Source organism: Gasterosteus aculeatus, chromosome 16 (assembly GCF_964276395.1).
Source record: "Gasterosteus aculeatus chromosome 16, fGasAcu3.hap1.1, whole genome shotgun sequence".
Classification (NCBI taxonomy): domain Eukaryota; kingdom Metazoa; phylum Chordata; class Actinopteri; order Perciformes; family Gasterosteidae; genus Gasterosteus; species Gasterosteus aculeatus.
This window is the reverse complement of record NC_135704.1, coordinates 20346057-20417803: the sequence shown is the minus strand read 5'-3', so window position 1 is coordinate 20417803 and position 71747 is coordinate 20346057. Positions and strand designations below refer to the sequence as shown.

Genomic DNA, 71747 nt, shown 5'->3' with positions numbered 1-71747 from the left:
GGCCGGTGGCCACTCCCACTTCCGGCCTGCAGACACCGCAGGGAACTCAGCGACCATGCAGACACCAGTCCACCGCGCGGAAGGCACAGGATTGGAGTCTCCATGTGACCAAGAAGTGGCTCATCATTGGAGACTCCAATGTGTACAAACTGCCAGCCCACAACATCGAGGATCTGCAGGTGGATGCTTTTCCAGGGGGCACCTTCAGGAACGCAGATCTCCTGATGAACAAGACGACCTCGGAGGTCACGGTGCAGAAGGTCATTTTGGCCTTCGGCATTAATAACCGGGTCCAAAAAACGCAGGAGACGGCCATCAAACAGCTGCAGAGGGCCCTCAGAAGCGTTAGACTGACTTTTCCATCTGCTGACGTTTTTGTGCCACAGGTCAACTTCTCCGGAGATCTTCCCCCGAAGGAGAAACTGCGCCTCACACATCTGAACACTGCTATTGCGAGAATGTGTGAGTACATCCCAGCGCTGCCAGCAGGTCTCTTTCACACAGGTCCGGATCACATCCACTGGACCCGAGCCACAGCTGCCCGCATATTTGACAATTGGGTTCACTACTTAAACTAATTGTCCCCATAAACCTGCCTACTCAGGAGGGGGATAAGTTAGTCATCAACCTCACTAAGCACTTTAAACTCACTGAAGCACAGCGCACTCTCCTTGGCAGGGGGTTAAATTTCATTCCCACTAAGGGAACTAATAAACAGATTGTAGAGCAGAGCCGCTTTGATCTACAGCAGTATCACAGGAGGTTAAAGCTGGCGGCTTATTTTGAAAACTCGAGAGAGTGTGAACGACTCCCGTTCATTTATAAATCGTCCTGGGCTCCTGTACAGGCACAAATACCACACACCATAACTGCTCTAATACAATCAGACATTCGGTATTTTAACACACGCTTCAAAATTCATCACGTGCCGCCTAACCTCAGTAGGGAGGAAGTGCGGGCACTTGATGAACTAGTTAATAACAAACACATAGTTATTAAACCAGCAGATAAGGGCAGCTCTATAGTGATCTTGGACAGGGAGCAATATTTATGGGAAGGCTACAGACAGCTTAATGATCCCAAATACTACACCAAATTGACCCACCCCATTTATCCAAACACTGTCCCGATTGTAAATAAAATCATCCTAACTCTACATGAGAAGAAGTTTATTAATCTGAAACAAAAGCATTATTTAATGGGTGACGCTGTACCTAGAGCCAGATTATTCTATATGCTGCCCAAAATACACAAGGACCCTGCCAAGTGGAGTAAACCACATGAAATCCCTCCCGGCAGGCCCATCGTGTCTGACTGCAGCAGTGAGACTTATCACACTGCAGAGTACCTCGACCACTTTTTGAATCCTCTGTCGACCACACACCCGAGTTACATAAAGGACACGTACCACTTTGTAGAGATAATTAAAAGACTCCGCATTCCGGACAACTCAATTTTATTCACCATAGATATTGATAGTCTCTATACAAACATTGACATAAAAGAAGGCATGCAGGCCGTTAAGAATTCATTTCGGAAACACCCCGACAAAAAGCGACCAGAAAAAGAATTATTACAGTTACTGGAGATCAATCTGACCCAAAATGATTTTGAATTTAATGGGGAATTTTTCCTTCAAATCAAGGGTACAGCGATGGGGAAGAAGTTTGCTCCTGCATACGCTAACATTTTTATGGCTGAGTGGGAGGAATCAGTCCTGAAAATATGTCCTAAAAAGCCACTGCATTATTATAGATATTTGGACGACATCTGGGGTGTGTGGCCCCACTCGAGGGAGGATTTTGAAGTGTTTCTGTGCACCCTCAACAATCACAATCAGTCTATTAAAATTAAATCCACCGACAATTTGACTTCTGTTGACTTTCTGGACACCACAACGTTTAAAAGTAACACATTTAAGGAAACCCACACATTGGACATTAAGGTATTTTTTAAGGAGACAGACACACATGCTCTGCTCTTCAAGACCAGCTTCCACCCAAAGCACACATATGCTGGCTTAATCAAATCCCAACTGTTGAGGTTTCACAGAATATGCAGCAGAGAGGAGGATTTCCGTGTTGCAGTCGGGGTGCTCTTTCACGCTTTGTCCACCAGGGGGTACTCTAGGACCTTTCTTAGAAAATGCCAGAGGTCATTTCTAGAGAAGAAGCCTATTACTGTGGGCTCCAGTCTCCCCTTTGTCACCACATATTCACCTTCTACTATGGCATTGGTCAGAGGATGCAGAAGGAGATTCCTCTCCCACACCACAGGGTCTTCTGTCCTGCAGGACCACAGGATCATCCCGGCCTACAGGAGAAACAAGAATCTACTGGATTATCTGGTAAAGGCCAAATTAAAACCTCTGCACAGCTCTAAGGGGAGAGGTCAGAGTGATGTCTTTTTTAAACACAGAAAATGGCTGCAAAGCCACAGCACGGGAGATGTTTTTCTGAACTCAGCCAGGGGAAACACCAAGTCTAAGAACTGTGTTTACCTCATCACGTGTGTACAATGTGGATTACAATATGTGGGGGAGACGGGGAACACCATCGCGACCCGCTTCACACAACACAAACACAACATCATTAAAAAGAAAAAAACACTGACGCCACTTGTGGCACATTTTATTTCGCACGGTTGGAAATCTGTGTCTGTGTGTGTGATCCAGATGAACCCCGGATGGAGCGCTCCCCAGAGGAGGAGAGCGGAGAGGGGCTGGATCAATAAATTAAACACCAGGTATCCTAAGGGTTTAAATGAGGACTAAGAGCTGCGGGCTGTGAGGCAGTGCTGGACAGTGCACAGATGGTCCTGCTTGCAGGTCCATCAAAAACTATTTATTCCCTAACCCTAACCCTAACCCTAACCCTAACCCTAACCCTAACCCTAACCCTAACCCTAACCCTAACCCTAACCCTAACCCTAACCCTAACCCTAACCCTAACCCTAACCCTAACCCCCTAACCCTAACCCTAACCCCTAACCCTAACCCTAACCCTAACCCTAACCCTAACCCTAACCCTAACCCTAACCCTAACCCTAACCCTAACCCTAACCCTAACCCTAACCCTAACCCTAACCCTAACCCTAACCCTAACCCTAACCCTAACCCTAACCCTAACCCTAACCCTAACCCTAACCCTAACCCTAACCCTAACCCTAACCCTAACCCTAACCCTAACCCTAACCCTAACCCTAACCCTAACCCTAACCCTAACCCTAACCCTAACCCTAACCCTAACCCTAACCCTAACCCTAACCCTAACCCTAACCCTAACCCTAACCCTAACCCTAACCCTAACCCTAACCCTAACGCTAACCCTAGCCCACACTTAGCCCCCGCTAACCCTAGCCCACACTTAGCCCCCGCTAACCCTAGCCCACACTTAGCCCCCGCTAACCCTAGCCCACACTTAGCCCCCGCTAACCCTAGCCCACACTTAGCCCCCGCTAACCCTAGCCCACACTTAGCCCCCGCTAACCCTAGCCCACACTTAGCCCCCGCTAACCCTAGCCCACACTTAGCCCCCGCTAACCCTAGCCCACACTTAGCCCCCGCTAACCCTAGCCCACACTTAGCCCCCGCTAACCCTAGCCCACACTTAGCCCCCGCTAACCCTAGCCCACACTTAGCCCCCGCTAACCCTAGCCCACACTTAGCCCCCGCTAACCCTAGCCCACACTTAGCCCCCGCTAACCCTAGCCCACACTTAGCCCCCGCTAACCCTAGCCCACACTTAGCCCCCGCTAACCCTAGCCCACACTTAGCCCCCGCTAACCCTAGCCCACACTTAGCCCCCGCTAACCCTAGCCCACACTTAGCCCCCGCTAACCCTAGCCCACACTTAGCCCCCGCTAACCCTAGCCCACACTTAGCCCCCGCTAACCCTAGCCCACACTTAGCCCCCGCTAACCCTAGCCCACACTTAGCCCCCGCTAACCCTAGCCCACACTTAGCCCCCGCTAACCCTAGCCCACACTTAGCCCCCGCTAACCCTAGCCCACACTTAGCCCCCGCTAACCCTAGCCCACACTTAGCCCCCGCTAACCCTAGCCCACACTTAGCCCCCGCTAACCCTAGCCCACACTTAGCCCCCGCTAACCCTAGCCCACACTTAGCCCCCGCTAACCCTAGCCCACACTTAGCCCCCGCTAACCCTAGCCCACACTTAGCCCCCGCTAACCCTAGCCCCCGCTAACCCTAGCCCCCGCTAACCCTAGCCCACACTTAGCCCCCGCTAACCCTAGCCCACACTTAGCCCCCGCTAACCCTAGCCCACACTTAGCCCCCGCTAACCCTAGCCCACACTTAGCCCCCGCTAACCCTAGCCCACACTTAGCCCCCGCTAACCCTAGCCCCCGCTAACCCTAGCCCCCGCTAACCCTAGCCCCCGCTAACCCTAGCCCCCGCTAACCCTAGCCCCCGCTAACCCTAGCCCCCGCTAACCCTAGCCCCCGCTAACCCTAGCCCCCGCTAACCCTAGCCCCCGCTAACCCTAGCCCCCGCTAACCCTAGCCCCCGCTAACCCTAGCCCCCGCTAACCCTAGCCCCCGCTAACCCTAGCCCCCGCTAACCCTAGCCCCCGCTAACCCTAGCCCACACAACAGGTCTTACCTTCTGCCAAATCCTGTCAGCTGGTCGATGATTTGGAAAAGCCTGTAGAAGGTTGTATTCTATCGTCCTGCAAGAAATAACACTACATTACCCAACTCATCCATACAAGTCTTGAAACACTGACATGATCTCTTGCACCTGCAGGTTTACATTTAGCAATACACATTCCTAAAACAGAATAGTTCAGGACATTCAAGTTAACACATTATGCAATCGTACAGTTACAAACACTTTTCTAGACCTGTCACACAGCCTACATGATGACCATTACTGGGGAAAAAAAGTCTTACCTGTTACTCAAATCGCAAAGTTGGCAATTTCCACAGGAGGCTAAAGCTGCTTGCCCCTGAAGCAGGAGCCTGTTGTGTTCTCTGAATCGTCCTGTGTGGTAGCACAAAAGTACTTTAGCAAACGGGAAATATTTAAACACTGACAAGAATGCATCTTTTACACCGAGAAAAAAAGTAGAGACTGGATTAGTACATATTCACAGCAGTTGCAGTTAACCAATCAACAGTCAGGCATTCTAACAGAACGTTGTATTAGACTTCACAGCCTGCATGACAAAAGCAGTACTGATAAAGGGTCTTACCTCTAACTCATTCCGCTGGCAATTTTCACAGCAGGCTGAACTCACTTGGCCACTCCTAGGAGCCCGAGGCAGGACTCTGTTGTCTTCTCTGGACCGTCCTGCGTGGAATAACAGAACTACTTTACCCAACCGGAATGTTTTCCGAACACTGATGGCAGATTTTTGCACATACAGGGAAACTGCAAATATTAAATGAAGCAATTAAAGAGGGTGGCATAGTTCAGGACATACAACTACATATTAAAAGATTCAGTTAACACATTATGCAACAGTCAGGCTCTTGACGGTTGGCAAGAGAACGTTTTATTAGACCTGAAAAAAGTCCTACCGTTCACTCAAGACTGCTGGTAATTTCTACTGTCACAGGAGGCTGAAACTGCTTGACCACTTCTGGGGATCCTCGAGGCAGTGGCGATCTCTGGACAGTCTGGCGTGAAATAACACTTTAGCAACTCATTCAGGAAAAAAAAAAAAAAAAATTGACAAGTTGGCATCTCCTTGCACACACGATAACATTTAGAAATACAAACACATTCTTGAACTATTGGCAAACAGCAAATTAAGGGTCCAAATAGTTCTGCAAGACAGACCGCTACATATTGGAAGAACAGAAACTCTGGCATGGAATACAATTAGACATTTTAGCAGAGCCACGACAAGCATTACAAAAACAATGCCTGCATGAAGAGCTCAGGCCCCGCCCATCTGCTCCCCATAAGCCTCCTTTGATCTGGACTGTGCGGTCATTTAAAGTAGACAGTCCATAATCAGCAATTGCAGTGGTGTCCTACAAGATTCCAAAATACATTGACATTATATTAATCCACTTTCAATTATTTATACCCAGCTTCAACCACAAAACATTTTTGCAAGAGAAAAAAAAAGAAGTAACTCTAACATCTTTAGCAACCCCCCCATATGAGATATATTTTGCAAATAAACTCACTTTCAGTTAAAAGGACAATATATATAGTTCTTTAAATACTGTCAAGTTTCGTGTGTTTTTCCTGATTAACCACGGCTCTGCCCAAACTTGAAAGAGCTTTCTCTCCGGTGGACGCAAAGGACAACTCGAGAACTGTTGATTTTTTGATCCTCTTAAGGGTGGTTTGGTGAATCGGACAAAGAACAGAGCAGGTTGATAACCTTTCAAACAAAGCAAAACCCATGAATTAGTAGAGTACATTTCGATAATAACTTTCTTAAAGTAATAAATGCGACTGAATTCCCAAACCAAAATTATTCAGATAAACCTAGGAGAAGTCTTCATTACTTAATTTAAATGACACATTTCACAAAGTAAAGCAAAGCATGAACAACAATAAATCATACTGTCCTACCAGTTGCGTCTCTGGGAGATTAGAGCCCGTGGCCACAGTGTCCTTTTCCTCAGGGCCGAGTGAGAGGGCCATCGGAGCTCTCCACAAACATTTTATGCCATGCGCTTCCTGTTCGTACGCAGGCACTTCCTGTGGGTGGAATCTCCATTAGCCGCATCGTCGCCCCCTGCAGTCTGGGTGCGCTTCGACTGTCTGGGGTGGATATGGGCCTGGAGTTCTCTGTGCGGCTTGTGACCGGAGATTGACGCAACAAATACTTATTTTAAAAGCAATTACTGCCACTACATGCATGTGCATACATAAAAAAGCTTGCATTTTGAGATACGAGTCTGTGGTAGTGTAGATCACTCAAGTCAGTCATACCTTTTGTTTGTACTCTGGCACCACCAGGTTTCTTTTCAAACACATATTGAACAAACTGAAATGAGTAAATGACAAGACAATATTCAACAAAAATGAAATCCGCTACAATTCATAAGACTATTACTAATTATAGTTGTCATGGGGGCAATCCACAAAAAGGTCAAACATTTTACACATCCACTTACCAGTTTGGCAGCTTAATAGTCCTCAAATTCAGTGGTAGAATTGAGATTAAAAGAAATTGGCCAACTTCGTCCATGTATCGCAGTCAGATTCTCCTTTAACCTGGTTTGTCCTCATCTTGCTGTGACGATAATCTAGTGACTTTGGAAGAGTCAGTTTTCCCATGCTGCGCTCCCAAAATCACCTTGATTCTGCAGGTGTCGAACCAGCCATAGCAGTCTGAGAAGAGACCACAAGCAATTAGTAAAGTTCAACTATGTGGAAATAGCCTCTAGGAGTACCACTGGCCAATTTCTATTTGGTCGGTCTACTTCACCAAAATGGAAGAATGAGGGAGAAATAGTTGAACTGTTGCATTTGAATGCATTAGTTTTAGCTAAGGCATAGTGTGCATATTAAATCATGAGAAGAGTTGTTTAATTGTAGCAAAGACATTTGTAACCCCCGGTAGCACAGGGTGATTTATTTCCTCATACAATTCATTATTAAACAAGCACGGATCAACAGGTGACCCAACAGGTGTCTCTAGGAATTAAACAATAACCAAATGGGCTTCAAAACAAATTGTGTTACTGGTGACTAGGCTGCAGCGGGGGACAGGGCCCTCACCGGCTTAGAGGCCACACACAAACCCATCAAAATTCACCATTACTGAAAAAAAAAAATACCAAAACTACTGAGAATATGGAGAGCAGGTGAGGGGCCCAGTCACCAGACTCACCACCATCTGGGCAGCCATGCGGTTGAGCCTCAACACCTAAAAAGAACAAAATTTAACAAAAAGTAATTTTCCGGATTCTAAGGTAACCAAACAAATACTACTAAAATAAAGAAAGACAAAACAGTATAAAGCAAAACTGCAGTGGCTTCCCATAACAGCCTGGACTGGAGGGAGAATAGAAACACTTACCCACTTACTGGATTCTCAAGCCAAACTCCAACAAAGAAAGGGACAATCACACTGATGCAGCTTCATCATGTGCAGCTTTTATACCCTGTCTAATGGGTAAACCAGGAAGTAGGCGGTACCAAGGCCTTCCTGAACCTACAGTAGCTTAGGAGGGACATTTCCTCACTGGCTACACATTTCCAAAAAGATTATTCATTACTTAAATCATTCATCTATAATCTTACAGGCTGAGCTTCTTGACAACAAAGATGAACTTGTCTTGCAGTATTACCATTTAGATCATTTCGGCAAACTCTCGCAGTGCAACCCAATAAGCCATGGATCAAAATCATCCCACACTTGTAGTTTACTCCATTATATATCCCACTTTTGGCCAAGCTCGCCAGTGGCCATAGTTGAAGACTTTTGTTTTACAGTATTTGAGATCTCTTTGTTAAGAACATACATTTAAACAGTGGAAACATTTGTCACTTCCAATGGAGGTCGGGTAAAGCTACATGGGTGTAAATGATGTGCACTTGCACTTGCACTTGCAATCTGAAACTGATGTCTCTCAGAAAGGGAAAGGTGCACATTTGCAGAATGCAGAATTTGCAGCAAATACTTTAAAATTGAAATATATTGACATTAATTACTATTCTTTTGGTGGAGTGTATATTACACTGGTTCCGCTACATTTGAGTGGGTCCCATAGTAAACCTCTTTCCTTCAGGCACAAGAATGTGGCTCTGTATCACCAATTGGTTTTCTAACACGGTTTGTCTCACAGATTGCGACACAGACAGAACCAATTGAATAGTTAAACTCCTGCTCCAAAAGGTTATTTTGCACAAAACTGTATTTACTAAATCTGGGTCTTTGTTTCTGTTCAGGAGTCCTTGGGGGTGGCAGCAACGTGGCTACCGGACAGTGGTGGGGCTGGTGACTGGGCCTCTCACTTGCTCCTTGCATTTTTCAGTTGTGCGTTTGACAGTATTTTCTCTTGTTTTACGCATTGTTCTTAGTTTCATGCTTATGGTTTTGATTCATATTGTTTGGTGTGTGCGGAGCAGTGGCGCCAGTTACGGTCCTGTCCCAGAGCCCGTTTTCCCCCTCCCGTTCTTGGCCCACTACAGCCAAGCTGTTTTAATTGGAATTGTTTTAATAAATTAGTTTCGTATCACTGATATTTTATGACCAATATTAAAATAAATGTATTACTCTCGGGGAATACTTTGCCTTGGTTTGTCTGCTTTGGTCAACCACACCCCTGTGGTAGCGGTGGTCGCAATAACAATATTTCTTCAATAATTAAATGTTGACCTGGCTGTGTAAAAGCCTTAAATCCTGCGAGGAAACTGAAATGAAACCCTTAATATCTACAGACGCACAATAAATGACAGAAGATATTTATTACATCAATCTGTCTTAATCACCTGTCCACTGAAGCTTTTTGATTATTCAGATAACATATGATAATAGTAATAATAGGTGATTATGATGCTGGAATGCAAAGTGTCAAGACTACCTGTTACTAAAAGAAGCTGCATTAGACATTTCTGCGTGATCTTTTTATTACAACTGGTTTCAAATCTGCTTCTTTCTCACACATTTAGTCATGACTGCTCTGTTCTTCACAAGCTAGTTTTATAATTCATTGACTAAACGTTACCCATTTTAGGTGTACTGATACACAATTACAATTATTAGAAAGATTAAATGTGGATAACTGCTCTCCTCCTCAAAATGCAGGTAATCTTTATCTTCATATATATATATATAAAATTATATATAAATATTGATGATCCAATAAATATTACTATAAAGTTCAACAGCAGCCCAATCTAAAGCCTCAAATATGAAATGCAATCTGCACCTTTCTTAAATCAGACGCATTGCAGGACTCCTATATTAGACTTTAGTTTTATTCTTGTAAACTGACTGGACATATTTAATAGAAAAATTGGTAATAAAAAAAATTAATAAAAAAAAACGTCCAGCAGATGGAGCCACATACATTTTCACTTTGGCACAATCCCTCTACATTCCATTTCATTTAGCTGATGCTTTTATCCAAACTGCATTCAGAGGGAACAGACCCAGAACAACAAGAATTACGAGATTAGGATTTTAGAATGGATGCTAATGTTAAATTGTCACTCTATTTAATTCTAGTTTTTTATAATTTAAGACTAACAAATTGTAGCACTTAAATTGTACTTGTAACGTCACTCATCTATAGCAAATTGTAAATTGGCTTATTTGAGGAAATTGCACTTTCTTGTTTCTTGCTCTCCTGAGTTTGTACCCTATGGTTGAATGCACTTATTGTACGTCGCTTTGGATAAAAGCGTCAGCTAAATGACATGTAATGTAATGTAATGTACCTCCAATTTGACAACGACCATGTTAATAGACATCCGCCATTTTACAACAAGTTTAGCATTCAAATTGTTTTAACATACGTATTCTATGCACATTCTATGGTCTCAGGTTCCAACTGCACCATATTTTCATTAAATAAATATATAATTTTTTCCAGCGTAGGAGAGCAGTGTAGGAAATACAGGCATGTGATATATGTTGTATTTCTTTGTCTGTTGGCTCTTGTTAGTGTGGCAAAGTGGCTCCGCTCACTTCCATCTCCATGTTTTTGGGGTGTTCTAAATCAGCTGGCTTTCCATCTGGGCTCCACCCTCCCACTGTGTGTCACCAAGCTGTGATTAATTATCCTGTCAGGTTGATCACTGGGTGGCGCTGCTGAGACTATATGAATGAAAAGCCCATGCACTTCAGGTGTGTCTCCCTACCTCTTCTCGGGGGTAAACTTTGGCGTCGGCAGTGTGACTGGTCTGGCGTGGCTGTTGCAGGTAAAGTGAAGCTTTCTGAACCAGTGAAGCTTTCCAGCCAATTGTATCGGAAAAAGGTTCATTCATTCAATGCATCGCAAACTCTATGATGACCTCTGCTGTTGAAAACTTGTAGTGCAAATGTATCGAATAGCCTATCCGGAATATTTTGGTCCAATCTCTGATTATGAAAAGTTGAACCAATAAATCATCTAATAAATACATGGATTCCTATATGAATAAAACTATTGTTTTTCAGGATTGAATTGTGTCCTTGTTTGTGTATTTCAATTCTCTGTACATTGGAAAGAAGTGGAACAAACACTTATCTATGTCTTTCTGCACCTTTATGGATATATTTGTGATCATACTAGCAGAAGAATTAATAGAAGATATATATATATATAATATATATATATATGACTTATATGTAAGCAATATCATTTAAAATACCAGCAAGTGCTTCCTACTGCATGTGCAGTTCATGGCAGTTACAGGGACTTGTTTGAATGTGGAATGTGGAATGTGATTTGCAGAGGAAAGTGGGGCAGTGATTGTGCTTTTGGACAGGTTTCTTATGACAGGATATTGAGGTGCTTGTGGACACATGGGATGGGGCATGAAATTCTAATTGATTTTTATTGAGAAACACACTTTTCTCCACAGTATTGGGGTTGAGTCGGTTTCTTAGATACTGTTTTTCCCAGCTTTAGAAAAAACCCGCTCACATGTTTGATTCAGCCAAATATCTGGTGGTCTCCACAATAAAAATAAACATCCATACTTTGACTGTATCAAACCGACAAGCCCGAACCCTGTTTCGAGCCGATTTGAATCAAATCGAAGCGGTCACGTGACTGTGCGCAGGAACGAAGCTTCGGACATCACTGATCACATGATCAGCAGCGAACGAACCGAGCACCGATACATTTGCTTCGCCTTGCACTGGTTCATAATTCGACACAAGCTTCGAGTGTCGGAGGTAACAACACTAGGGCCCAGCGAGGCTCAACTTGTTATGTTGTGGCGGTTTTAGACTTTTAGGTAAGTTTCGGGCAATGTTGTTTTATATTAAGGCATTGGTAGCTGATGTGCTCTGTGTTTGCTATAGTCAGCTACTTGTCTGGCTGGAGGTTGCGGCCGAGGGAGCGTGGCTGCCCCATTGTGTGCGTGGCATTCCATGTGCTGCACGGAGCGTCTTTTGTGTCTCCCCATTCTGCGTCCTCGACGGCGCCTGCCTGTCTGCCGACTGAGGTTGGAGGCGGAAGCGTGGCCTTCAAGCCGGTGCAGATCCCCTTAGGCGTAGCATCCAATTCCTACGGTAGGCTGTCTCATCTGTGCTGCTTAGATGTACATGGGTCTCGTCCAGCTGTTTCATAGATGCCTCTGTTTTGCATTTGATTTGCAGCTAAAGCGGCGTCGTTGGGGTGCACCACCCTGGCGCAGGAGCATTGAAGCTTCTACGTCCCGCCAGTGGCTCACCTGCTGAAGTGGGCTTCTAAACAGTGCGGGACCCCCCCACTGCTGTTCTGTCTGGGCTGTTTTCTGTATAGTGATTTAATCATTCATTTCTTTTTGTGTGTGTGTGTGTGTGTGTGTGTGGGCCTCCTGGCCGGTATTACGTTACTAATGGTTGCTATTTTGATGAACAGGAGCTGTTGGTGCCACTGGTAGGAGTGACTAGCTGATCCCGGTGGTGGTGGTTCTCTTCATTTTTTCCGTTGTAGTGCACCTCGGTGTCGATAGTTGGTGTGTGGTTTGTTTATGTGTGGTGGAACATTAGGCCCCTTCCCCCTCAGCGAGTCAACTCTGCCAGTAAGCCCTCAGTCCCAGCCCCCTTTTTGTACATTGCATTCCATGGTAACCTGAATGACTAAGAACCGGAAAAAGATTTTATTGAACTTTGTGATCGTGACTGTATTTTAAGAAAATAAATTGATATTAAAATAAACTTGTATAATTTTGTTTATAGAATCACGTCCATTGCCTGTGTTGTCCGAACCTGTGTCCTGTCATTGACCATAGACTGGTGGTCCTTGTTAAATCCTGGGGTGAAATTCCCTTGGTGGCGTTGTTGGCTTTTAATAGTAAATACAGATCTCCCTTTTAGCATTGCCACATTAGCAACAAAAGAAAATCCTGCTTGGACAACCTGCACTCTTTCTGTATGAAAAGAACGAATCAGTGGCCCAGTGATTGTGAGAAAAAAGACAAATGATGCCCCAAGAGTCCTGCAGCGCGTTTACAGCGTTTGAGTGTGAACGTAGCATTAGACTGTAAACTGTAACTGTCGAACCGTCCTTTTTACTCCTGGCTGCTGCTGAAGATGGACGTTTCAGAGAACAACAATCCAACACTAGCGGTGAGTTATTGGCATTGGTTATATAACGAAAACCGTGGGTTTGTGTTTTAATCAAAGGAAAAATTTGCAGATATTCAATTACGTGTGCGCAGTTGAGTGGTGCCTGGCTGAACTCCACTGCACACTGGGAGGTCAGTGCCTGCATCATGGCTAATAGGCAGGGAGCTCCGATATGGAGGGAAGCGCTGTACACAGTGATGAAACAGAACTCGCTGGGCATGTGAATGACATTAACATTAGATCTTGTAAAATAGTTTCCTAGCATTATCTGGCTCATATTAAGGTAGCTTAATGAGTTGTTCTGTTGCGTTCACACCAAAAGTGAAGCGAATTTTCGTCACGCTTTACCCGCCCGACTGGTTCTAGTTATTTTGCTTCATTTGTATCCTGTTTTATTCACGCCGGAAAGGTGGCGTGGCTTATCTGTTACTTGTATAATTTCCGCTATCCACCATGGAAATAAATAAGCACTATTTCTGCTCGTTTTTTTGTGTGAATTACAGCGTAACTGACTAAACTACGACTGCAGAAGGATCGGGCATTTAGGAGCGGGGACAAAGACTTGACAGAGTCAAAATCCAAGTTCAGCAAGGCGGTGGGAGATGCTAAACGACTGTATTCTGAAAGAAGTTCTCGGCAAGTGACTCTGCTTCGGTTTGGAGAGGCTTTAAATACCTCACAAACTACAAGTCAAAAACCCCTCACTCCATGAATGACCTTCGCCTGGCAGACAAGCTGAACGGGTTCTACTGCAGATTTGATGGTCAATGTCCTGATTCCATCCCCCACAGCTGTTGTGGTGGATCTAAATAGGTTGTGTCTCTTGTTTGGACACAACTAACTTACAGGCGTTCAGTCTCAGTTGTGTGTGTGTGTCTCTCCGGTGAGCGGCAGTTTCATGAAGTTTATTAACCATTTGGCAGCAGGACGGCTCTGGCGAAAAAGCGATTTATTTGCTTCGTTCCTTTTGCTTTTTCACGTCCTTCGCGCCCTCCCAGCCGTCCGTTAAAAAGTTGCTTCCCCCACGACCAGTCGCGTCTGCATCGACTTTGCATGGAATCTACTCACGTGAATAATTCTCTTCGCTTTTGGTATGAATGCAGCATTAGTGTTGAGGAAATGAGTCTGTTAGCTAATGTTGGTTAGCTAGCTAACATTAGCTTCTTCATTAACTGGATGCTTAGATTATGTTCTTGCCATCATAATTATGTGATGGAAAGTTGGTTCACCATGAACCATTACATGTTTCTAAAAAGTAACAATTTGTTGACAAGTAGCAGGTCAATAGATTTTCTCACTAGTGTCGAAAGAAATCTTTTGTAACATGTCATGAGATTTGTTATGAGCTATTATCAACATTTAACACTTCTCTAACAGGTCAATGGATTTGTTGTGAACAGGTTGATATCACCTTAGAGTTCGTAACCATAATTTTAGATTTCTGTCAACATACTGCAAATACACACTAACTGGACTACAGTTTATTAATACATGAAGCACAGGCAAACACTGGTTCAACAAACAGCGGGTCTAAAAGACTGTGCTTCTCAGATTAAATGCTCATGATTCAGATAATTTCAGCTACAACACTTATAGGAAAACACAGTACCAGATCAACACTGTTTAGACTTGAACGTTTACAACATTCTGAGCCGATGAACATCAACAAACAAAAAGGTAAATCACTAAATTAATCTGTAAAAACAACTGTGATGAATACAAAACACAAGCTATAACATTCAGTCCAGGACAATAAAAACGGTTAGGAATAATGAATCCAAATCTACATAATCACACAGCTTAATCAAAGGATGGGCCAATATTTCAATAATTAAGGAACTTCTACAGTAATAATTATTTGGGAAGTCATAACTTATTTTTTCTGTTCTTCTATTCTTTCAAAGATCATAATTTTCTTAATCAGCATCATGAGACATGCATGAGCTACGGTTTGTCTGCTCTGCCAACTCATTCATTCCTCGGGCTCTGCCTTTTCTAGGCTTTGTTCTTGTGGACACAGTCCTGTACATTCATCCATTCATATATTTCACTGCTTATAACTGATGCATCCAATTACATTGGTTTATTTAGGGTTGTTAAAAATAAATTGCTGCTTCTTTGTTTGTCTCCCTGCTTTTCCTGCCCTGATTTGGGCTGTGACAATACAGTTGAGGGTAAATTGTGCTTTTGTAAGGAAAGATTCTAACTGAATAAGGTTACAACCTGAATTTGTTTGTCTTTAATCTTTATATTTTCTTTGGTACATGAACATATATTTGGTTTTATTTTATCAGTCCCAACTGTTCATGTATTTATTTTCCTGATGGGATACAATATCCAGATGATGAATGGTGCCCATTCTATATATTATTTCAAGATTAAAGCACAGGAGTTCCACATGAAATATAATAACCGTGGAGGAAATATAAGTTGCTGAGCTGAGCAGGGATAGATTTTATCATGAAAAGGAACTGTACAAAGATAATTCATCACATCAATCTTTTCTCAGATTTAGGTGAAATACAATCACCTTTAAGACAATATTGTTGTTTCAATCTTGCTATCTCAAAATTGGGAGATATAAATCTCAGATATTATTACGTTTTACAATAACGCATTTTGCTGGATTAAAAAGGGTGAAATGTTCTAATTATTTCCCCAAACTTGTGATTTATTAATACATTTTCCATAAAACATGGATCAAAATCTGTTACCTGAATAAACCCTGAACATTTCTAGATTAAAGTAATTATCATCCAAATCCTGTTAATTGCAGATAACCTATATTCACCTTTAATTTTACTTATCAAATTAATCATTTAATGAATTAAAATGGTAATTAAAAAGTTTATTAAATTTAACGTTTCATATTTTAGTTGTCACTATGGAATTCTGTCTGCTACCAGGAACAATCTCCTGGAGAAAAAGCAGTTTGCCAGGTTAGCGTCTTAGCTGCTGGCCACAAGACCACTGCGACCTTAACGACACTAAATTGAAGAAGCTTTAACTGGATTCAACTTGAAGTTCCGTTTTCAGAGCTGCTCTCCTCCAGGAAAGTTCTTTTAATAACATCCACGTTGTACAATATCAATATATCAACACTTAACTTATCAAATGTAATTTTTAACTCCATCAACTTGTTAGTCAACGAATCACCCTTAATTAACTAGGTCAGAAAAAACTGACTTGGAGAAGATTGAGACAAGGAAATAAGCACTTAATATCTGTTAAGGTGGAATGGCTGTTAAGGTAAGAGGGCTGTCAAGGTGGAATGACCGTTACAGTGAAACGGCTGCCACGGTGGAAGAGCTTTTAAGGTGAAACGGCAGTTACAGTGGAACAGCTGTACAGGTTGAACGGCTGTTCAGGTGGAAAATCGTAGAAACAAGGAGTCTGGTTCCAGTAAAGGCAGAGTGGTGAGAGCAGGAGAGTTCAAAAAGTCCACAGAAAAGGAAACTCATCGGCTCTTGTCTGCCACCTTCGGAGACAGGAATTTATACACTTTTATTAATACAGCATGATGTAAACAAAGCTCTGTTCCTTCAACAGAACATGCTGAACATATAAACTAACGTCAAGAAGCATAACTGCCATATCTTAAACAGATTTTTAAAAAACAGGTAGCATTTAAATTGAAGTAATAATAACAGAGACCCTCTCTAATCTAGTTCCACTACCCGGGTAACTATCGATCATGTAAATAATCCTGTAATTAAAAAGCTCTTTTATTTTAATTTCAATAGTACGTGTGGCCATATGCCTGGATGTTTAACCATTTTTTTGCACTTCACAGACTGATGTAGCGTACAAATAGTTTGATTGATTTTAGTGCCACGCCATGTGTAGATGACAGGTTTGCTTCTTTTTGGTGATTAACGTGGTTGCTGTGGTTGTGACTCACCTGTAGCTTACTTGATTTGGCTCTGATGGGGTTGTTGTTGGGGTGGTTGGTGTGGGGAATGGTGACGTGGATTAGACCTCACCCCCCCTCCTCGAATGGTCGGTCTGATGGATGGAGAGGCGGATGGGTGCTGATGATGCTGATGTCCAGCTCTGATTGGCTTGGCTAAAGGAAGACAGGTGAAAGGTGACTTTCAGACAGGTACCAGATTCAGTCCCTGACCTATTAATAAGTTGATGGATTCTCCTCAGAAAATCTGAACTCATCTGGGAAACAACACCATTAAAAACCTGAAAAACGTTCAGAGGATGAATCCTTGACATTTAAAAACCATTAATCTAGCACTCCCAACAAGTTTGTTCTGAAGATAACTCATTCGTAGGTTCAGTTAGTTGTGGGCTTCAACAAACATTTACTCACCGATCTGTGCAGAGTGCACTCTCCTGGAGACATTCTTGGTCCGAACAGCCTCTTTGATCCGGTCCACTTCCTGTTGATAGCGTTTACGGTCCCTCACAATCGACTCCTTGGCTTCTCTCAGGGCAGCTTCCATAACTTTTACTCGTTCCGCTGATGCCCGCAGACGCTTCTCTAGCTTAGGTAACTCGCAGCGAAGGTCTGCATTGTCCCGTACAAGCTGAAGGATGGGATAGGTTTAAATTTACTAACTCATTTGGGCGTATGCGGCATCTCTATCAAACACCAGGCTGGAATTACAGTTTATATTGTTTCGTCGGATTTCTAAAAATAATTTTTTCAGTATAGGGAAACTTCCTCACTTATTAGAAAAAATGTTTTTGTCTTGAATTTTGAGGAATCGTAGATTTAAGGATCCACTGTTTAAAAATGGATTGGTTGTGTGTGTGATAGAAAATCTGGACCCATTGTCATTGTCAACTCTATTGGGTCAAGATATATAGTTAGCAATAGCGACCAAGGTGAAGAGGTCTGAAAGCTACCTATGGTGTAATAGCTTACCTGTTTGTGGACCTTGCTGAGCTGCTCCAGGTTATTTTCTAAGAAAATAATCCTTTGTCTCTGAGCCATACTACCGCCAGCCTCGTCGCAATCATTCTCTGAACTCTGAACAGGAAACAGAAAAAAATCAAAGCTCAAATCTCATGTTCATGTTCGCCACTTGACACACACCCATCAAACATCCCGGTCTTGAAGTTTAACTTCCTAAATTTGAGAATATGATCATCCATCTGATCTATGTCCGCCCCAGCAGTAATGTGGCACGCCCATCTTCTTCCCTCACTCCTGCTATGCCGCTCTCTTCTATCATGGCATCCATGGCTAAAAAACACAAGAGGTAAAGCTCTAGTGGCTAACTGAACAATAATGCAACGTGTCTTTGACAACGAGTTTATAGTTCAGGCTCGTTCAGGTTTATAGTTTTATTCATGTCCCAGTAATGCACATTACTGTGCTTCTTCCTTAAAAGCTCTGTGATTTCTCTCCTCACAGATAATGTTCATATGTTTTACAGGTTTTGTTATTGGCAGATTTAACACTTAGTATTACAGACAGACAGTTTTTTTTACGTTCTTGACTCGAGTGCTGAGGTCTTGGATGAAGACTTTACGGAGGGTGGTCAGCGTCTGCAGCTCTTTGGCCTATTGGATGAAAAACATTAACTCAGCTTATCACAGATGTTCCACTTCTCCAGTCAAGATTTACTAAATATATTTTGAAGTAAATGATAATCCACCTACCACAGTCTCCTCTAGACCCTTCAGGTCCTCTTTGGCTTGTTCTCTTTTCTCATTCAGGAACCTTAAACATAGTTCAACAACTGGTATGTGGTAGAAAACTAACTGATGTTCATCCAAAAGCAGCAGAGATGCTTGTTGAGTCTAAATAAGCACAAGTGGACAAACTTACAGTAGTTTTTGAAGTTTCTGGCCTTTGTTCTGATCCTCGGCTTTAAGTTTGTCAAAATCAGACCGAAGCTTCTGGTTCTCCAGCTGCAATGCCTGATTCACACTAAATTAATACATAAAGCACATTTATTCATACTTTAGTACTGCCACCACATTTACACAGCCTCAAAAGTTAAAAGTAAATTTAAAATCATTAATTAATCAATGTAAAAGAACAACAAAAATGAGGATGAAAAGTTTTTGTCAATTAAAAACAAAAATAAAATAAGTAAAGAGAAGGAAAAGTTTTGACATAATAATGAAGTGCAAAAATCAATGCTGCTATACACATGTGTTTAAAAAAGAGAGAAAATTAAAATACAATTGTTTTACTTTAATTAAAATCACATCAGCTGCTGATCATGGGTTAAAACGGTTATGATAATCAGTCACTGCCACTTATTATAATCAATAACTTACTCTTTGAGTTGGTCAACATTTTTATGCTTCTGCTCGATCTCGTCACGTAGGCCACTCAACTGTTTGTGATGAACTTCTCTGTGGTTCTCCATCTGTTCCTCCAGAGTTCTCTACAGAAAGAAGCAAAGTTAAGTTACAGATTGCTTCAAAAGATACTGTCAGTAGAAAAGCAAATTTTGAAATCTCTGAAGGCTACCAAGCTCTAACAGCGATAGAAGGCCAGAAAACTCACACTGACATAAATACATGTTTTTGCATTTCATTAATAAAATGTTATTTTCATGAGGAGCAAAGTGGTGTAGTGGTAAACACTGTTTCATCTCAGCCAGAGGGTTTTCTCCAGTTTCTTCGGCTTCCTCCCACCGTCCATAAACATGCAGCTTGGGTTAAATGAGGACTCTAAACTTAAGGCCTGGGTGTGAGTGTACATGGTTGCTTGTCTCCCTGTGTCATTTCTGTGAACGCTTGGCAAACTTCTCCTTATGTCATCTATATGCCGTGTATAGAATAGAGCTCTTCAGTTATAAATGAATGTTCAATCAATCAATATTCATCAGTAGATCATTATGTTGAGTTCAACGTCTGAATAGGCCCCTTGTAGAAAATGAGTCTTTTAAATAAAATGTTGCCTGTAACATAACATTTGTATCATTGTAAAGTCATATTTTTGTTTTGATCAGGAAAACATTGATGATGATTGATACCTTCATCTCAACAGCATCTTTCAGTCTGCTCATATGTTCTTTCTCTTTGTCCATCACCGTCACTTCGTGCATTTGACCTGACACACAGACGGGTAATGTGAACAGACATGCAATAAGTGAGCAGTGTTTCCTCTAATGATGGAAATGTTGTCTAACCTTGAGCGTTGAGTTTGGCGACCTCCTCCACCAGACCGTCCTGACTCTCTTCCAGCTTCCTCTTCTTCTGCTCCATCCTGTGCAGGTCGTCTGTCAGAGACGCAATCTTCGCCCGGAGCTGTACCAAGCACAAATAACATGTATTCGGAGTAATGGTAATCTCAATATATTGTAATATATTATAATGCATTAATTTATCCATTAAAAGGCTAAACTCCTGAATGTTTATGTCCCCAGTGTTTTGATTCAAACTAGTGTGGAATTTGAATGTATTCTATTACCTGTGCAACAAGGAGTTGACAGCTGTTGAGCTCCTTTTCATTAGCCTCCATCTTGCAGATGTTCTCCGTCAGGTTGATTTCCAGCTGTCTACTGCGGTTCACCAGAGATTTTACCTCGGACTTCATTTTACTAATGTAGAGACGAGCTGTGGTAAACTCTTCCTCCAACACACCACTCGTCTCCGTCATCTGAAGAGACAGAGCGATACTGACGTGAAACTGTCAGTCCGCACTTCATCCAGAGCTATATATGTCTTTGGAAACTTCACTGGATTTGTTTGGTTGGGAAGCTGACCAGCGGTTTACTTCATAGACATTTGCAAAACAAACAATTAGTTGAGAAAATAAGCATCAGTTTAGTTAATGCTTAAACATATGAAATCGGGTAAAGAACCTCCACTTTAGCATGTTTAGTAAGATTATTATTTAAGTAAGATTACTATACTTGCACGCAGTGGATGATTTATTACATTACATTACAATACATTTAATTTAGCTGACGCTGTTATCCAAAGCGACTTACGTTACATTTTTGACCCATGGCTTTTTACATTTTTGCCCAGAGAGCGATTAGGGGTTAAGTGTCTTGCTCAGGGACACTTTGATTTGGGACATGGGGCAGCCGGGACTCGAACCAGCAACCTTGCGGTTGCGCACCCTCTCTGCCTCTGCGCCACGACGACCCACATATATTTATATTATCCTTTAATTTCACATATTACAAAGAAAACATTGAATGTAAAATGAGTATGATTTCTGAACGGGTGGAAGAAGAGTTGTAGTCTTACGGCTTTGAGGTCAGTAGTTCCGAGAACGCTGCCAATATCACTGAGGTCTCTCAGCAGCAGACTGAGAATATCTGCTGACCTCTTCTTATGATGAGAACTGACCTCATTCAGGGTGGCCAGGTCCCTCTGAACTGCCTCCAGACTAACCTGAAACACAGGATTGTTAGGGTTAGCTCACTGGTAGAGGTGGTACCTTCTAAACAAAGTAAGCAACACCTCTCTCTGACCCCCTCCCCCTCCCACGCCTGACGTCTTTCCTTTCAACTAAAGACATTTAAGACAATTGAAAAGTAATAAAAGACCCTCCCACCCTAACCTATCTAACGAACCTATCAATCAACTGTCCAAACATCCTACCAATCTCACACACTACAGTCCTACTATCCTACCCTTACATCTGAACATCCTACCACTCTCATACCCTAAAGTCCCATCATCCTACCCTTACTTCTGAACATGCTACCATTCTACCAATCTCACACCCTACCAGTTACCATAAAATGACCAGGCACCATAGCTTATTCATGTGAACTCACAGTTTTGCGTACTAGCTCCTCATTCAGCTGATCATTGCAGCGGTTCTTGTTCTCCACTTCTTGGCTCTTGTGGTCGTAGTTGACGGCAAGCTCCTCCAGCGCCTGCAACACCTCCTTTACCTCCTCTTTGGCCGAGTCACATTCCCTGTGCAGCCGGGACAGTTCCTCCTGCACACGCTCATATTCCTGGCGGCTCAACACCAACATCTGAACGGATTATGAAGAGGTACATTGATGCATTTATTCCCAAACTGCTCAGGGCAGCAAAGAGGCAGAGAGAGAGGGAACTTTAATATTAGAAGTAAATTTACTTGAAATATTCTTACAAAATGTAATAAAACTGGTATGTGGATGAGTTTAGTGATATGTTATTTATTTTAGAAATACATTTTATATTATAATGCAATTAACAACAACCCCTGTAGAGCGCACACTGAGGGCCCTGTCGGGTCTCTTAAAGGGGGCCGTGCCAGGAAAGGTTTCAGAACCACTGCACTAATGGTGTTATGGGTCAGCTGCCGTTTCTCCCCATCCTGTGTGTCTGTCTGTGCTGGCCTTTTGTGGCCATTCATCCTGCTCAGTTCCCACACAGCTGATCCACATTCCACGATTCACCCCTGCAGTATTTAGACCCGGGGCTGTTCACCTCTCTAGGGCCAGATCGTTACACACCCCTACTGGTAACTTGGCTCTGTATCCTGGCTCGCCAAACTCTGATTGTTCCTGTGGTTCTCTCTGTCTAACCCTGGTTCCTCTGTGCAGATCCCGCTGTCCCCGTTCCTACCTGCCGTACCGCCTGCCTCATGACGCTCCGACATCCCCACCTGCATCACCGGGATTCCCCTGTGGAGCTCGGGCCCCATTCCCACACACCCCGGGCTCAGGCTTGGCTATTCCCCTGCAGTTGAGTCTTTGCGCTCATTAAATTACATTTACTGATTGTCTGTGTCCTGTGTGGAATCTGTGTGCTGCGTCGTATACACAGTCCTAACAGATGGATTGTTAGATGAAGCACTAAGGACATTTCAGACTCACCTCGTCCTGATCAATAAGCTGCTGTTTTAGTTCCTCTGCAGTCTGACTCTGATGGTTGATCTCATCATCCTAAAACACGAGTCAGCTGATTTTTAATCACAGAATAAAAAGGTCACAGACAGTAGGACAGGTAAGACAGCTTGTCCACTGGCTGATGTTACATTTAAGGCTCACCTTGGGGTTCAACTAGTTGTACGACTAAGAGTCATTTTTATAGTCTAGATGACAAGACAGGTTGGACTCACCTTGTCGTCCAGCTGGTGGTACAAGTCGCTGATAAGCGCCTCGTACTGCGTCTTCTGTTCGTCTGACAGTGGGAGAGGGGGTGGGGCCAAGCTGTCCATCACCACTGTTGTCTCACTGTTGCTCTTCTTGTTTCTGCTGCTTAGCTGCTCCTCCACAGGTACAGAATCCCCTAGGAGGTTAGGAGTCAGACAATATCCGTCCAATCACAGCTCAACATATAAATCTAAACACACATCTCATCTCCAGGCTGATGAACAGGGTCTGAAGCTGCATTCAGACCCCTCAGTCATTGCAGTGGGACCTGCAAACCTGCAGGTGAACCACACATCATACAGCAAAGTGCCACTTTGGCCAATTAAACTTATATACTTATATTATACTCATACTCAGCTAACAGTGGTGGTCGACGACACTCTAATTCTACTGTTTACCTTTCCTCCAGCGTTTCAGCTCGTTCTCTTGCTTCTGTATCATGATATTGAGGCTCCGGTTCTTCTCCTTCTCTTTCTCGTACTTCTTCTTCCACTCCTCGGCAGTCAGCTCCAGGTTCATAGACACTGTGTTCTTTATGGTTTTAGCTCTAAAACACAAAATCAGATTGCTGTTTGAACAATAACAGGTGGATGGATGTTTAGAGGCGTTGTGAGAGATGATGGAGATGAATGGTGAAGGGTAACTGTCATCAAGTACTAATACAAAAAGTCACGGAAAAGAAACTGATATCTGTTCTTCAGTGATGCCAGGGATCATTTAGTGAAGAATAAAAAACCCAACTATGCACGACGCTTCTAAGATGAACTAGATCACCATCCACATAGCTGGATAAGTGTATGCACTCTGCAGTTTCCACACATGCAGTGAACCCATGTTTCCTATGGTGTGTACTAGGTCACAAAAAATGCCAGAAACAAAAGGAAGTAGCATGCAATATAATGTTACCAACCAAAACTATCCTGTTGAACTGCAATTCGATGACTATATATTAAACTTCTAACAGATTCTGCTCATTTCAGTAAGATTTCAATAAAAGCAGGAGAAACAATTAACATACATCACAGTTAGATAGTGTGTCAAAAACACAAAATGTCTGGGAATCAATCTGCATGTAAAATAGTGCAGAGCATAAGGGGGGTTCAGCCTGTAGGGAGAGTGAATGTCCATAGTTTCAGATAATGACAGCTTCTCAATGAGACTCAATCTGGATATGTGGGTCCCTCAGCTGTGTTCCCGTACCTCTGTCCAAACATGAGGGTGGACTTGGTTTCAGCCTCATTGTACACAGAAGGAGAGCAGCAGATGATGATGGTGGTTCTACAGTTTCCTCCCAGAGAGTCCTGCAGAATCCGAGTCATCTTACTGTCTCTGTACGGGACGTGGGTTTTCTATAAAAAGGATGTGAGAAGAAGTGTCTGTGTGTATTTCATCTTTCTAACATTAGAAGCATTCTCAATGAGAACTCACGGTTCCTTCACTCAGAGCAGAGATCACGTTTCCCAGAGCTGAAAGAGACTTGTTGATGTTCTTGGCTTCGTCCAACACAGAACCTTCTGCTCCAGTTTTACTAACCTGAGCAAAAACACCATCGTCTTCATATTCATTATCACTGACACAGTGTCTAATCATTTCATCAACAATAGATATTCACATATCTGTGTTTGTTCTTGATTACGGAGTTACATATCTCATTAGATGTAGTTAGCTCACCGCTGGATGTGTTTCATGTTAAGTATTAAATGTCAAAAGATCAATAAATACGTTTAACGTGTGATGGAGCACAATGACCTTCTCACTGCCGGCAAGATCAACCAAGTAAAGTTTCCCCGACAGTTTCAGCTCTGTCTCCATGTTTTCCTGCTTGATGTTGATCAGAAAAATACTGTGACTACGAGAGCTGTGCTCGTTCATGTCTGCAGGAGCAACCAAAAGAAACTACGTTATACATTTATTTAGGTACCAGGTGCACAACAGGAGCTTCTCAGATTGTCCGTAAAAGTGCTCAATTAATTACAGGTAGCAGGCTTTGTTGTAATGTTAATGTGTTGTTAATAATAGTAGCAGCAACTGTGGTAGTTATGGTTGTAGTAGTAATATTAGAGGTAGTAGTTGTAGTGGTAGAATTAGAGACTCACTAGTGACGGCGACATGTCTGTTTGCTTTTCCTTCGTCGATGACGTCCATCACTTCATCAGGACTAGAAACAAAGCGCTCTGTGCAGCCCTGAAGGGAAATACACAAAGTGTTGTGATTGTACTGATACTGCAGAACTCATATTGAAGTACTGATACTGTAATACTAATACTGTTAGAAACTGCATGCAATTTTCCCTCCTTCCCATAGGAAGCAAAAAAGTGGTGGGTCACTTCCCACACCATAAATAGAGGCCTAGTTGAACCCAACTTCCTGTTTGTATCATGACGTGTGGGCTGGATTCGAATTGTCAAATTTGCTTAGAAAGGTTCCTAACGGAGTGAAATTACCCGGAAGTAGTGTAAGTGGCTGCCATGATAAGAGCGGTTTGAATTCTGTAATGCTAAGCAAAGGCGCTTCAATGCCCTCCTACTTAGCCCCTTAGAATACGAATCACTGGACCATCCTTTACGAAAGAAAAGGAGTTAATTCCGTCCCACAATTTCTTGGGGTGGCCATAGTGACATATTATTCGTCCGTTTTAGAATTATCTATCATGACCGAGAAATGTAAATAGATCATGAGTAACTGTTGGCATGAGTAACTGTTGGCATAACTAACTAACATAACTAAATAAAGTTTTTTTGAAAAATCTCTCACTCGTCTCTTTCTAGAATAAATCTCATTAATGAGACCACTAATTCAGGTTCTTCCCTGGAGTTTTGGTGCTTTCTCGCCCCGTTCCGTAGATTGTAGTCCCGTCTGGACCCGGCCCTGCTGATACCTACCGCTTCTAAATTTGTAATTTGCGATTTGGGGTTATGTAAATGAGTGGAATTGCAACGAGTGAAATTGTAGTTTTGCTGCTGCACAATGACGTCACTAACATCCGTTCGCCGTCGCATCATAACTACATAGCTTAGTGAAAGTGGAGTCCGATAACTCTTTCCTAACTAATCACCTCAGTAAAATGGTTTGGTAAAAAAAATGGCAAATTGAATGAAACCTTGTTTCCTGTTGGTTTTGTGGCTCCAGTCGAACATTAAATCATTAATTGTTGTGACATGTGACTGCCATAGTAGTCAGGGCTCATATTGTAGTACTGGTACTGTAGAGCTCATACTGTAGTACTAATACTGTAGTTGCAACAACATCGCTTAAGTATTAAAGAATAGATACCTTCACAAAGGGAACCCTGTTTTTGTCCTCGTGAACTGACAGGTTTGTCTTTGACACTGAAACATGAATCACATCAATGATTATCACCATCAAGTGTTTGTGTAAATATATAGATCGTTAAATATTATCGTTACCGTCCAGCAAGTCTCTGATTTTATCCAGATATATTTCGAAATAAGAGACCTGCACAGAAGACAGACATGTTTCATTATGTAGGAATACATATTCATAATATAATATATTTACAATATCATATTTATCATGATTTCCACAAGCTTAAGAGAATATCCGCAATAATATCTGTCATTTTTAACAACAGAAAACATTGATCAAAACGCACTGTCTATTATTAGTCTTCATTTTAATGACTGAATTTAATATATATAAATATATATATATCATTTTCAGGAAAATGGCCAAACTTAATTTTGACCAAACATCTTTAACTCCATTAATTCTTACTCCATTAATTCCTAATTCTAAGGTTGTAAAAATGATTGATATTAGTATTAATGCCCTGACTGAGAGTATTGAGGTTATTGCTGTGTGGACACGAGCAGTTGGTGACCATTCATTTACTTAGACAGCAGACTGTCAGTGAAAGGCCTCACTAGCTTCTGATGCTGAGTCGCTGCACGGCAGCTGATCACAGATCAGATGTGACTTCTTACAGACAGATTATGGTGTAAATATTTAAATAACCAAACTAAGTGCAATATAAGAGAAAAGTAAACTAGGGAGTCCCTGAGGTCTAAAAAGACATTTTAAATATTTACCAAGTTAATTCAAGAGCTGAGACTGAAACATATTTATAATTTTGAACCATCTTACACTTGATTGATTTTACAGTGTTCATTTATGGTGATTATTTATTACTTATTTATTATATTCATTTTTAAGTTTACAACTGGACCAATATATATAATACACCATACAAATGTAAACAATAAAGAGTTGGTTTCATGTGACTGATGATGTGACTCACCTTAATGTGAAACTCCAGGTTTTCGTCCATGGAGTAGATGTGGTCAAAGATGTCTCTGGAGATACGAGGGATGATTCCCATCAAATGTGGGTCGTGCAGGATACCCTAAAATCATGTTTTCACATGAATGCAAATAACAGTATTTTAATGATATTAAAAATATTTAAACAGAAGACTTGATGAGTTTAGGGGTTCAAGTCAAGGTTATATACTGTAAATATAGGTATGTATGCAACAGTCAGATGACCTCCATGGTGTGTGTCTTTCCTGATGCCGTCTGACCGTAAGCAAAGATGGTTCCGTTATATCCTCCTAGCACATCTGCAACACAAGCAGCATAGACATATTGGTATTTATATTTTCCTTCTTTATTTTTAATACATTTGAAAAAGATTCGATCAAGCTTTTTTCACTTTGTCCTTATGTGGAGGAAAAAAAAAATATTTAATCCATTTTGGAATAAGACTGTAGCATATTAAAATGTGGAAAAAGTGAAGCCCTCACAATACTTCCCGGATACACTGTATATATATATATATATATATATATATATATATATATATATATATATATATATATATTCATCTTGTGTATAAATACAATCATGTATACATATATTATGGTAAGAATAAGTATAAAGGCTTGATAATCAGTTGAACTGACCATTAACAATTTGTCTGGCGCAGGTGTCGTAGACCTGAACCTGCTCAGTGTTTGGAGGAAGAACTCGGTCAAACACATACGGCTTCCCCTGAAACAAAGGAAACACACCGCCGAATTAAAAGCCTCTGTATGAACCAGGTTCTCCTGTAACAAATGAAACAATGAAAGCCTCTAGATGAAAAGAAAACCCTCTATCGAATTGTACTTAAGGCCTACAGAGAACTTAACTGCTCATAACACTGATGAAGTTGAATAAATAACAATGTTCTGTCATTATGAACTATCTAGGTATTAGTTATACAGAGACCTGATACTTTATAATACATATTATTAGAAGACATCTTTCTTTAACTGAATCACATCAGGATACGGGGAAGGCAGGACTCAAACGGAGAGTTTTGGGAAAACAAAAGACTTTAATAGTCCAAAAATCAAAAGGCCAAGGGGAAACACACAGGCGAGGATCAGGAACTCACAGGGTAGGCCATTCAACTGTTAACAATGACGCGACCAGGGACAAGAGACACACATGGCTTGAGGTGATTGGACACAGGTGGAAACAATCAGACAATCACAGGGGATGACAGGACAAGGCAGGAAGTGAAGTTACCCAGGGACACAAGAGGCAGAAAACTACAAAATAAGACAGGAAACAAACCCAAACCGTGACAAATCATGTTTGTTTTATTAGAGTTCCATTTTTAAGAACGGCAGATACCGCCTGATGGTGATTGGCTCACCAATAGGGGCCAAAGGAAAGGCCAAAATGAACGAGTTTAAGCCGCAACAGTAGGTGTTGGTAAAATGTATAGGCTCATTTTAAGTGCCTCATCGCTCTAATCAACCAGATAGTATTTCTTTAAATGTGTCTACTGGCAGTAGGCTTCAAGGAAAGGATCATCCAATGAGATCTTGCTGGCGAAAATAATTATCTCAACACTTTCATCATTACATTACATTACAGGTCATTTAGCTGACGCTTTTATCCAAAGCGACTTACATTATACTTTAAACCCATGGCTTTACATTTTGCCCAGGGAGCAATTAGGGGTTAGGTGTCTTGCTCAGGGACACTTCAGCTTGAGACATGGGGCAGCTGGGACTCAAACCAACAACCTTGCGGTTCCCAGCACACCCGCTCTACCCCCTGCACCACGACAACCCCATGTATCATATGTATGTGTATACATGCATGTGTAGATGACACTAGAACTAGGAGTTTTAGTATGTGTGTGTGTGAATCCTTGTATGAGCAGATCAGTATCTATGTATTATACATAATCAGAAATTTTATCAATTGAAGCAGTGAAACATGGAACATCCAGAAGTTAATTAAGCGTCAAATAAACAAAAAGAACTTTATCAAGAGCAGACATGCAGTGGCTTTCCAGATGTTCTCTGCATTGCCAAATCAACATTACCCTTTCCTAAAGTCTTTGTGCTTTCCCTCCCCACTTGCTTCTGTGGATGGTAGTTCTATCTCACGGCGGTTGTCCCTACAGTGGTCCTGCCGTACACCTGGCTTACTACTTGCAATTATTTGAATCATCTCTGTAATAGGAATTGAATATATTGTACATCTTTTACATTGTTCATTCTGTACACATGACATCCATTGTAGTCTGTCCATCCTGGGAGTAGGATACCTCCTCTGACGTTCTCCCTAAGGTTTCTTCCCTTTTTTCTCCATGGAAGGGTTTTTTCATTTTTTGGGGAGTTTTTCCTGTGCAGATATGAGGGTTTAGGGGCAGAGGATGTGGCATTTGTACAGACTGTAAAGCCCTCTGCGGCAAATTTGTAATTTGCGATTTTGGGCTGTACAAAAACAAAAATTAATTGAATTGCAAAACTGTACAGACATGTACGGTATGAGAGACTGTGTGAGAGACAGTTTGAGAGAGAGTGCGTGTGAGACAGTGTGAGTGACAGTCTGTGGGACAGTGTGTGACACAGTCTGTGAGACAGTCGATGCTCAGTTGCGGCCTGTGGTGTTCATCACGTAACGTTACGGCTCCAGAAGGTCTTCTTGTAAATAAATGATTCCTTGTCTTCAGCATTGACAGCGCTCGTACAGGAAGTGATGTCATAACGGATCTTTGTGATCTCGGAGAACTCTCTCTATAAAACGTGAATCTAACTGATATCGCTTCTTTATCAATGAGGAAGAGAGCTGCCTTTTTTCCGAGGGAGAGGCGAATTAATCCAGCTAGCTCACATGAGCCTGTGCCAGAGAAGGTTCAAGTTTTTGAATGTGTTGCCATGGTGATTTTGCCAAACTTGCTTGGGGGAACCGAAAAGCCTGATTATTGAAACCGTATCCTGAAAATGATCCGGCTAACTCGGTTAGCCACATACGAGGAACGGGGCCCAGGGTTTCTTAACCTTTTTGACCTTGGGGCCCAAGTTTTCAAGTTTGAAGTCGCCCGGGTTGACAGAAAGTTTGACAGCCTGTGTTGCAGTGTGATGCTGGCCTGTCCACTTGCGTCTAAGACCTGCTTCACCAGAGCACACTTAAATATTAGCACAGACCTCTCAGCCGCTCCGTTCGAGGCTGGATGATACGGTGGAACCAGCGTTTGTTTTATTATATTCTTGGCCAGAAACTGTTTGAAGTCTGAGGAGGCGAACTGAGGCCCATTATCCGACACAACCTCTTCCAGAAGACCATGTGCAGCAAAGAGGTTGCGCAACACCTCTATGGTTCGGCTTGATGTGGTGGAGGTCATGTGAAAAACCTCCAGCGATTTTGAATGGCTGTCCACCACCCCTAAGAAACATTGTCCTTATGAATCCTCTGCCAGACTCTGACAGGCCACCGCCAGGGATGGAGCCGCGCTACAGCAGACCCCTTTTGCACAGCTTGGCCCACTGCACAGTTGTGGACCATGTCCTCAATCTCACCGTCCAACCCGGGCCACCATAAATAGCTGCGGGCTAAGGCCTTCATTTTGCAGATGTCTGGGTGTTCATGGTGCAGGTCTTTAAGAATCCGTTGTCGGTGTATTTGAGGCACCACTACTCTGAGCCCCCACAAAACACAACCCTGGTCTGCGGACAGCTCATGTGTCCTGACAAAGTATGGTTTCAGGCTTTCATCGTTTGTGTACTTGGGCCATCCATTCATTCAATTCAATTCAATTCATTTTATTTTGTATAGCCCAGAATCGCAAATTACAAATTTGCCTCAGAGGGCTTTACAGTCTGTACACATACAACATCCTCTGCCCCGAAACCCACCATCGGCACAGGAAAAACTCCCCAAAAAATGAAAAAACCCTTACAAGAGGGAAAAAAGGGAAGAAACCTTAGGGAGAACGTCAGAGGAGGGATCCCACTCCCGGGATGGACAGACTACAATGGATGCCATGTGTACAGAATGAACAATGTATAATACATGCAATTCCTATGACAGAAATGATTCAAGTAATTGTGAGTAGTAAGCCAGGCGCACAGCAGGACCACTGCAGGGGCAACCACCATCAGATAGAACCACCATCCACAGAATCCTGTGGGGAGGGAGAGCACAGAGATTTTAGGAGAGGGTAATGTCGGTTTATGAGTAAAGTAATATGATTAATATCTAAAATAATGATGATGATGGCAGCAGCAGGCGTCAGCATGGCCACGGTAGGTGTCAGGACCAGGGTCCCGAAGGAACCACAATCTACGGAGACCTGATAGGGGCGAAAGCACAAAAAAACTCCCGGAAAGAAGCTGAATTAGTCATGTGCATTAATAAAACTTGAATTATGGTAGAACGAGAGCGTGAGAGAGGAGCTTGGTGTGTCCTAAGAAGTCCCCCGGCATTCTAAGCCTATAGCAGCTTAACTAAGGGCCGGTCCGGACTAACCTGAGCCAGCCCTAACTATAGGCAGAATCAAAGAGGAACGTTTTAAGTTTTACTTTAAAAGAGCTGACCGAATCTGCCCCCCGGACTGAAAGTGGAACCTGGTTCCCCAAAAGAGCTTGATAACTGAAGGCTCTGGCCCCCAGCCTACTTTTTAAAACCATAGGAACAACAAGTAACCCAGCATCTATGGACCGAGCTGCCTTGTAGGGCAATAAGGTGTTACAAGCTCTTTAAGATACGACGGTGCCTCACCAGCAAGTGCCTTGTAGGTGAGGAGAAGTACCTTAAAATCTATTCTTGATTTAACAGGGAGCCAATGCAGAGAAGTTAATACAGGAGTGATATGAACCCTTTTCTTAGTTCTTGTTAATACACGTGCTGCAGCATTCTGAATCAACTGGAGAGGCTTAAGAGATTTACAAGAGCAGCCCGATAACAAAGAATTACAGTAGTCCAGTCTAGAAGTGAAAAACTCATGAACTAATTTTTCTGCATTACTTTATTTTTGATATGTTACGTAGATGAAAATAGGCAGTCCTTGAAGTCTTCTTTATATGCGAGTTGAAGGTCATATCCTGGTCGAAGAGAACTCCCAGATTCCTGACGGTGCTGCTGGGTACCAGAGCAATTCCATCCATAAAAACTGTATCCCGTGACAGCTGGCTTCGAAGGCGCTCTGGGCCTATCAGGATAACTTCTGTTTTTTCTGAGTTTAGCATCAGGAAGTTGCCGGTTATCCAAGTTTTGATGTCTCCAAGACATTCTTGAAGTCTAACTAGCTGGTCCGTCTCTTCTGGCTTGATCGATAGATACAGTTGAGTATCGTCTGCATAACAATGGAAGTTTATGCGGTGTTTCCTGATAAGATCGCCCAAAGGAAGCATATAGAGGGTAAATAAAATCGGTCCAAGTACAGAACCTTGTGGGACTCCGTGACCAACATTGGTGGTCTTTGAGGATTCACCGTTTACAAGCACAAACTGGGATCGATCCGATAAGTAGGATTTAAACCAGCTGAGTGCAGTTCCTTTGATACCAATTAAATGTTCTAGTCTCTGCAACAGGATACAATGGTCTATGGTATCAAATGCGGCACTGAGGTCCAGCAAGACAAGAAAAGAGATGAGTCCTTGGTCCGATGCAAGTAGAAGATCATTCGGAATTTTCACCAGTGCTGTTTCTGTACTGTGATGCGCTCGAAATCCTGACTGGAAATCCTCGAACAAAGCATTGTTTTGTAGAAAGTCACATAATTGATTTGCGACGGATTTCTCAAGGATCTTAGAGAGGAAGGGAAGATTAGAGATAGGTCTGTAGTTAGCCAACACCTTTGGAGCAAGAGTAGGTTTCTTAAGAAGAGGTTTAATTACAGCTACCTTGAAGGACTGTGGTACATGTCCTGTCAACAAAGACAGATTCATAATATCTAATAAGGATGTGCTAACTAAAGGAAAAACTTCCTTAAGCAGCTTGGTCGGAATCGGATCCAAGAGACAGGTAGAAGATTTAGACTTTGAAAATAAAGAAGTCAGTTGATCAAGGTTGATGGAAGAGAAGGCATCCAAACAGGCATCAGGGCCCACTGCTGCATGGTGTGGCTCCAAACTTTACTCAGCAACGGATCCCTGCTGGGGCCTACTTTGATATCCTGAGCTGATATGGGCAGATCTTCCACATGTGAGAAGTAGAAAATGTTGGATTCCTGTGCAGTCTTGTCTGACTCAGTCACAGGAAGTCTGGACATGGCATCCGCATTAAAGTGGTCCGCCGACTTGTACTCTAGCTCATAACTGTAAGCCATCAGGATCAAGCCCCAACGCTGCATGCGCAAGGCTGCCAACATAGGCACCGCTGACTTTGGTCCCAGTATAGCCAGTAAGGGCTTGTGATCCGTGAAGAGAGTAAATTTGCGTCCACATAGGTACTTGTGGAATTTTCTCCATTTACTCCATAGATGATTGCTAGCGCTTCTTTTTCTATTTGTACATACTTTTTCTCTGCATCCGTCAGAGTGGGCGAGGCGAACGCAATCGGTCTCTCTACACCATTGTCCATCACATGCGAAATGACTGCAACTACCCCGTAGGGCGATGCGTCACATACTAATCTCAACGGCTTCTTTGTGTCATAATGAACCAGGACAGTGCTGCTCAGTAAAATTTATTTTCCTTTCTTGAAGGCTTCCTCACATGCCGGTGTCCAGCTCCACTTTTCCTCCCTTTTTAGCAGAGCATGCAATGGCTGTAACACACTGGACAAGCTCTTCAGAAAACGGCCATAATAGTTCAATAGTCCCAAATAAGACCGCAACTCTGAGACATTTGTAGGCTTTGGAGCATTCACGGTTGCCTCCACTTTTTGCTGTGTGGGGTGTAGGCCTTCGTGGTCTATCTGATGCCCCAAATACTCCACACTCCTCCTCTGCAAAAATCTGCATTTGGCCAACTTTGCTCTCAAGCCATAACGCGCCAGACAGCCCAACACAGCTTCCAGTCTTTCCAAGTGCAGGCCTTTTGTGTTGGCTGTGATTAAGATGTCATCCAAAAAACAAGTCACTCCTTCTTGGCCTTGCAGAACTTGATCCATCACTGATTGAAAAAGTGATGGTGCGCTGGCAACCCCATAGCTAAGGCGATGGTAGCGGTACAGTCCTCTGTGGGTATTTATGGTTAAATACCATTCAGAATCTTTATCTAATCTTAATTGCTGGTAAGCATGGGCGAGATCTAACTTTGAGAACCATTTCCCGGGCGAGATCTAACTTTGAGAACCATTTCCCCCCCAGCTAGGTTGCAAATAAATCCTCAGCGTTGTATGTCTCTACTTCCAATTGGCTATTTATCGTGACCTTGTAGTCCCCACAGATGCGGATGGATTTATTAGCCTTTGGTACCACAACAAACCCCCATTGACTTTGATCAACTTTGGAAATAATTCCCTCTTTTCCAACCTATCCAGTTCTTTTTCTACAGCCTCTCACAGTAAATATGGCACAGGGGGGGCTTTGCAAAAAACTGGCTGGGCTCCAGGCTGCATTCTTATGGGTTAGGGTTCCCTGGGTACCTGTGAGTGGCGCTGAAGCAGTGCTTGCAATTCCAGGTCGCCATGCTTAGTTTCAGTTCCCAGCGTGAAGATGTTTTTTCCAATCCTGCTTCAGCTTCTCTAACCAATTTCGGCCAAAGAGAGCAGGCCTATTTCCTTTCACTATGATGAGAGGCAATGTCTCTTTCTGATCACCATACTGCACTGGGACCTGAACATAGCCAAGAAGGGGAATTGTTTCTCCTGAGTACGCTTTTAATCTGATGTTGGACTTTTCAATGGGTAAATATGGGAATTTCTTCCGGTGCAAAACTTCTGATGCGATAGACACTGCCGCACCTGTATCCATCTGCATGCTAATGTCCTCATCACCCACTTTTACTTTAATGCCTCCATCCCCACTGGATGCCATGTAGACTGTAAAGACTCCGAATTGGTCATCTTCTCCAACTACACTCGGATCCTCAGTGTCCACATACTGAGCCCTGGTGGTCTGTCTCTTATTCCGACATGCTCTGGAAATATGCCCTGTCATTTTTGAATCGGCACTCCTGGGGTGAGTGTCTTCCTCCCCCACAACGGTAGCATCTCTGCTCACTGTCCGGCTTCTGATCAAATTTTTGGGTTGGGCTCTCATTTCCACTTCTAAACTGCCACTTTCCGTTGCTTACAAACTTTGATTTGGATCCTTCATTTACAGCTGCATTCTGTGATTTTCCTAAGATTTCCAGAGAATTCTTGGATGCCATTTACATTGCCAATGCTATCTCACATGCTCGTGCAAATGTTAGGTCTTTCTCTGCTAGCAATTTTCTTTGAATTGACTCGGAGGCCAATCCACTCAAAAGACAATCTCTTAAAGCTTTATCCAAATGAGCTCCATACTCACAATCCTTCAACGACTGCCGTATCGCCACTAAGTATCAGTTACTGATTCTCCTTCCTTTTGATCACGTTTCTGAAAATGGAACCTCTCCGCAATGACCAAGGGCTTCGCCTGATAATGTGACTTTAATGCGTCAGTCAACACTCCATACGTCAATCCCGAGGGCTGGTTCGGCATTACCAAGTTTTTCAGCAGTCCATAGGTTTCTGGCCCAATGCAAGGTAAAAATACACTGACCTTCTTTTCCTCAGTAATATCGTTTGCTTGTAGCCAGATTTCAAATCTCTCCAGGTAGGTTACAGTCCTCCCGCGACTCCTTAAACTCGTCCACTCGTCCGATTAGCGCCATTTCCTTTGTCTTGCCGTTCGGGAAAATCCTCGCGTTTCCTTCACATTTCCCCGCGTTGAATCCTTCCACTGCAGACCGGTCATCCTCGTCACCAATTGGATATATCGGTGGGTTGTAATAAGCACCGAAAACGATGGCGGGTATCCCGGAACTTATTTATTCAGGACTGCCAGAATGCATCAGCCTGCTTGCAACTCTCCCGCTCCGGAACTCAACAACTTACGCTTACATAGTCATGTGACTCTTAGAACAAATCACAACGCAGATAACCCTCTACATGAAAAACCCAGTCTATTACAAAGTCGAAATTATGAGATAAAACGTTGTCAAAACACAAATGACCTCTCTGTAACTGTACTGGACCGTAGATGACAACCAGCTACAACCGTATTTTAACAGGGTGGAAGAGACAGTCAGTGTCACCAACACGTCTAACATAATAAACTTATTGCAGGGGTCTGAAGTCTCACGCAATGACCGTGGGACACACACATTTCAACTATAGTTCACATGCCACATTGTGAGAAGATGGCGTTAAACCGTCTCAGCCACCGTACGCTCATTACGAAGCAACATAGACGCACGAACAGAGGTGACAGGTGGAGGCTTTTGATACAACTGCTCAGTGCAAGTGAAGGATGCAGCACATGGCAGGTGTAGGAAAACCCGCAGGACAGACACAAGAGAGAAAAACTGGTCATGAAACCAAAAAATAAAGAGGAGACAAAGAGAAAGAAAAGTCCACTTATAAGAATAATGTATTGCACCGATTGTAGGACGGTTAAGGGGTCTCTTTTGTAGTTGGGACACGCAATTTCACAGTGGAAACAATAAAGGACCATCAAGTTTCCGTTGGCCATGTCAAAAGCATTGTTACTAAACGGACAAAGACAACAAATTGTCTTTATTTTGCATGGAAACTGTTGATTTAGTATATAGTAACTATATAAATACGTATAAGTATACAAATAAGGGTAATTTTTGTCATTTGAGAGGTCTAATAGAAGAATTTTGCGAGTGCTTGAACAAAAGTGTCTCCCCTACATCTCTGTTGGTACAGTAATAAAGGATACTGTATTTGTATGTTTTTTTGGATGCAAAAGTGGGTTAGGGTTAGTCAATGAAGCTTCCAACAAAATAGCCATTTGCTTTCAGCTGGTCAAAAAGGGTCCATCCAAAACTTGGCGCATTCACTTCTCAGCATGCACCACCAACACTCTATGCTTTGATTGCCAGTACTTGCAACTAAAGTCAAAACACTCAAAGTTTCCTCACGTGATTGGCACGCCATAGAGGAAACTTTTGCATTACTGTAAGGTGGGTATTCTCAGTACCGTGATCTAACCTGACTTTTTGCAGACATCCATTGTTTAGTATCACAGCAATAATACAAGGGTCATTGTTGGTCTATGCAACCACTGATACTGATACCCATCAATATGCCATACCTGGTTTGGCCCACGGCTGACATAAATACGGTGTCTTAAACGGTTACGGGCACGCAGATCTACCTCATTGCCCACCATCTGTCACATCAATTGGCGCTCAATTTCTCTGTAATTATCCCGGCCAGCCAACATTCCCAGTGCATCCATCTGTAGCCATGTTGCTTGCCCAACGTTTGTGGCTGTTGTTGAATGAAGGACGCAACCTCTGCTTCATCGGTCTTGTTTCGTCTGTGCTAAAGATGTTTTTGTAGCTTTCTTTCTTTGGTCCGAGGCTTAGTTTGATACCATATAATTCCAACAAAACGGGTTAGGGTTAAAATTTGTGAATCCACGTCTAAAATAGTTTTAATTGGAGGTGTCCATCTTGATCTGCTGAGCTTTATCTCACGATCAACGAGTGAAGTTTTTGTAAACTCTTTACTTCATCTGATTCACTGGATATATGTGAGCAAGGAAGCTGTGATGAAGCTGTGATGCAGCTCTGATACGCCCCGCCCTCATTCAGGCTAAACTATATGAGATACTCATAATTATGATTTAGCTAAATCAAAATGAGGAGATAGCAAAGTCAGAATTATGAGATACTATAAAATTATTATGACTTACAGGATCTTTTTTCCAGTGGCGTAAATGTGCTTCAATAGTTTTCCACATTATTATTCTATTCAGTCAATGTTTATTATGTTTAACTTTTGAACAAACATCAACATCAACTGGCATATTACAGCTTGTATTACCTTTATTTCACATGATATCATACACATACATGCACATATACATATCTGTATGTACATGTGTATATGCATGACAATCATGATCCTTTGTTTCTGTTTCCATCTCTATATGTGTATGAGATATTTTCTTTTTCATGATTCTACTGACCGAACAACGGCCCTGTTTCCTGCGGTCACTCACCGACACCACCACCGTCTCCTCGCCGTTAAATTTGGGGATGTATTTGTCTCCTCGGCTCCGTTCCGCGTCGTTCAGCGGTCTGAAGCGACACATCACCTTCACCCCACACACCCCGCACCCCGCCGCGTCCTCCATCACTCCGGTAAACACGAGCCACGGGGCGCACCGACCGCTTCTTTCGCTCCTCACGGTTCTAATACACCGGACCGGAGAAACTCGACTACCGGAGACAAGGCCAACAGAGCCCCTCGGTTAGAGAATCAGATGACCGGTTATTTCTTCCCGTTAGATCACCGTCGCTCCTTTACGGTGCCGACCGACTGAACACTCCCTCCTCCTACCCTGGACCACCGAGCCGCAGGGCATTCTGGGAGATGGTGTCCTCCCTGTTTATACAGGGATCAACTGATGGATTAATTTCAGTTTATGAAATATAAATATATATAAACATAAAATATAAATACATATACAAATATTATAGCAAAATAATATATTTAATGCATGTAAACATACATATAAATAAAAAATATATAGATTATAATAGTTTTATTAAATAATAAATATATATATATATTACATCACATTACATTAGATGTAATTTAGCTGACGCTTTTATCCAAAGCGACTAAGTACATTCAACCATAAGGATACAAACTCAGAAGAGGAAGAAACAAGAAAGTGCAATTTCATCAAATAAGCTAATATACAACCTGCTATAGATAAGAACCATTATAAGTCCAATGTAAGTGCTACAGTTAGTTAGTGTGTTAGTGGAGGTAGAGTCTGAAGAGGTGTGTCTTTAGTCTGAAGATGTGAAGGCTCTCTGTGGTCCTGATGTCATTAGAGAGCTCAGGACAGCAAAGAGTCGCGATCTTGTTGAGTGTTTTGCTCTCAGTGAGGAGGAACAAGCAGCGCACTCCGCTCGGCATCTGTAGGACTTGACCAGGTCCTGGATGTAGACTGGACCCGATCCATTCACAGCATGGTACGTGAGTACCAATGTTTTGAATTGGATGCTGGCAGCCACCGGTAGCCAGTATACATACAAACATATATATATATATATATATATATATATATACACATATATATACATATACATATATACATATATATACACATATATATATATATATATATATATATATATATATATACACATATATACACATATATATATATATATATATATATATATGCCTTTTACAAGGCATATACAACTGTTTTTTAACTGCGTTAATAGTTGATATGCTTATAGTTAGGGCTGGCTCAGGTTAGCTTGGACTAGCCCTAAGCTGCTATAGGCCTAGACTTCTGGTGGACTTCTTAGGACACACAATATTTGTACGTAGTATTTCTAATACTATTCAGATGCTAATCAAAGTTACATAACAATTACTCAAAAAGGCTAACTAAACTGTAGTTAAAAGACCCATCGTGTGCCCATTTTACATGTTGATGGTTCCTTTTATTCCTTTATTTTTAAACTAACCCATAGCATTATATTTTATTTTATTCCTCTTGCACTATGTTGTCTTGTCGTTCATTGTCGTACTGTCTGCTGTTATGCACCAACCACCAAGTCAAATTCCTTGAATGTCTGACATATTATGGCAATATTATGTTTGTATGTATGTTTGATTTTTGTGCTTTCTAGCCTCGCAGGTATCCGTGATTCCGTCTGGACCCTGGTACTGACTCATGCCTAGCCCGAACATAGCCCACATCGAACACCATCATAATTCTCATTACTATAAACATTAATGCGCATCACTTTGTTTCTTCCACAGAGTATTTGTGTTTTCTACCCCACAGGTTTCCATGGATAATGGTTATATCTGGACCCTGTTCCTGCCTCTTGCTGTGGCCCTGCAGACAACATCCAATGCTATAATTTTTTTATTTCTTTTAAAATATTAATGATATTACTATTACTGTCATCATAAACCAGCATTACCCTTTCCTAAAGTGGGTTAGTGTTGGTGATTTCCCTCCCCGCAGGCTTCTGTGGATGGTGGTTGTCCCTGCAGCGGTCCTGCCGTACACCTGCTTACAATATTTGAATCATTTCTGTCATATGAATTGAACATATTGTTTATTCTGTACACATGACATCCATTGTAGTGTGCCCATCCCGGGAGAGAGATCCCCGAATTGTTTTATTTTTATATACATATAAAAATGGGGTCCTCGTGGCGCAGGGGTTAGAGAAGGTGTGCTGGGAAGCACAAGGTTGGTGGTTCGAGTCCAGGCTGCCCCATGTTCCATCTCGAAAATGAAAACTCCTAGTTCTAGGGTCATCTACACATGCATGTATACACATACATATGATACATGGGGTTGTCGTGGTGCAGGGGGTAGAGCGGGTGTGCTGGGAACCGCAATGTTGTTGGTTTGAGTCCCAGCTGCCCCATGTCTCAAGCTGAAGTGTCCCTGAGCAAGACACCTAATCCCTAATTGCTCCCCAGGCAAAAATGTGAAAAAGCTATGGGATTAAAGTGTAATGTAAGTCGCTTTGGATAAAAGCGTCTGCTAAATGACCTGTAATGTCATGCAAAACAAATCAAAAAGTTGTTAGTCTGTTAAATATATTTTTATTTCTCAGCATTTCATGAGAAATACAAACTTCTTTTCTTCATGATTCTGACTGCAGAATGACATTTAGAAATATAAAAGACTTCCATTTTACAGGTGCATATTTCTTATTTTAATTGGCTCAAATGATCGGAAGAGATCCTTTAACAAAAAATGTATACAGGAGAAGATCCTGACTGCGCAAACATCTTTAAATCAACTTTTTCATCTTTGAGAAAAAACAAAATACTTGAATTTTAAAGAAATACTAAATGTAAACATCAATAAATAACCAAACAGGAAGCTATCAGAGCCAAGATACAAGGTCGACTGAATCAGTTGTTTCTTTAGCCACATGATAATCGGCTTTAAAAAATAAACTTATGAAATGAACAAAAAATATTTTACATCAAAGACATTTACAAATGGCATAATAACAATAATTATAATATTATCCACACCTATTAAAATGTTCTGATTCTAACACCACCTCTTCTTCTGGAGGTCAGGAAATGTCACATTCACGGGTCACTGAGGAAGAGGAGGAGCAAGGGGTGATGGGTAATGGCGGGAGGAGCAGGTGGTGCTATGTGACCTCCATGGGCAGCGTGGTCTCTCCGACTCATTAGGGTCTCTGCAAGAAAAAATATAGGTCAACCATCAGCAGTGTTTCTTGTACTGTTAGAACGAGGGGGCAGGGGGACGGGACGGACTGCTGTGTAGGGGCCCTTAAAATGATCTCCCCCACCCAAAAAAGTCTGGCATGAAAAAAAAAAGTCATTTTTCCCCCAACACACGGCAGTTCCACCCAAATCCTCACCGCCCCTAAGTTGTAAACCTAGTGTAAACACTGAGTGATGACATGACTTGAAAATTCTATAGTCAAGAAACCAAATGATTCCACGTCGGTAATGATAGGACCAGATCTCTAGATCAATCAGATCAACCTGATCAGATTTTTAGCATGTGAAGCTGGAGAAACATGTCTCAGCCTCCCGGACCATCAGCACCGGTTCCCCCCAAGGCTGCGTTCTTTCCCCTCTGCACTTCTCCCTGTACACCAACAGCTGCTCCTCCAGCCACAGCAGAGGTTGTTCTTCCTGAGGCAGCTGAAGAAATTCAACCTGCCAAAGACGATGATGGTCCACTTCTACACGGCCATCATGGAGTCCATCCGCTGCTCCTCCATCACCGTCTGGTACGCTGCAGCCACAGCCAAGGAAAAGGGCAGGCTGCAGCGTGTCATCCGCTCAGCAGAGAGGGTGATCGGCTGCAATCTGCCGTCCCTGCAGGACTTGTTCGCTTCCAGGTCTCTGAAGCAGCTAAAAAGATGGTAGCCGACCCCTCTCACCCCGGACATAAACTGTTTGTGTAACGTGTTTTGGTGAGGGCAGGCCAATTCATTTGTAAATTAAGTGTCTTGCTAGATTAACCACACCCCTTGCAAAAATCATTAGCCCATATCTCCTCAAACCAATAAGGTATCAACACAATTTTTCGTGACAATCGGACCCAGTGTTGAGGAGAAATGGGAAAAATGTGTTTTTCACAAAATTCAAAATGGCGGAAAATCTAGTTAAGCGCATTTGCATACAATGATTGACGTTTTTGTAGAGCATATCCAAGAGCATCTGTGTGCACGATTTCAAGTCAATCTGTGAAACTGGGAAAAATTTCCCCAGAGGGAGCACTTCCAGGGGGCGGTAGAGAGCCATTTCTTCATCCCGAAATGCGTCAAAATATCGAAATTCTTCACACTTCTGATGCGCATGCCAAAATTCAAGAGTTTTTGAATACGATAAAGGCCTCAAAAGTGCAATTGAAGTGGTGAAATAATCACAATTCTTTGAAGCACAACTTCGCCTCAGGCCCTAATAATTCTATGAAATGAAATAGGTTTCCCTATGACTAGCCGTAGCGAGGACCCTAACAACAAATCACGGGAGTTGTTTGTGTGTGGACGGTAATCATGGAAAGTTTCATTTGGTAAAGCTGAACTACTACAGAGAGGTCTTAGTACAGGCCTCACGGCAGAGAAACTAGGAGTGAAAATCTGGAGTCAGTCCTGCTGTGTTTGGCCAAATTGTCTGATCCTATTGGATCCAACGAGTCCGACTTTTTACACTCAAAATAGCAGCAGATTAAATTCATATTTTCAATCCAAATGGCAAACGTAAGGGGCATTTCTGATTGATATAATTCTGGTGCTTGGTGTTTTTTTCCAATTACTCCTGCACGGTCTGTGTGAGAGAAATGTATTCGGGGGTCAAATGCAATAGCGGTTGGACGAGTTCGTTGTTGGGTTCTAGCTTTGATTGATAGTGCTATATATGCATCGCCGGGGGCAATATTTATGGACACATTTAAACATGATATTTTCTAACTATTATGGCTTGTATGTTTGTTTGGAGCATTTTCAAAAGGGATAAGACTCCAATGTTTCAAACGGTGTGACACATCATTATATTTGTCTGTGATGACTACATAATTGTTGGGTTGGAACTTGGTTCTGGCTCGGTTCTGTACCAAAATGGGAGATGCTCTTTCCGAACCTTGGTCATTTTGACAGGCGCTAGTTGACTTCTGGCATAACAGCTAGAGAGGTCTATAGATTTATAACTTTGCTGCAATGAAGCTACCATTAGCTGGCAAGCACAAGGAGAGCTGTGTATGCCACCGGCATGTGCACGCTACAGGTGTGTATGAGGCGCTCACCTGGCGGCGGAAACTTTTGGCACTCGGTCGAGGCTGGCAGCGAGCTTTAAGGCAGACGTTGGGGGGGCGAAGGGTCGAGCAGTGTGGGGTGGGGGAGGAAAGACAGCTCCCACCTGGTTCGGAAGTGACTGAGGGGAGGAGGACAAGTACGCAAGCCTGGAGGGACCTGAGGAGAATATTAACATGCAAGATTAAGCACTAAATAAATTAAACATGGTATACATTTAAAATAGATAGTCCTTCACTAGTGAGCAGGTCAATCTGTAACCCCTCCGCTCTCTTCGCTGGCTACCAGTAGCTGCCCGCATCAAGTTCTATACATTGGTGCTCACATACCATGCTGTGAATGGATTGGGTCCAGTCTACATCCACGACATGGTCAAACACTACATCCCGACCCAGATTCAGACTCTACTTTGACTAAAAACACTAACAAATTGTAGCACTTTAATTGTACTTATAATGGCATTTCTCTAGAACGAGTTGTAAATTCGCTTACTTGATGAAATTGCACTTTCTTGTTCCCCTATGGTTGAATGCACTTATTGTAAGTCGCTTTGGATAAAAGCGTCAGCTAAATGACATGTAATGTAATCTTTAGCCCTTTGACCCTCATCTTTGCATTGGGGGATGTGACCAGGATAATCATAGGAGTAGGGTTCTCCTTGGTTTCCCAGCAAGGCTCACACAGATCAGGTGTCTCACCTGACGAATAAAGCCCTCCGTTGGCCTTGTAGGGTTTGTTCTGTCTGTCCATGTGACAATGAGGAGGAAGAGGAGCGCTGATCACAGCCGAGGCTGCAAACTGAGCACTGGCTGAGTTCACAGTCTTAGAACTGGCCTCACTGGATGGCTGAACACAAGACAGGATGTTACTCAGACCAGGAGGCAGGCACACACACACACACACACACACGAGTGTACTGTACGGTATATATACAGACACACACCTGTGTACTGTACAGTCTATATGGAGCGCAGTGGTTCTGTAGTTGCAGCTGCTCCAGCTGTTTTCTCTGCATCTGGATGAGCTGCTGCTGATGACTGTGGTACTGCTCCTCTGTGATGCCCCCTGCTGGCACAGAGAAGACCTGTTAAAACGCATAGGCATCACTATCTCCCCTGAAGCCATGATATGACAAATTAATAAGTCAAGTATTGGGTCCAATCTGGATACTTGGCTTGCAGACCTTGAACGGACACATTTACTTCTGGATATGGTCATGTTTTCAGACTAAAGAACCACTGAAGCAACACATCTCTAGAATTGGGGTTTTGTTCATTTACTAACCTACGCCACTGTGCAGACGAGCTACACTGTGGTCACATGCAGACATTAATGAGACATCTCATTGTTCCAATCTGCTAGTGGGTCCTCAAAGCTCACCTGAGTTATTGCCAAGTCCTCGAAGGTCCTCCATAGAGAGCTTGGTGGTCCTTTTGCTGCCCTCCCTCTGGCCCTGAGCTGGTCTGGGTCTGAAGCAGAACCTCCTCAGGTTCTCAGTCAGACAGGGGGCCATGGTTCCTGAAGTCTGGGGGGGGTTCTGCTCCAGTGTTACAAGGTCATTACAGGTCCTGGTTCTGTTTCTGCAGACCTGATGTGTTAAAGAGTCCAGGTCCTTCAGTAATGGATCCAGGCCTGAGGAGGCTCGGTCCAGGATGATCCTGATCAAAGAGACGGAAAAAGGGCTTCAGCTTTACTGATGCAGACCATGAGGAGTGTCAGGGCTCAGCAGAGGGGGAGCTACCTGCCCCCCCGTCCTATCCTGCGCCGGCCCAGGCCCGTCCAATGAGGAGCCAGAATCAGTTCAGCTAGAGTGTGACAAAGAAGTCCCGAGTGATTGTCTCTACCCGGCTGATCCGCCCCAGGCTGCAGAAACAAAACACATTTCATATCGATTATAACCTTTAGAGATATACATATTCATCATACTTGAACTAAGTGTTTCACTACTTAAAGTATCGATCAGGTTTCTGTCTCAGTTATCAGTCATGAAGCAAAACCAGTAGCACCAGAGGTAGTACTACAAGAAGCAGCAGTACTAGAATCAGCACTATATTAGTATTACTAAAAGCGGCAGCAATAGCACCACAAGCAGTACTAGATTAAAATAAAAAGACACTCACGGAGAGATATTGACATCCAGCTTTTCTCCTGAAGACATAAACTCCATCAGGATCATTTTCCCCATCAGGGGAAGACGGAGGAGACTAAAGAGAGATGGGATTAGAATATTGTTTTACTACATTACACCGATTGAGATAATAATGGATTATTTAGCAGAGGGATTATAAAAGTATTATTAGGGCTGCAAATAATGACTAATTTGATAATTGTTTAATCGGTTGATTATTTTTTTGATTAATTGATGAATCCGATAAAAAAAAAACAGCATTAAAAAAAAGACTTACCTAACCCTCCACTCCTTGAACATAATCATTTATTTAAAAAGAAAAAATACAAATCTGAAAATTTAACAGGATTTGTTTAAACTTTTTTCTACATTACACTCATGTTAACTTCAAGCTGATTCATTAAATTACTACCATCAGTGCACGTTAAGTAAATGTATACACCACATTTAAATACAGCTAAAAAACAGCCTAAGTGCTATGAGATGAATTTAAAATGGAATTAAAAAGTACAACACACATATATTCGTCAATAACCGATATGGGACAAAGCACAAAATATATATACATGACAACAGATTGAAAAATGAATGGTCCAAACGAGGCGAGTAAATAAAAACGTGTCTTTAGTCTCGCTAACTGCTTTACTGCGGTTATTACTGCTGCGAGCGAACGCTAGCTTGATCAGCTGGATGACGAGTAAACAGCAGCAGCTGGAGGCTCCTTACATTCCTCACGTCAAAGCGGGACAACGTGGTGCTCCCATGACGTGTTACGTGGACAGACTTTTTTAGTTTAGCACACCTTGGACGACTTAACTCAAACTGCCTACGCCATGTGACTCACAACAACTGTCGGCTCGGCTCTTTATTGTCTTTCTTTTTGCTCTGCGCGCACATCCACAACTCATTGAGTGACGTCATTATCGTGCGACCTAACAAATCGATAATGAAATTCGTTGCAAACACTTCATCGATCCGTTGTTGCAGTGCTAATGATTATCAATGATTTGTTTCTCACTTTGACTGCCTTGCTAATTCTGAAGATTCATAATAAAAAAACATTTCCTCTGTGTTTTATTATTACAATATGAATAAGCAAGAAAGGAGATGTTGAAGGTTAAAAACAACCACCACTGAAATAAACAAAATGGATATGTTTTTTTTATAATCCCTGGGCAATTGGTAAATGGATTGTACTGGTATAGGGCTTTTCTAGTCTTCTGACCACTCAAAAGCACATAATGTCGTCATTCACACCCTGATGACAGCAGCTACCACACACAGAGCCACCTGCCCATCAGTAACTACTATTCAGCTGTTGAAGCTCCGCTGTCCTCACTTGAACTCTGCTAGCAGTTAGCCTAGCTTAGCATGTAAAGGACACACACGTCTGGTACTGATGCGTTCAGACTCGCATCAGGTGATCATTACGTTTCAGATGAGTGAATTTCTAGTGAATCTGTTTATAATGATCATTTTTAGGATAGTTTGGTACAGTGCAACTAAAAGGCGAAAAACTAAACGCGAGCGTCAGAAAGGAGATGGCGTAAATATAATCTCTCCTCTCCTTGTTTTCTGCTTCTATCTCTGCTGCCAAAAGCTCTTTCTACCAATCCAAAATTGAATCTTCATTTTCTAACCCCAAAAAACTCTTCTCGATCTTCTCCAATCTCCTCGAACCCCCTACCCCTCCTCCCCCCTCCACCCTTCTTCCGGGAGACTTTGTCAACTACTTCACCAAGAAAATAGCTGACATACGCTCCTCCTTCTCTAACCCACCTCCTACTTCTCGCGTCCCACCGACCTCACCTCTTTCGCCCTCACTTTCCTCTTTCACCGCCCTCTCTCCTAACCAAATTCTTACCCTAGTAACCTCTGCCCGTCCGACCACCTGCCCTCTTGACCCCATTCCATCACATCATCTACAATCTATCGCACCTGACCTTCTTCCGTTCCTCACCTGTCTCATCAACAACGCTCTGTCATCTGGCTGTTTTCCCAATTCTCTTAAGGAGGCAAGAGTCAACCCTCTCCTGAAGAAACCTACCCTCAACCCTTCTGAAGAAAACAACTACAGACCGGTCTCTCTTCTTCCCTTTTTGTCCAAAATCCTTGAACGTGCTATCTTTAATCAACTCTCCTCTTATCTCCACTGTAACAACCTCCTTGACCGCCACCAGTCAGGTTTCAAGGCCGTTCCACAGAGACTGCTCTCCTTGCTGTCTCAGAGCAACTCCACACTGCTAGAGCTGCCTCTCTCCCCTCTGTCCTCATCCTTCTGGACCTCTCTGCTGCATTTGACACGGTCAACCACCAGATCCTTATTTCCTCCCTTCAGGAACTTGGTGTCACAGGCTCTGCTCTCTCCCTTCTCTCGTCCTACCTCGACGGCCGCACCTACCGGGTAACCTGGCGAGGATCTGTGTCGGAACCTTGTCCTCTTACTACTGGAGTTCCTCAGGGTTCCGTGCTGGGTCCCCTCCTGTTCTCGCTTTACACCAACTCTCTTGGCGCTTTCATTCATTCACTCGCATGGCTTCTCTTACCACAGCTATGCCGATGACACCCAACTAATTCTCTCCTTCCCTCACTCGGACACCCAGGTGGCGGCTCGGATCTCTGCCTGTCTAACTGACATCTCCCAGTGGATGTCCGCCCACCATCTGAAAATCAACCCCGACAAGACTGAACTACTTCTCTTCCCGGAAAAGATTTGCTTACCCAGGACCTGACAGTCAACTTTGGAAACTCCGTACTAACGCCCACTTTGACCGCTAAGAACCTCGGCGTCACACTCGACAGCCAACTCTCCCTGACTCCCAACATCACCGCGACAACGCAAGTAGATGTAGATACACGCTCTACAACATCCGGAGAATACGTCCCCTTCTCACTCAGAAGGCAGCGCAGGTACTGATTCAGTCTCTTGTCATCTCTCGCCTGGACTACTGCAACTCCCTCCTGGCTGGTCTCCCTGCCACCGCCATTCCACCTCTGCAGCTCATTCGGAATGCAGCAGCTCGACTGGTCTTCAACCTTCCGAAATTCTCCCACGCTACTCCACTCCTCCGCTCTCTTCACTGGCTACCGGTGGCCGCCCGCATCCAGTTCAAAACATTGGTGCTCACGTACCATGCTGTGAATGGATCGGGTCCAGCTTACATCCAGGACCTGGTGAAAGGCTACATCCCAACCCGCACTCTCCGCTCTGCATCTGCAAAACTACTCGTCCCTCCCTCACTGAGAGCAAAACACTCGACTAGATCTCGACTCTTTGCTGTCCTTGCGCCGAAATGGTGGAACGAGCTCTCTGAAGACACCAGGACCGCAGAGAGCCTTCATATCTTCCGCCGCAAACTAAAGACACACCTCTTCAGACTCTACCTCGACTAAAGACTAACAAATTGTAGCACTTCAATTGTACTTGTAACGTCACTCATCTATAGCAAATTGTAAATTGGCTTATTTGAGGAAATTGCACTTTCTTGTTTCTTGTTCTCCTGAGTTTGTACCCTCTGGTTGAATGCACTTATTGTACGTCGCTTTGGATAAAAGCGTCCGCTAAATGACATGTAATGTAATGTAAAAGAAGGTCAAGATGATGTGATGCTGCATGCTGACCAGTGGAGGTGAGCGGCTGTCTTCCTCTCCAGAGCTGTGGAAGTCGTATTGTCTGATGTTGGCCTTATTTATGGTGAAGGGACAGGGACGTCTCTGTGGAGGACACAATCGCTCCCGGATGTTCTTTGGTTGGATCAGGCTAGAGGGATGCTCGTCAGAGACCAGCTTCTTCTGAAACACACACTCTAAACATGAGATCTGAGGGAGCAAAGACGCTGTATCGATACATGACACAACAAAGTCCCTTTTCCAAAAATGTCTTCAATGAAGACTAGGGAGAAAATAATATTTTAGCTATTTTAGCTTTAGATTCATATGACAGAGGGTATGTTGTATGACGGGGGCTAACTAATGTGTTAAATACATTTAGGAGTCTTCTAAGTAACTACAGAAGGTCACCTGTGTTCTGTGAAGGAGAACCCGGTGTGACTTGATCTTGCCTCTGTGTCCGTTGTTCAGGGTAATGGGGGTGCTGTACACGGTTTTCTCCACAAGGGGGAGTGAAACCTCTCTGAGAGTTTCCCCACTGAAATCTTCCATCTGATACCTGAACACAAAAACACCAGACTTCAAACAGTAAGACAAACTAGAAAACTCTGCAGTAATTTCAAGTGTGGCCTAGCCTGCCCGCAGGTGCCTGTATATGAAACGGCCAAGCAGGCAAGTGAAGGCTAGCCACTAAGGCTAGCTAACAAACTAAAGACACAACTCTCTGGCTGTCTTAGCCACTTGTCAGCAGTTAGGTCCTCTTATTACTAGTGCAATGCTAGCTAGCGCCATGTTTGCGTCATGCTAGCCACCCCCGTTGGCCGTAACGTCGCCCCGATTGAGAATCAATAAATTCCCCACTCCCACTCCAGGCTGGTTTACCTCATGCGCCCAGTAGTTATAATGACTCAAGCTAAAGCTAAAGCAAACACTAGTGGAAAACCAGTCAGAGATAAAGGGGGAGAAACTTGAATTGGCCTCCACATGCAAAACCAGTCCTGTTTTGAGGTCGTCTCATTTTTGTCCCTCTAGTGCACCTGTGTTAATTCCTTCAACAACAATGTAGCTGAAACTGATTAACAACCCTTCTGCTACTTACCTGAACAGATCGTTATCAGATCAAGTGCAATTAATTTCATGCTATAGCCTGATAAAAGATTGTTCCTTTCATTTTTTTGACCAATGTTTTTATTTTAAATGAAACGGGGAAAAAAAGCAGGGTTGTCATCTGGTGTGATGGTAAAAACACTTAACAGTCAAGAGCTGACATCAAGTCAGCTACTGTTCTAGCTGCAAAACACCCGTCGCTTGTCCACCCGTCTCTGGGAGCATGGACTCTAGAGCCCATTGTATTGAGAACACAAGTTGTTCTTGACGTTCTAGGTATTGAGAAACGGCCCAACTCTCCACCAACCCTCCCCACCCACCTCCTCACCTCTTCTCCACCACCTCCAGGGTGAGGTGGAGCAGCTCTCTCTTGGACTTCTCTCTTCTCTTGATCATCTCCAGGGTGGTGACGGTCCGACTGAACTCTCTCCGGAGTCTCAGCATCTTCTCGTAAGAAGCCTCATCGTTCTTACGGTTCTGAAACACATCAGATATGAAAGTGATCAATGAAAAGTCTGATCTTTTAGTTGTCCATTTTTACAATATTTATTGTCACGCCATAAAGAATTGAACATGTGTGTGTGTGTCTGCCAATATAAATAATGTTCTCTCAATTAATTAATTAAAGTAAAAGTAGGCCTGCATTTAAAAAGAAAAAAAAAGTTAAGATTTATGCATGTTCAAATAAAGTGCTTCAATGTCACATCGATTATTTTTGAATGAATCGGATAAAAAAACAGCATTAAAAAGAAGGGGTGTAACGATTCATCCACTGAATCAATTAATCGATTTATATTCCTGCGATCCAACTGAATCGATTTGTGCTCAGCAAATCGGCATTCCGGACGACATATATCGATTACAAATCGCTTGAAACGTGACTCGATTCAGTCTGCCTGTCTGTGACGTCATCAGTACGCAGCAGCAGTTGTGCGAAACTCTGAACAACAACAAAACACAGCGTGGAGGAGACGACTGCGAGCGAGACATTTACAAACCAACTTATCAATTCAGTGGAAACATTTTGGCTTTTGCAAACACGAAGGTGTTCTAAATAAGTCGCTCGCTGTTTGTAGAATATATAGAAGCCAAATAAAAAAAACACGGAAACACAACGAATCTTTCCGGCCGTCTACTAAGGCGCCGTGGGATTAAACAACGCCGACAGTCAGGATCTCGAGCAGCGTCACCGCTGCAGCAGCAGCAGGTAACTCAGCTCTGCAGACGCCTCAGGCCTCGCCAGCACCAAACTCAACACAGTAACAAGTTCATCTGTAAAGACATGCGACCCTACGATGTGGTTGAACATCCGGGGTTCTGTGAATTGATCCAAACATTGTGTAATTATTGTGTAATGTTTACATTGAAAATGGTTGCACAATAAAAGGTGAATACATTTGCCATTAATTGTTGTTTGCTTGTTTGTAATATCCATAATTAATTTAGACCTGATTTCCTTACAAGAAACAACAGGGATCTCAGAAACTTTGCCTGCACTGTCCAGTAAAGTTACTGAATCGATTTCAAGTCACTGAATCGAATCGTTCTAAATTAACCCAGATCGTCCATGAATCGAATCGGCAACCATGAATCGCGATTCGAATCGTTGTTAAAATGAATCGTTACACCCCTAGATGTTACCCTTCTAGGGGAGGGGTTTTCAACTGGTTTTACCCCAGGGACCACCATTCTGAATAGAAAGTAATTTGCGGCCCACTGACGTGCCTGCACGCGCGTGCGTGTTTGTAACCACCACGCCCCCCCACAGATATTCTGCCTATAACACTTAATATGTGCAGTTATCAGGGTAGATCACTAACCGCCGTCACCACGCCCCCCTAACCACTAGTCAGTGTAATTTCTTCGATATTTTTCCCGATATTCAAGAGAGTTCACGATCTCGCGCACCTGTTCGCAGTTCACTGAATCTCGCGCTCCCTTCCCTTATGGTTGTAGCTGGTTGTCATCTACGGTCCACTACAGTTACATAACAACGTTTGACAACGTTTTATCTCATAATTTCGACTTTCTATCCCCTTTCTTCAGTGCGGAAATGGGCTTCTATAGTTGTGTGAATGCATCACTCCAGCCAATCCAAAGATGGGGTTTGTAACCAATCAGGTGTAGAGACCACGGTGACTGGCTCCGCCCCCTTACTGTCAAAAAGAACAGCGAGCGCGTAGAAAACACCTTCGAGCGGGAACAGAGATTCTCCTCGCTCCGTGAGCGAGCAAATATACCGGACTTTTGCTCGCGGATGTTTGATTTATGAGCGCGCATCAACCTGAATTGCACTCTCGAATTTTGACAGTGATTTGCCGCCATACCCCCCTACCCCCCCCAAAAAAACTCACCGAATCTACACGATTTACGTAGGTCACCTATTTTGGTTTCAAAACGCCGAATATCGCCGAAAGGTGAGGGATTTTCATGCCTGCTCACCTCAAAGCGGGACAACGTGGTGCTCCCATGCCAGGTTACGTTGACTTTGCATATTTTGCCATTGACAAACCTTTTTAGAATATTTAGTGTGAAATGCTCGCACACCTTGGACGACGAGTCGAACAGACGTCTCTGCCTGCCCATGCGACTCACACCAGCTGCCGGCGCTGCTGGCTGCTCTTTCCTCTACGTCGGCTTGGCTCTTGTTTTTTATCCTTTTTCTTTGCTCCGCGCGGATCTCCGCAACTCATTGAGTGACGTAATAATCACGCGACACAACGAATCGATAATGAAATGCGTTGCAAATACTTTTAAGCGATTTTGATCGCCTTATCGATTCGTTGTTGCAGCCCTAAACCACAATTCTTTTTTTAGCTTTTGGTCCGGATGAGACGGCTTCCGGGTCCGGACGGCAGTCGGCCAGTTAGTGACCTCTGGTCTACATCATTAAGTCTACATAACAAACACCAACCTTCCTGGTCTATATCCTAGGGTTCCATGATGACGCACACTAACCTTCCTGGTCTGCATCTTCTCCGTCCTCCGTCTGAATGCCACATAGGCGTCACTGTTGGTGGACCCATCTCGCTTCTCCTGCTTGATGTGAGGAATAAGAGATGGACCTCGGAAGTTCTTCCTCTTCCTCAGCCAGTAATCGTACACGGACTTCAGCAGGTAGTCGTCCTCGTTCAGCAGCAATTTTGCCCCTGACAGAGACACCAGCTGAGGACAGAACCAGACAAAACAAATCATTGTTTGCTAATCACCCAATCACATTTCCACAACTCAATGCATTTTAGGCATCTAGACGTGGAAGGTTCCTTTTTCAAAATGGCAGGTTGCGGTGGTCGGTTCCTCTGGTGGTAGGATCCGACACAAGCCGATCTCAGTTGGTATTTAGTGACATGAACCCGCCTCCTCCTCCTCATGCAAAGTCCATGTAACGTTAAATGAGTATCTTCATGACCATGGGTTTGCCGTTAATATTTTTGTCTAATTTTATTGAGACTCTAGCACAACACAGCGACTTAGCGCAAGTAGCGCAGGGTCCTGAATAAAGCGATGTGTGTCTTAATGCGAGGCTTTAGAAAATGGATTCTGTATTTGCTCATAAAGCCTGAAACGGGTCACCTGGCCAATGTTTTGATCCACTCCTGTCAGCCAACAACAGGAAACTGAGACTACAACTCCCACAGGCTCACCACAATGGACAATAGAAGATTGAAAAAACGTTGCCTGGTCTGATGACTCATTTCAGCTGAGCATTCAGATGGTCGGCACGCACGCTGAGTGTTACCTCGGGTGTTGGGGACTTCTCTAGTCGGTCTACCATGGTCTCAAACTGCAGAGGTTTGATCTCCATCTTTCGGTTGAGCCTGTTGAGCAGCGTCTCATCCTCTGAGTCCATGTCGTAGTCTGCATGCTCCAGGTCCAGGCCCAGAGCTGCAGAACCAAATCATTACACAGATAAACATGAAGACATGATCCAGGTAGAGTCTGCTCAGCAAAAGGTGCATTACAGAGGAACACATGTACACGTCTACTAGTGATTAGATCATGCAGGTACAACCACAGGTACTACAGAGGTAAAACTCACGCTGTATGTGGATGAGCTGTTTGGGGACTTTTACTTCTCCTTTGTACAAACGGTCGTAGTAGGTGGTGTTACTCTCTGTTTCAGGTACAGGGATCACCATGTTCTCCTTCTTCTCCCTGAAAACCTGCTGGGCTGACATTGCCCTCTGCAGGTGATGTTCCTAAAAAAGCAGTGGGTGAACACTTGAACAATAAACTGGACTGATCACATAAATGCACTCTATAAAAAGGGAAGGGAAGAGAAGACTATCTGCTAAGGAGACTGAGTGCGCCATTCCCTTCTGAGGAGCTTCTTTGACTGTGGGGTGGCATCACCAGCATCTCCACACTCTACAGGAAGAGACTGTACAAACTGTGCTGGAGCGTCCTCTGGATACGGTGGAAGTGGTGTGAGAAAGGAAGATGATGGCTAAGCTATCTGTGATGGACAACATCCCCCCCCTATGCAGGACACTTTGTACACCACAGGTCCTTCCTTCACACACCAGGTTAGGGTTAGTCAGTTAGATAAATGGGTCAACACATTTTTTTAATGGTGTAATCATCACAGTGTGTAATAAAAGTATTACTGCAGATGTTCCTTTTTTTTCATAATAACCCTGAATATCCATGTAAAATGTGAGTAGACAGATGTGAAGCTGTAGCGTGGTAACTTAAAGAAAGCGAGTCAGGATTATTTACGGTGAAGGTCATGGCAAGCAGAGGAGCCGAGGAACTTGAGAGGCCACCTCATTATATGAGAGGAGGTGCACCCTGAAGGCAATTCCTGCCCCCCAAGAACGTCTGGAATTTTTAAAAAGGGAGTTCCGCTCCACACGTGCATGCATATGTCTGTGTATGCGGCCACATGGCCACAGAGCACACATTGAGAAGACCAGACAGAGGCATCTTCTCCACAAAAGAAGTCAGTCATAGAGGAGCTTTTTTTGAGTGACGCCGAGTGCGAAAAGTGGTAGTGGTGGCAGGTTCCTTTGTCAGAAAGGCAGGTTGGGTGGTCAGTGGTAGGTTCTTTTTTCAGAACGGACATCACTTTATTTAAGACGCTGCGCTACTTGCAAGTGGCTGGTTGTGCTAGATTCTCAATAAAGTTAAACAAAAAAAACATTTATGGCAAACCCATGGTCATGATACTCGTTTAACGTTACATGGAACTTACATGAGGAGGAGGAGGAGGCAGGTTCACGTCGCTGAATACCAACTGAGATCATTCTGAAAAAGGATTCCTCCACGGACCACTTTCCGCATTCGGCGCTACTGGCTTTTTGGGGAGATCCTTGCAAGCAAGGATGCTGAACACCACACCTTTTCCACCTCGATCACAGAGTAAGAGGCACTCTATAAGGCAGCCAAAGGCATTCCAGTGGAGGGTGATCCATTGGCATGGTGGAAAAGCAATGCGTGTAAATACCCTCACATTACCATGCTGTATTCAATATTGAGTACAGGAAGACTATCAATAATAGTGGTGTAAGAAGGAGAAGTACCGCTGCTCCTTCCTTCAAGGAGTTAGTTAGGTTAATAGTAGTATTGTACTGCAATATAAATACACAATAAAAGTTTACAACAGTTATGTCTGTATAGAATATTACTGCTCATTTATAATACTTGAGTTGGTCTGATTGCACTTGAACCTAGGCCGCTGTTAGTCCTGTAGATTTCCCCGCAGCAGGACTAATAAAGAATTATCTGATCATCTTATCTTAGTAGCATTGATAAGCTAGCAGCTAGGTCGGGTAGCAGGGATAAGGGACACTGCGTGGCCGGTTACCATGTAAACTACGTATAACCTACGCTAACAACGCGGACTGTACGGAAAACGTAGGTTACGTAAGTGGCATACAGTCCATCCAACGCACATAGCGTACGGACAGAACTTTACGTAAACATGCCATGAATCCCGCCATAGCACGTCGCTAGGCTAACTTCACACAGTTTAAACATTGTCGTACCAGCTCCTCTTCTTTCTCCATCCCGCTCGGCATCTGTGGGACAGCCCGGTTGATGGAAACGCAGTCGGTGAGGTCCGGCAGGTCTCTGTTACGGTAAACCGGGAGAGGTTTGGCGGCGTCTAGCGCCCGCGCCCGAAACGAGAGTTTACTCATTGTTTGCGCGAAATCAGCGCCAATCCCACAGAACCGTGAATCCCGCCAGAAACCCGCACCGGTACCGACGTGTCCGCCGCAGCAGAGCTCATCGGTATCCGCTGCTCCGGGAACCGGCGGGGAGACTCATATGTGTGCGGATTTAGTGGGACGTGGGAACCGTTGGACGGGGCTGCTCAGTTCCACGCACCGTGGAAAACATGGCGGACATGTCCACACCAGCGAGCAATCCCAGCAGCCACCGCGGCACTGCTCACATAAACACACGCGAGACATCGAGGTGCGCCCGCAGCTCCTCTGGCCAACATTGCATTAAATGTAGCGAAACGTGTTAAAACGGACAAGACTTTGATAGCTATCTAGTAGACGCCTGATATGTCTCTTATAAAACCCTCAGATGCCTCTTATAGAACTCGGATGTCTCCTATAGAACTCTAGTAGAACATTGCCAGAACTTTCATAGAACTCAAATAGAACCTCAATATGTCTGTTATACAACTAAAGCCCTGATAGAACCCTTGGTCTTTAATAATAATCTGGAGGAACTTTGTATTGAGGTGGGAATTACAGTAGACAATATGTCCTGTTTTGTCAAGATTAGGGGAGAAATGAACAGATGCAGATAAACGCTAACTCAGTTCAAAGAATAATAATAAAGATGTCTTCTGAAGCTGCAAATTCACAATCATAGAAATCAATCTCATTTATTCACATATTTATCAGACTTTTCACCAGAAGTTGTATCTTTGAATTTTATAAATCGATTGTTGTTGAAAAATGAACCAAATAAACTGAAAGCTGAATGATGTTCACACATGCATGCATGCTTTACATTCATATCTTCATCATCGTCATATAAATCTATCGGCCATATCAATATTATAAAATCATCCTAGAATAAATGCTCGTATGTACAAACTTAAATGAAGTGAGAAAGTGGTCTGGTTTCCTGACGGTCCCTGAATGTCTCTGTGGTAAAACATAATGTCGCTTCCTCATTTAATCTTTTCTTTCTTCACTGTCTTTCTGAATCCCAGAGGTTTTCTCTAAACGTTTATGTAATAAATCATAAATGAATAAAAATTGAAATATCTCTGGATGAATTTTTCAATAATTTAATTCACTTTAATGACTATAACATTCCACCGGTCACTCTGCTTCATACTGCACACGTCACTTTAACTGTAATTTTTCATTCGTCACTTTGTCGTCACTCTGTCACTTGTTCGATAGTGCACTTTATTTTTAATATTTTTTTTAACTTTTTTAATATTTTATTCTCTTATTTTATACTAACCCAATAGCCTTATTCTACTAACCCATTGCATTAGCATTTCATTTTATTACTTTAGTGCACTGCTGTCTTGTTGTCTATTGTCTGTTTTGTGTCTACTGTCACGCACCAACCGCCAAGACAAATTCCTTGTATGTTTTACATATTTTGGCAATAAATGTTTCCTGATTCCTGATAATAAGTCACGTTTGAGCCACAAACAGGAAGAAACACAGGAAACCAACAGGAGCTATTACAAAATATAAGCAGACTTTTAATATTAACTGCGAATCAAACAAATCCAAACACATTTAATGCTCTGTTGTGATCCGTGTTATTGATTAGCAGCTCTTTGTGAAAATTGAATCAGGAAACACTTATTGCCAAAATATGTCAAACATACAAGGAATTTGTCTTGGCGGTTGGTGCGTGACAGTAGACAGTGTAACAATAGACAACAAGACATTACCCTCTCCTAAAGTCTCTGTGCTCTCCCTCCCCACAGGATTCTGTAGATGGTGGTTCTATCTGATGGTGGTTTCCCCTGCAGTGGTCCTGCTGTGCGCCTGGCTTACTACTCACAATTACTTGAATAATTTCTGTCATAGGAATTGCATGTATTATACATTGTTCATTCTGTACACATGGCATCCATTGTAGTCTGTCCATCCCGGGAGTGGGATCCCTCCTCTGACGTTCTCCCTAAGGTTTCTTTCCTTTTTTCCCTCTTGGAAGGGTTTTTTTGGGGGAGTTTTTCCTGTGCCGATGGTGGGTTTCGGGACAGAGGATGTCGCATGTGTACAGACTGTAAAGCCCTCTGAGGCAAATTTGTAATTTGCGATTTTGGGGCTATACAAAATAAAATGAATTGAATTGACAGCAGTGCACAAGAAATAAAATAAAATGAAAATGCTAATGCAGTGGGTTAGTAGAATAAGGCTATGGGTTAGTATAAAATAAGAGTAAAGTTAAAAATTAAAAATATTTAAAAAGTTAAAAAATATTAAAAAATAAAGTGCACTATCGAACAAGTGACAAAGTGCCGACAAAGTGAGAAATGACAGTTAAAGTGACATGTGCAGTGTGAGGGGGAGTGACCGGTGGAGTGTTCTAGTCAGTCAGTGGGGGACCGGCTCTGTTGATGAGCCCGACTGCTGACGGGAAGAAACTGTTGGTGTGGCAGGAGGCTGAGTTCCTGATGGACCTCAGCCTCCTGCCAGATGGAAGGGGCACAAACAGGTTTTGTCCGGGGTGAGAGGGGTCGGCCACCATCTTTTTAGCTGCTTCAGAGACCTGGAAGCGAACAAGTCCTGCAGGGACGGCAGATTGCAGCCGATCAGCCTCTCTGCAGAGCGGAGGACACGCTGCAGCCTGCCCTTGTCCTTGGCTGTGGCTGCAGCGTAGGAGCCCTCATTAAAAGAACAATCATCAATACCAATAAAAACCTTTTTTTCAACACCATCAACTTGTGTTCACAATAAAAAGCATTAAATACAATTGTTTGTTTTGAACTTGTGACTTGTATAATCTTTGTTAATGAAGAATTTAAATCTCTCAATTATCTCCAGTTTCCTCTCAACAAGCCACCTTTTAAAATAATAGAAAGGAATAATAACCTGATTATGAAACCGTGCTCTGGAATGTACACACACACAGCAGTGATAGAGACATTCAGAAGCTGTTTCCTATTGGCAGAAACAAAGAGCAGAATGAGTCACTCTTCAATGTCTTTACACAAAGTATTTTTTTACAATACATTCAGGAACCAATATCATTGATATTTTGGCAATAAATGTTTCCTGATTCCTGATCATTGTGGCTCACCATGCCGAGAAGGAGGCCCTCTGCATCCTCATCAGTCTGAGGGTCACGTGACCAGAGTCTGCCATCAGAGAAAGAAACCGTTTGCTCAAGAAGTCCCAGCTCCGTCCAGATTGGTCTGCGTCATGAACTGGACTGCTTTGGGGGGTAGTCCACATTGGTTACAATGGTGGCGACCTCTTCGGGGTCTGTGCGGCTCATCTGACGCTGCATCTGAACAACTGCCCCACACAGCCGGCCGATAGGTGAGCTTCAGCCTGGTGATCCCAGCACTCCTCAATGGTCTCACACAGGAGGGTTATCCCCTGAGGAGAGACACACAACGCGCGCAGAGCGGGTCTGAGACACACAACACCAGAACAGACAACAATAAATCACTATTTTCCTGTCAGTGTTGCAGTGGATCTGCATTGAGTGGTGCATGATGGGTAATGTAGTGTTACTCACAGTATGTTTCTGCCGGCACTCTCTGAGGGTCGGTCTCAGCTTGCTGTGGACCACCACCTCCTGCATGTCCTCTAGAGACGGATGCTGACCCACCTCGTCCTCAAAGGGCAGCATGTACTCATCCAGCAGACCTGGATCACAGACATGGAGCAGACAGGGTCAGAGAGAAGGGGGAAGACAGGAGAACAGTAAAACAGGATCAGAGGGATGGCGTGTCTTCAAAGACTACAATGTGAGGTGGATCGGGATCCAGACTCATGCGGGGGGGGGGGGTTCTTACCATCAGCAGCTTTACAACGAGAGACAAGCTCCCACAGCAACAGACCCCACATAGATACAAACAGGTGTACCCTCTCAGGTGTACTCTCACCTGTCTGTGTGTGTCTCCAGGTGATTTTCCGGTCTGTTAGTAGTCTTGCTGCGGTCGGAAACAAACTCGAGAGAAACTACAGTCCTCGACCTACCAGCGACTACCGTTCATTGCAAAGCTACATGTAACGTTAGCTGGCTCGGCTAGCCGTTAGTTTAGCTAAATTATTGATCAGGGTATGTGTTTGTTTCATCGATGTCCTCCACTCCCCAACGATCAGAACAAAAATGGCCGTTCAACTCTTTTCTCCACCTTCTTCCATTGTAGTCTGTCATAGCGTTAAGGATAATATGACTGACAGCGGAAGTGGCCAATAGGGCGCGTAAAAGAAGCTCTCCTATTGGACGTCATAACGCAGGACGTCTGGTATGCCAGATAAGCCCCTCCTCCTGACAGGAGAGCTGATGGTTTTCAGATCCCAACTGGACATAGGATAATATAGATTATGGCGTAGTCTAAATGTTTGTAGTGAGTATGACGTGACTGCCTTCAGACAGGGTTCATTTATGAAGGACAGTTAGAACGTTCTGTCACAACGAAGTTGTTACGCATCATTGCGCTTTTGTTAGTGGGTATACGGAAATCTTTGACTTTTCCTGGTGGGCATACGGCGTATACGTATCACGCAGACTACACCACTGATTCTAACACGTGACATTTAAAGAACAGTTCACCATTTTATCAACATAAATATACACACTATATAATAGTATAGTACAATACAATAACAGTGTAGTAAAGTACAACCCAGTGTAGGACAATATAGCAACAGATTAGTATAGAACAGATTAACACACACACACACACATATATATATATATATATATATATATATTATACATACATATAGTGACTGACTCAGGGAAGCAGTAACTCCGTGAAACAATATGTGAAGCTGTGAACCAGTGAAAAAGTGACTGAGCGACTCAGTAAAGCAGTGATTCAGAGACTCAGTTAAACTATAAACCAGTGAAACCATGACTCAGAAAAGCAGTGACTCAATCATACAGTGACTCTGTGATTCTGGATATTTATTTGTATTTAAGATGTTGAGAATAACTTTAATGTTGGTTCTGTTTGTTGTAATTATTTTAAGCTATGTTTTTATATACCTAACTTCTTCACAACCATAATATTGCTATAAAAATATCAGGATTACGGTTAGTTTTGTCTCAATACTCCTGGTTTATGAATTACTGTTATTAATTTACAGAAGCTTTTTGAGCCATATGAACAGAGATACTGATGAAGTCGGGATGATGTTACGCTGAGTTAAATATCCTCTAGGGGGCGCTGTGACATCACACCTCCTCCATCTTCTGAACTTCATGCTGGAGATAGAAATACACGTTTAATCAAAGTGCTTCTGGAAGAGGTTTGGTATGACATTTAATACAGCTTAAGTATAAATAAAGTGCAATTATCGCAGTTGTTACAGCAGTTTAGTCAAATAATATTATAATATAGCAAATAAATCCATTTTAAATATGTAGCGAATGGGACCACCGTCCGCTTGGTAGGGGTAAGTAACTCTTCCCTGAATGGCTGGAGATGAAAATAAGGATCTCAGTCCCTAAACCCCAGGCCTACTAGTCTCAGGCCTAACCTGCCGATGTGTAACGAATATAGTAGTTTAGGCGTTAGGATTTGTACATGTCACGGTGATGACCGAAGGGACAGAATACAGGCATAAGTGTTTATATGTGCAACTTACCCGGTATTTCCCTCTACTGCCATATACTGACAGAGGATGAGACGCCCCTACTCCAGGGAAGATGAAGGACTGCACAGTACATCATTTGAGTTGGTTACCCTAAATCACTCTTCACAGTTTCAGTCGTATAATGAATCATGTAGATTCATCACAGGATAACTTGACAGAAAATTAACAGCAGTGACCAAAGACAGTACACAATAAATGTCACAGACCAGTGTCCCCACACTCAGTAGTTGTTTTAAACAAAAAAATGGTTCATTCTAAACACTAAGAGGAATACCGCGTTTTAAGTGGAAATGTCCAACAGCCTTACGGCTCAATCCAGAGCAAAAATGCTCAAATCCCGTTTTGTGAGTCCACAAAGTATCAAATAAAATAGGCTAGCCAAAAAAAGTGTCTTGGTTCTGGCTGGTAGCACGACAAAAAAGCAATTCAGTGCGGGCAAAGTTATACTTCTCTGTAGCTTGCTGCTAAATAGCACAAAGTTGGGTTACTTCCCTTTAGTCCGCACGCGTCATCGGGAGCCGTGACGCGTCTCTGGGCGGCAGGAACCGCCAATCTCCGCGGCGGCAAAGATAGAAGGGACCGCGAACACGACTTCTTCCTCTGGCGGTGTAGCGCGACTCGCTAGCGTCTCGAACGGCTACACACTCCAAAGGCAAAACGACAACCACCCTGTGTCGTTAACGCGAAGCGATATCGGGTTTTAAACGTCATTGTTTTCGCTCCGTTTCTGCTGGTCAAGCAGCAGCCGTCCCGTTCTGTCCCGTTCCTCCCGCTCCCTTCACTTCCTGTCACTTTCTTCCCTTCCTGTCTTCCCACCTGCTGATTGGCTGCGGTCAAGACTTCAGCGGAAAGTAGTATTAAAGGCAAAGAGATAATCAATAGACTTATATCTCGTACTACAAATAGATTTATATTGTACGGCTCATTTTGGGGTGATTGTTTGGGGTGACTTGATCCTCCTTGCAGCAGTGTGGTCATGTGACAGTAGCCATATGAATCAGGATACGTTTGTTTTTTTGTGTTAATTAAATATTTACATACATAAAATATAATAAATCAATCATGAATAAATACCAAAATAAAGCCTCAACATGATGTCAAAGAGAGAAAACAGCCTCCGATCGTGTCTCATAATGCACTGCGTCTAACGTTGGCAGCAAGAGTGGACATTCGGCGTTTTCATTCATCTGATTTTAGATCAGTGTGAAGCTCACAGCTGGAGCAGAACACACACTCTCTGTTCACGAGTCACTCAAACAGACACACACACACACACACACACACACACACACACACACACACACACACACACACACACAGCAGTCCATGTCTTTATGATTGGACTAAAGATCACAAGCATTTATATATATATATATATATATATGTATATACCTACACACACACATATATATGTGTACACACACATATATATGTGTGTGTACGTATGTGTTTCTATAGCAGAAAAATAGAGACTTTTATTTTTAAACAACAAACAGAACGTCACTTCCTGTTCTACAAAATCAGGTTCATATTTTAGATATAAAGTGACTGTATATGTCATTTAAATCCTGTGTTTTTATTTTAACTAGATCTCTGAGTTATACGAACACCAACAACTAGTTTATTACCCCATATTGTGGGCTAATAAATAAAAGGTGCTGTTGCTAAGTGACGCTCGTGCAGCTCTAGCAGCGTCGCCACCCCGCCAGGCCTCCCTTCTCCACAGCCAACACGAAAACCAAACACAGCCGAGGGCTCTCCAAACACTGAGATTGTCCTCAGTGAGCTTCCTGTCACACCGAGGGGGACCTTTAGTCAGCTTTCAGCTGGGGACACTGTCCTCCTCGTGTGGACCTGCTCTGACAGAGATTCAGGAGGAAGGAAACTGACCTGGGGTCTGTTGTTGAGCGCTGGCAGTGGGAGAGTACCATGTGGGGTTTTTATCCATAGAGGAGAACCGTGAACAAGTGGACACTGAGGGGCCACACTGACAGGACACAAACAGCCTCTTCAACCTCCATCTGCCCCCCCTTGTCTCTACAAAGAAGTCCACACTGTGACTTTATGATTTATACTCTTTTCTGTTGGTTTTTGTTTTGTTGGAGTATAAAGTGAGGACTGTTTACCAGCAGCCTGGAGAGAGCTAGAGTTTGTTTAACTACTGATGGTGTCACTTAACAGAGTCTCCTGGAGGAACGATCCATCTCCTCATCTGCCAAATGTGAGCAGCATTAAGAACATTAACCCTTGGTGGTCATGTAACATCTCCACAGGTGTAAACAGGAGAGCTGGATGTTCCCTAGAGTCTAGACCGAATCAACGGTTACAGAGGATGAGGATTCACTCCTTGGTTCTCCAAAGAGATAGTTCTCCGTTTAGATGGTTGTTCATTGAAAATGGTTCTTTAATGAGATGCTACTCCCATGAGATGGTTCTCCAGGGAGATGGTTCTTCAATGGCGCGGCTCTTCAACAAGATAGTTCTCCAATGAGATGGTTCTTCAAAAAGATGGTTCTTAAATGTGATATTTCTTCAACAGCCTGTTAAAAAACAGCAGAAAAGCTGCTATACTATATTCCATAATATAATACACTATACTATAAGGTACTACATAGGTATCAAAAGTCTTTTTTGTGTTCGGCATTATTAAACTGTTTAAATCTTAGATAATGTTTTACTTGGTCTGTTTTGTTACATGAGGTTACTAATCTCGGCGGAGCTAGCTCTCCATTCATACTTATGTTTACGATGTGTTTACATGTCTGTGTAAAAAGTCAATCAGAAAGCTCCAGCTGATCCAGAACGCTGCAGCTTGAGTCCACACTAGGACCAGGAAAGTGGATCACATCACTCCAATTCTCAGGTCTTAACACTGGCTTCCTGTCAAACGAATACTTGACTTCTAAATCCTGCTGTTGGTTCATAAAGCCCTGACGGGTTTAAGGCCAAAGTACATTTCTGATCTGCTGATATTTTATGAACCGCCACGAACCCTTCGTCCGGGCCTGGTCCACTTCCTGTTCCAGGAGTCACAACTACACATGGAGATGCAGTGTTCCGTTTTTCTGCTCCACATATTTGAGCAAAGTCCCAGAAAGCTGCAGGTTCTCTGAGTCTCTCATCTCCTTTAAATCCAGATTAAAGACTTGCTGCTGCCTTTAATTCACCATTTCTGCATTTAGGAATGTTGGTACTCTTAAACTACACTGCCAATTTAGTTTAGTGTGTGTGTGTGGGGGAGGGGGGGGTTCAATCACTGTTCCTTTATTGTTTTTAACTCACTGTTAAAGCGCCTTGTGTTCATGTTTGGATGTTTTAATGGTTTTATGTGAAGCACTTTGTATTGGCTTGTTGTTGGAATGTGCTATACAGATAAAATTGCCTCATCTTATCATTTCCTACTTCCTTAAGTCGTTCATATTTTAATATTTTACCAGTGACGATGTTTATAAATGCTTTTATTTGTTTTATAGTCACTAGTCACCAGTTGCTGCTCTGTTCAACGTGTCCTTGTCCTTTAATATATTAGTTCATGAGTGAGTTCATGTGACGTCAGTTTGTGAAGACCATGGGTGCTAAATTAATGCTTTACAGTTTACATTCAATGGTACACTGTTGTTCATTTAAAATGTAAGTATCTGAGGGGTCCATCCATCCATCTTCAACCGCTTATCCGGGGTCGGGTCGCGTGGGCAACAGCTCCAGCGGTGGACCCCAAAATTCCCTTTCCCGGGCCACATCTACCAGCTCTGACTGGGGGTCCCAAGGCGTTCCCAGGCCAGTGCAGAGATATAATCTCTCCTCCTAGTCCTGGTCTTCCCTGGGGCCTCTTCCCAGCTGGCCGTGCCTGGAACACCTCCCAAGGGAGGCGCCAGATGCCCAAACCACCTCAACTGGCTCCTTTCAATGCAAAGGAGCAGCGGCCAAGCTACTCACGAATGGCTTAGAGAACAAGTCCCCGAGGTACTTGAACTCCTTCACTTGGGGTAAGGACACATTCCCTACCTGGAGTAGGCAATCCATCGGTTTCCTGCTGAGAACCATGTCCTCAGATATAGAGGTGCTAATCCTCATCCCGACCGCTTCACACTCGACTGCAAAACGCTCCAGTGAGAGTTGGAGGTCACAGACAGAAGATGCCATCAGGACCACATCATCTGCAAAAAGCAGCAATGAGATCCGCAATCCCCCTGAACTGTAGACCCTCCTCCCCCCAACTACGCCTCGTTATCCTGTCCATGAAGACCACAAACAAGATTGGTGGACAAGGCGCAGCCCTGGCGAAGGCCCACCTCTACCAGAAACGCCTTCGACTTCCACGCAATGTTGCCAAGACAGCCCCCCAACACCCATTGCTTTTAGCATCTCTGGACGGACCTCATCAATCCCCGGGCCTTGCCACTGCAGAGTTGTTTGACTACCTCAGTGACCTTGTCAGTTTGCCTGGTGAAGGGTCTTATACACCCAAGTTTACTTTAGCCAGTTCCTAATGATTTGAGAACAATAATGAACTTTTTGAGTATTTCTGTGGAGAGCTACCAAAGAGTTGAAGGCCAGGTTGCAAGGCAGATAAACTGTACTTGGCTCTGCAGGGCATGGAGGCCTCGGGAAAAGATGGGATCCCGGTGCAGCTTTACAAAGAGTACTGGAACGAACTGGGGGAGGATCTTTTAACCGTGTGCAACGAGAGTGTTAAAGACATGATGCTACCACTAAGTTGCAGAAGAGCAGTGATAACTACCAAAAAAAGGAGACCTGCAGGAAATGACACGTGTTCGGTGTGCTTTCCCTTCTGTGCTCCAATTACAAAATCCTGTCCAGGGCGCTGGCCAACCGGCTGAGAGAGGTGATGGGCTAGGTCATCACAAAGACCAAACCTACTGCGTGCCTGGTAGAAGCATACTGGACAATTTGTCCTTAATTCGTGATATTTTAGATATCTGTTCTTTGTGTTAGGGAGCTGTGGCCACAAGGACCTAGACTCAAAAGCAGACTCAAGGCGGGGTAGTCAGAAAAAAAACAATGTCTTCAGGCAGGGGTCCGGTGCAGGGGTAGTCAGACAGAGTAGGCAGATTAATCCAAATCGGCGTGAAAAGATTCATGGGTAGATAGAAATGGGTTGAAACACGGGACGGCACACTTGGCTAACTCGCTGGTAAGCTCATGAAACAATAGAGACAACTAGCACAGGGCAAGCAGTCGACACAGACTAAATACACAGTAGAACGAGACACACATGGAAACAATAACGGCAGGGCTTGCAATCACCGAGGGTGGCGGCACACAGGAAGGGAGGTGTCTGAAACAAGAGGCAGGGTGAATGAAAGGAAAACACAACAGAAAACAAACAGTGGCCGCAGTCTGGGTTTTATAGTACCCCCCAAGGCCGGCACCTGGCAGCCAGGCTCCTCGGGTAACCTCCATTGGAAGTCCTTGATGAGGTTGGCTTACTACTCACAATTACTTGAATCATTTCTGTCATAGGAATTGCATGTATTTTACATTGTTCATTCTGTACACATGGCATCCATTGTAGTCTGTCCATCCCGGGAGTGGGATTCCTCCTCTGACGTTCTCCCTAAGGTTTCTTCCCTTTTTTCCCTCTTGGAAGGGTTTATTCATTTTTTGGGGAGTTTTTCCTGTGCCGATGGTGGGTTTTGGGACTGAGGATGTTGTATGTGTACAGACTGTAAAGCCCTCTGAGGCAAATTTGTAATTTGCGATTATGGGCTATACAAAATAAAATGAATTGAATTGAAGGTTATGACCCAGGATGATGGCTGACTGTTTGGCTCCCAAGACTTCTCCTCCGGGCTGTATCCCTCCCAATCCACCAGATAGTGGAGGGCCCGTGGAGTGGAAGAGCCGCGTGATGGCATAGGTCGGCCCGCCATCGATGAGTCGGGGGGTGGTGGAGGTCTGTGGCAGGGACCAAAGGGCTTTCCTTGGCTAGCCTTAACCGGGCTACATGGAACGCGGGATGCATTCTCATGGGTCTTAAGAGTTTAAGCCTCATGGCCACAGGATTGACTACCTCCGAGATTGGGAAGGGGCGAACAGACCCTGGCGCCAGCTGGCGTGTCGATAACCACACCCTCTGGCCGACACGATAGCTAGGTGCCGGAGTCCGTCGCCGATCCGAAGAGCCTGGCAAGCTCGTTCCCCGGTGCGAAGGCAACGGCGGACCATGGCCAGAGCAGAGGGGACCCCAGACTCCCTCTCTAGGGCAGGAAACCCAGGTGGCTGGTAGGCACACTGGAACGGGGAGAGACCCGAAGACGAAGAGGGGAGCATGTTGTGTGCATATTCAACGCAGGGTTTTGGGACACCAGACAGCGAAGGCCGGTGTCCAGCTCCTGGTTCAAACGCTCCGTCTGCCCATTGGATTGAGGATGATAGCCGGCAGACCGTTGCCCTTAAGAGACTGAAGAACTCCTTCCAAAACTTAGACATGAACTGGGGGCCCCGATCCGACACCACAAATGCAGAGAAACCATGGAGACAGAAAACACCTGCAGCGCGGCAGGCACCAGGCCGACGAAGCAAAGCCACACGAAAAGCACCATTAAAGCCACACCCCATCAACTGTAGCGTCCGCGCCACCTACAGACCTGTTGGCTCTGTAGGCGAACTGCAGGGGGTCGGTAAAGGTTATAGGTGGGAGAGGACTAGCTGTTCAAAAGACTTCATGACTATAGAGGTCAGGGCGACGGGCCTGTAGTCATTTATTCCTGTGATCCTGGGCTTTTTGGGAACAGGGATTATAGTGGAGGTCTTGAAGCAGGCTGGTACATGGCATATCTCCAGAGAGGTGTTGAAGATGTCTGAACACTAGAGACAGTTGATCAGCACAATTCTTCAAAGTGTGGGGGTAACTGACCTCCTGCTGCTGGCCCCTGAGTGTAGCCTTGTGGAAGCTGGCATGCTGCTGCTGGGACCTGGGCCGGACCTGGTGGTAGCTGGCATGCTACTGTTGGGGCCTTGGCCTAGCCTGATGGTAGCTGGCATGCTGCTGCTAGGGCCTTGGCCTAACCAAGTCACAGCTGGTATGCTATTGCTAGGGTTTGGGCCCAGCCTGGTGATAGATGGCATGCCACCACTTGGTGGTGGGCCAGACCTGATTGTGGCAGAGTTGGTTTCTTCCGTCCAGTAGTTCACATTTATCTGAATGAAGCGTAGAGCCACCATTGCATTGCTGTTAATCCTCCTTATCAAGCTCCTCTTTTGTGGAACCAGCTTCAGACTTAAGTCTGGGGGGCAGACACAGTCAGCTCACTTTCCTCTTTGATAACGCTTCTAGTTAGGGCTAGCTCAGGTTAGCCTGGACCAGCGCTTCAATAAGTTGCTATAGGCCTTGAGTGCGGGGGGACTTCTTAAGACACACCGTGCTCTCTCTCTCTAATAATTTACATCACTTATTCAGTTTCTTACCCGGATTTTTGCGCTTTCCCTCCCCACTGAATGGTGGTTATGTCTGATGGTGGGGTCCTGCCGTACACGTGGCTTACTACTCCCAATATTTGAATCATTTTTGTCATATAAATTGAATGCATTGAACATCTTTTACGTTTTTTATTCTGTACACATAACATCCATTGTAGTCTGTCCATTCCAGGAGAGGGATCTCTCCGCTGCCGTTCTCCCTAAGGTTTCTTCCCTTTCTTTCCCCATCGAATGGTTTTTAATTTTTGTGGGGAATTTTTCCTGTGCCATGGTGAGGGTTTTGTGAGAGACGATGTTTCATATGGAAACACTTTACCTACGTGTACAGACGGTAAAGCCCTCTGAGCCAAAGTTGTAATTTGCGATTTTGGGCTGTACAAAATAAAATGGACTGAATTGAATTGAATATAATGTACAGTATATCACAATACTTATATATACACTGTACTTTGTAACATTTAGGACAGTCCTAATATAAAACAAAGGAACAGGTCGTTGTGAGAAGAGCAAAAAGAAATAAAAGTTTGAAATTAGTCCGAGAGAAATGAGCTCAAAGGTCGGAGATATTTTAGCTTCAAGGTCGAGCTTTGTCTCAGTCGGAAGTGGTGATAACTTCCCGCAGCTGTAATCACAGACGGTCAGACATTATCGATGACCTCTGACCCCAGATTAGCAGTCCTCTCTTCTAGTTTCAATGTGAAGGAGCTCCTTTAACTCAGCTCATTATGTTGTCATTGTGTATTCATCCAATCGGAGAGGTTTGGGGTGATGAAGACTGAAGATTAGAGCTGCAGTTCTGTTTCCGTAAGGACGACATCATTGGAGAGAAAATGTGAAACAGCAAAAGGTGGAGAAGATGAAAGATAATGCAGATGTCTTTGAGCACACGGAGGCACAATCATTCATAAATGCAACTGAAGACATGTGGTCGATAACACAGACCAGAGCTTCATTAACATTCATCAAACTGAAATACTGATGAGAATATGTGAATTACCGAATCCTGAATCAGTTATCTCTGTTTCTGCATGAAGGGCCTCAATATGCAGCTCGGACAGAGACTTACAGAGCCACATAGCTACACAGCTGGAGAGCTACAAAGCTGCCGAGTGTTGTGGATTAATTCTTTGCAATTTTAACTACGTTTTAAATACCCTCACCCTCAGTTACACACACACCCACAGAACACACTGGAGATTTAGATCCTTCAGTTCAATGAGATTTATTGGAGCAACACACTCAAATGAACAAAGCTCTTTCCGGAAAGACACTGACTGAAACTACTCTTTTTTAGTTGTTTCATTTCTTTGAACATTTGATTGAGTGAAACCCTCCCCATCTGTGCTAACTGTGTCACCTACCTAGATATATCTATAGCTATATCCCTACTTACACAATTCCATAGAAATTATTATAACATGCATAAGGACAGCAGATGGAAATTTATGGGGTCAGATCAGTCTCAATGATTGCAAATGCACACAGAAACATTCACAAATGCGCACAGAGCAATTCACAAATATATTCGACTTACAAATGCAAACTGAAGGATTTCCAAATACATTTCAATGCACACATAAATAAATTACGAGTTATATTTATATTTGTAGATGTATTTGTTTGCGGATCGCTTCGCATTTGTGTGGTTTTTTTGAGACTCGTCTGACGTGAGTAGATCCACAAATCCGTTTTTTTCAACATGGACCTGTCTGTAGCCAATCAGATGTCGCCTTCATTTTCAACCAATCACAGCCT

General features: G+C 43.4%; 2 protein-coding genes, 1 long non-coding RNA gene and 1 pseudogene across 9 annotated transcripts; all 4 read right to left on the bottom strand.

The window, feature by feature from the left end:
* Positions 1-1155: 1155 nt before the first annotated feature.
* On the bottom strand, positions 1156-6762 carry LOC144388820 (uncharacterized). The gene is made up of 6 exons (XR_013453090.1): positions 6554-6762; positions 5542-5640; positions 5214-5311; positions 4912-5002; positions 4622-4688; positions 1156-2313 (listed from the first exon to the last, which is right to left on the bottom strand). It is a non-coding gene; the product is annotated as an uncharacterized LOC144388820 (long non-coding RNA).
* A 7903-nt stretch (positions 6763-14665) lies between these two features.
* On the bottom strand, positions 14666-39006 carry LOC120834019 (kinesin heavy chain). The gene is made up of 26 exons (XM_040201756.2): positions 38636-39006; positions 28146-28233; positions 27730-27803; positions 27483-27587; positions 26632-26680; positions 26498-26553; positions 25321-25408; positions 24974-25098; positions 24653-24757; positions 24425-24573; positions 23623-23771; positions 23191-23360; positions 22946-23014; positions 21911-22117; positions 21375-21521; positions 20587-20775; positions 20306-20423; positions 20150-20226; positions 19446-19555; positions 18988-19089; positions 18819-18879; positions 18648-18719; positions 18079-18183; positions 17521-17737; positions 17101-17265; positions 14666-16677 (listed from the first exon to the last, which is right to left on the bottom strand). Exons 1-25 carry the CDS (start codon positions 38768-38770, stop codon positions 17108-17110), a joined length of 2925 nt encoding a protein of 974 aa, XP_040057690.1. The 5' UTR covers positions 38771-39006; the 3' UTR covers positions 14666-16677; positions 17101-17107.
* Positions 39007-41212: 2206 nt separating this feature from the next.
* On the bottom strand, positions 41213-57150 carry epc2 (enhancer of polycomb 2). 6 transcript variants are annotated; one of them, XR_013453061.1, is made up of 14 exons: positions 56763-57149; positions 54815-54974; positions 54515-54660; positions 53734-53940; positions 51104-51252; positions 50080-50227; positions 49681-49851; positions 46052-46135; positions 45673-45794; positions 45312-45589; positions 44875-45015; positions 44630-44777; positions 43925-44090; positions 41213-41843 (listed from the first exon to the last, which is right to left on the bottom strand). XR_013453061.1 is itself a non-coding variant. In XM_078091038.1 (14 exons), the coding sequence occupies exons 1-14, from the start codon at positions 56913-56915 to the stop codon at positions 41738-41740; spliced, it is 2160 nt and encodes a 719-aa protein (XP_077947164.1). In that variant the 5' UTR covers positions 56916-57150; the 3' UTR covers positions 41213-41737. The 6 variants fall into 6 exon arrangements, 4 of the variants coding, with proteins under 4 accessions (XP_077947164.1, XP_077947163.1, XP_077947166.1 ...); XR_013453062.1 differs by having other exon boundaries at positions 49681-49848; XM_078091038.1 differs by having other exon boundaries at positions 44875-44996; positions 56763-57150.
* Positions 57151-58439: 1289 nt separating this feature from the next.
* LOC120833840 (activin receptor type-2A-like) lies at positions 58440-63339 on the bottom strand (annotated as a pseudogene). Its single transcript, XR_013453066.1, has 3 exons — positions 62541-63339; positions 60457-60587; positions 58440-60314 (listed from the first exon to the last, which is right to left on the bottom strand). The product of XR_013453066.1 is annotated as an activin receptor type-2A-like (transcript).
* Positions 63340-71747: the final 8408 nt, after the last annotated feature.

Excerpts from the sequence above, each read along its gene's own strand:
- LOC120834019 (XM_040201756.2), bottom strand. The coding sequence starts at position 38,770 with ATGGAGGACGCGGCGGGGTGCGGGGTGTGTGGGGTGAAGGTGATGTGT. Across the intron at positions 27,804-28,145 it reads CGCCAGACAAATTGTTAATG|ATGTGCTAGGAGGATATAAC; the intron begins GTCAGTTCAACT and ends CTTGTGTTGCAG. Across the intron at positions 18,880-18,987 it reads CAGAAACTTCAAAAACTACT|GTTCCTGAATGAGAAAAGAG; the intron begins GTAAGTTTGTCC and ends ACTATGTTTAAG.
- epc2 (XM_078091037.1), bottom strand. The coding sequence starts at position 56,915 with ATGAGTAAACTCTCGTTTCGGGCGCGGGCGCTAGACGCCGCCAAACCT. Across the intron at positions 50,228-51,103 it reads CTGGAGGTGGTGGAGAAGAG|GTATCAGATGGAAGATTTCA; the intron begins GTGAGGAGGTGG and ends TTTTGTGTTCAG. Across the intron at positions 46,136-49,680 it reads ACAGCCGCTCACCTCCACTG|TCTCCTCCGTCTTCCCCTGA; the intron begins GTCAGCATGCAG and ends ATCTCTCTTTAG.